Here is a 67,068-nt window from a genome sequence, read left to right on the forward strand (position 1 = left end):
GCGTGTGGGAAAGAGACGGCACATCAAAGAATGGAGGCAGAATTCCGGTACAGATGGAACTGAGGGAAATGCCTTTTCTAGGTCTTTTAGGTCTTGTTTACGCTTGCAGTTCCAGGGGGCATGGTAGTAAAAATAGCCACAGATGTAGCAATATATTTTTTTATTACTTTAATTTATTTTTACTAGTAATTGTGACGAACAGCAACTTATAGCGGGACTGCGACATTGCGGCGGACATTCTGACACTAACTTGACACTTTGTGGGGACCAGTGATCCTAATACAGTAATCAGTGCTAAAAATATGCACTGTCACTGGCAACTACAGTATAATACCTCGGAAGCAATGAACTTCATTTTTCTCGGCTCTTTATAGTGTTTTACGTCACTGCGTTTTGGACGGTCGGAATTTGGTCTGACAGTGTGTATGCAAGACAGCTTGAACGGAATTCCAACTGAGAATTCCATCGGATTTTATCCCATCCGAAATTCCAATCGTGTGTACAGGGCATTAGTTGTGCTCTCCACAAATCTGCCCTTTATGGTGGAGTGACAAGAAGAAAGTCATTGTGGAACGAAAGCCATAAGAAGTCCTGTTTGCAGTTTGTGAGAAGCCATGTGGGGGAGGGGACACAGCAAACATGTGGAAGAAGGTGCTCTGGTCAGATGAGACCAAAATTGAACTTTTTGGCCTAAAATCAAAACTCTATGTGTGGCGGAAAACTAACACTGCACATCACCCTGAACACACCATCCCCACTGTGAAACATGGTGGTGGCAGCTTCATGTGGTGGGGATGCTTTTCTTCAGCAGGGACAGGGAAGCTGGTCAGAGTTCATGGGAAGATGGATGGAGCCAAATACAGGGCAATCTTAGAAGAAACCCTGTTATGCCCTGTACACACGACTGAACATGTCTGTTGAAACTGGTCCGCCGGACCAGTTCCTGCGGACATGTTCGGTCGTGTGTAAGGTCGAACGGACAATTTTCCGGCAGATCGGACAGGTTTCCAGCGGCCAAATGTTTCTTAGCATGCTAAGAAACATGTCCGCTGGAAGCCTGTCCGTCGGACATGTTCGGTTGTCTGTACCCATCAAATGCAGCCACTGTGCCATTAATTGTCACCACTGTGCCATGCCATCAAATTCAGCCACTGTGCCATGCCATCAAATTCAGCCACTGTGCCATCAATTGTCACCACTGTGCCATGCCATCAAACGCAGCCACTGTGCCATCAATTGTCACCACTGTTCTATGCCATCAAACGCAGCCACTGTGCCATCAATTATCACCACTGTGCCATGCCATCAAATGCAGTCACTATGCCATCAATTCGCACCACTGTGACATGCCATCAAATGCAGTCATTGTGCCATGCCATCAAACGCAGTCACTGTGCCATGCCATCAAACGCAGTCACTGTGCCATGCCATCAAATGCAGCCACTGTGCCATGCCATCAAACACAGCCACTGTGCCATCAATTGTCACCACTGTGCCATGCCATCAAATGCAGCCACTGTGCCCCTCAATTGTCGCCACTGTGCCAATTGTCACCACTGTGCCCTTTAATTGTCGCCACTGTGCCCATTGTTTCCACTGTGCATGTCACTGTGCCCTTTAATTGTTGCCACTGTGCCCATTGTCACCACTGTGCCCTTTGTCACCACTGTGCCCATTGATGCCACTGTGCCTTTTGTCACCACTGTGCCCATTGATGCCACTGTGCCCTTTGTCGCCTCTGTGCCCATTGTCGCCGATGTGCCCTGTAAAATGCACTTACCTTTCTCCTTCCAAGTCCCTCCATGTCTTCTCCCGCCTTGGTGACGCTTCAGCCAATCAGGTTTCCGATAACCAGAATCGGGGAACCTGATTGGCTGAGACGGCCGTCAGTCTTATCCAAGGGACGCACCCCCCGTACGTTCCGAGGATAAGACATCCGGGAGCCGAGGGCTGTACTCGGAAAGCTGGCTCTGATAGGCACTTCTGCACAGCCAACCAGCTGCCGTTATTCAGGTGGCCGGCGCTCAAGTTTCGGCCATCTGAATAGACCAGCGGCAGCTGGCAACAATAACATAGATTTGTGCAATGCATGAATGTATGTAATTAGACTCAGTGGCGGGCGAGAGCCAGAGGGGGTGGCGCTCCAGCGCCCTCTATGGACGAACCGCCACTGTATGTCAGCTATCTTTGGCCTTGGAGGTCCTCATTAGACTGAAAGAGGATAAAGACTTTGGCCCGGATTCAGGTAGATTTGCCCCTTTCTTGCGGAGGCGCAGGGCAACGTTTTTGCCCTGCTCCCCCGCAAATTTACTGCGCTACCCGCGATTCACGGAGCAGTAGCTCCGTAAATTGCGTGTGCGCTGTCTAAACTTGCCCTGCGTAAGGGCGCCTAATGTAAATGATCCCGTAGGGGGCGGGAATCATTTAAATTAGGCGCGCTCCCGCGCCGAGCGTAGAGCGCATGCTCCGTCGGGAAACTTTCCCGACGTGCATTGCGGCAAATGACGTCGCAAGGACGTCATTTGCTTCAAAGTGAACGTGAATGGCGTCCAGCGCCATTCACGAATCACTTACGCAAATTACGTAAAATTCGAACGTCGCGACGCGGGAACGACGGGTATACTTTAGCATTGGCTGCCCCTGCTATTAGAAGGGGCAGCCTTACGCTAAACACGCCGTACGGAAACAACGTAAATTGCGTACGCAGGGCTCGCGAAACATTGTGAATCGGTGTTAGTATGCAATTTGCATACTATACACTGAGCACAATGGGAGCGCCCCCTAGCGGTCATCGCAAGAATGCAGCCTAAGATATGCGGGCATAAGAGCCTTATGCCACGCAGATTTTAGGCTGCAGTCCGCGTTACGATGTTCGTAACGCCGGAGCAAGTAAGCAATTGCGCTGTGTAACCTATGGTTACACAGGCGCAATTGCTTCTTGAATCTGGGCCTTTGTAAATTGCTACAGTGGAAAATTTCAAGGGGTGTGAATACTTTTTCAAGGCACTGTAAAGCTCACCCTAATAATGTAACTTTTACTCTACCAACTCATCCTTGCCTACACTCACTGCCTTTTGTATCACTTTTAGATTGTAAAAACTCTCATGAGTGGGGACCCTCTTAGACCCCTCAAACCTCTTGTCTTGACTTGAACTATGTTTGATCATGTTTGGGGCTTCGATCTGAGGTAAGTACTACATAATGAGCTAGTATGCTATGAATACTAGTTTATTATGCCTTTGTCTTGCAGGGAGTTTTGAGGAGGGTTTACTTCCTCTTTAACCCCATTGTGTAACATAAAAAATTGCAACAGCCACCATTTTATTCTCCAGAACCTCTGCTTTCAGAAAATATACAATGTTGGGGGGGGGGGGGGGGTAAGGGGGGCTAAGTAATTTTCAAGAAAATAATGCAGATTTTAACATGTATGTAAAACATAAAAAAATCGACCTGATAGGCAAGTGGTTAAATACCTGACCAGCACCCCTAGAACAAGCGAGATCCTATTCCTGGAAGGCTTTTCTGATCTGAACCAACAGAAAAATTGAGACATTTGGGGAGGAATAGTGACATCTTGTGGCTGAATACACATAATACAATGGTTGATGGCAGGACACAGATAGGGCCAGATTCAGAAAGTAGATACGCCGTCGTAAGTCCAAATCCGCGCCGTCGTATGTTTAAGCGTATTCTCAAACTGAGATACGCTTAAATGTTGCTAAGATACGACCGGCGCAAGTCTCCTACGCCGTCGTATCTTAGCTGCATATTTACGCTGGCCGCTAGGGGCGTGTACGTGGATTTACGCCTAGAATATGCAAATGAGCAAGATACGCCTATTCACGAACGTATTTGCGCCCGATACGCTGTTTACGTAAGGCGTTTTTCAGGCGTAAAGATAAACCACCAAAAAGATGGTGCAGCCAATGTTAAGTATGGACGTCGGAACAGCCGTCAAAATTTCACGTCGTTTGCGTAAGTCGTACGTGAATGGGGCTGGGCGTAGGTTACGTTCACGTCGAAAGCATTGACTATTTGCGACGGGATTTTGAGCATGCGCACTGGGATACGTCCACGTCCCCGTTCGTTAGGCGCCTCATTTACGTGGGGGTCGCGATTAATTTCCATACAACACGCCCCCAACCAGCCTACTTTAAATAACGCGGGCTTACGCCGGCCCATTTACGCTAAGCCGCCGCAACTTACGGAGCAAGTGCTTTGTGAATACTGCATTTGCCTGTCTAAGTTGCGGCGGCGTATCGTAAATAGGATACGCTACGCCCGCTCAAAGATACGCCCTCCTACGTGAATCTGGCCCATAAAGTTTTTTGAAAGGGTAACTACGCTTTCGTGGAAATGAAATACCAAAAGTATAAAGCATATTACAGGTGTTACACAAGCCATGTTGTAATTTAACCACTTCTGGACCAAGACTATTTCTGACACTTGTTAAAATCAGTTATACAAAAGCGGGAACATTTTATGGGATTTTGAAGGTGCAATATAACAACAACAAGGTTATATTGGAAAAAATATTATTTATTGAAAATCTGATCATACAGTACAGTTGAAAGGTGCACAATGAATAGTTCTCTACAGGTTTCGCCACAAGTAGCAGCTTCCTCATGAGTATTTATTTATCAGGCACTGTACACACTAAAAATAGAAAATATTTTTTTTAGAAAAACATACAAGAAGACTTAAAGGGGGTTGTAAATGTACATTTTTTCCCCCCTAAATAGCTTCCTTTACCTTAGTGCAGTCCTCCTTCACTTACCTCATCCTTCCATTTTGCTTTTAAATGTCCTTATTTCTTCTGAGAAATCCTCACTTCCTGTTCTTCTGTCTGTAACTCCACACAGTAATGCGAGGCTTTCTCCCTGGTGTGGAGTGTCGTGCTCGCCCCCTCCCTTGGACTACAGGAGAGTCAGGACGCTCTCTGCATTGCAGATAGAGAACGGAGCTGTGTGTTAGTGGGCGTCCTGACTCTCCTGTAGTCCAAGGGAGGGGGCGAGCACGACACTCCACACCAGGGAGAAAGCCTTGCATTACTGTGTGGAGTTACAGACAGAAGAACAGGAAGTGAGGATTTCTCAGAAGAAATAAGGACATTTAAAAGCAAAATGGAAGGATGAGGTAAGTGAAGGAGGACTGCACTAAGGTAAAGGAAGGGAGAAAAATTGTACCTTTACAGCCTCTTTAATAACAAGACAATACAATTATAATTACAAAGACATTAAAGTGGTTGTAAACCCTTACAGACCACTTAGACCTACAGGTGAGCCTAGATAAAAGCTTACCTGTAGGTGCAAGAAATATATCCTAAACCTACACGGTTTAAGAAATATTTCCAAAAGACATGCACCGATGCCTACGGCGCACGCGTGCCGTTAGTGGTGGCACCCGCCTGCATGCGCAGGTGTGACGTCATCGCGGCTCCAGCCAGTCACAGTGCCGGAGCGGCGATACTAGGAAGACACTCGGGGAAAGATGGCGGCGATGGAGGAGAGGAACGAGCACCGCTGTGGGGGCTTTGATTTCAGGTAAGCAATACAAAATTAGCTAGTATGCAATATGCCTTTCTCTTGCAGGGTTTTTTTTTTTTTAAGAGGGTTTACTTCCTCTTTAACAATTTCCCAGATTGGTTGAAAGCACAATGTCAAAATCAGTATTTTTTTAGTAGAAAATTACTTAGAACCCCCAAATATTATATATATTTTTTTAGCAAAGACTATGCGCCTTTTTTTGGAAAATTTACACTTTTTTGAATAAAAAAATAAATAAAGTTAGCCCAATTTTTTTGTATACTGTAAAAGATGATGTTACGCCGAGTAAATAGATAACTAACATGTCATGCTTTAAAATTGCGCACACTCGTGGAATAGTGACAAACTACGGTACCTAAAAATCTCCAGAGGCGACAATTTAACCACTTGAGGACCGCCTAACGCCAATATACGTCGGCAGAATGGCACGGCTGGGCACAGGCACGTACAGGTACGTTGTCCTTTAGGTGCCCAGCCGTGGGTCGCGCGCACACCGCCGGCGACACGCTCGTGACCCAGTCCGGAGCTCCATGACCATGCCCTTGGGACCCGCGGACCTGATCGCCACCGGTGTCCCGCGATCAATCACAGGAGCTGAAGAACGGGGAGAGGTGAGTGTAAACAAACCTTCCCCGTTTTTCTCTGTGGCAGTGTCACTGATCGTCTGTTCCCTGTCATAGGGAACGACGATCAGTGACGGCACACGTCCAGCCACACCCCTCCACAGTAAGAAAATGTGTCAAAAGTGTCCGCCATAATGTCGCAGTCACGGAATAAAAACGCTGATCGCCGACATTACTAGTAAAAAAAAATATTAATAAAAATGCCATAAAACTATCCCCTATTTTGTAAACGCTATAACTTTTGCGCAAACCAATCAATAAACACTTATTGCGATTTTATTTACCAAATATATGTAGAAGAATACGTATCGGCCTAAACTGAGGAAAAAAAAAAATTTTATATATTTTTTGGGGGGATATTTATTATTGCAAAAAGTAAAAAATATTGCATTTTTTTTCAAAATTTACGCTCTCTTTTTGTTTATAGCGCAAAAATAAAAACCGCAGAGGAGATCAAATACCACCAAAAGAAAGCTCTATTTGTGGGGAAAAAAGGACGCCAATTTTGTTTGGGAGCCACGTCACACGACCGCGCAATTGTCAGTTAAAGCAAAGCAGCGCCGAATCGCAAAAAAGGGGGAAGGTCCTTTACTGGCATAATGGTCCAGGGCTTAAAGCGGGAGTTCACCCATGTATTAATTTTTTTTTTTCTCCCCTTAGATGGATGCTCGTTCGGTCTAGGGGAATCGGCTATTTGTATTAAAATATGAGCAGTACTTACCCGTTTTCGAGATGCATCCTCTCCGTCGCTTCCGGGTATGGGTCTTCGGGAGCGGGCGTTCCTTCTTGATTGACAGTCTTCCGAGAGGCTTCCGACAGTCGCATCCATCGCGTCACGAGTAGCCGAAAGAAGCCGAACGTCGGTGCGGCTCTATACTGCGCCTGCGCACCGACGTTCGGCTTCTTTCGGAAAATCGTGACGCGATGGATGCGACCGTCGGAAGCCTCTCAGAAGACTGTCAATCAAGAAGGAACGGCCATTCCCGCAGCCCATACCCGGAAGCGACGGAGAGGATGCATCTCGTAAACGGGTAAGTACTGCACATATTTTAAAACAAATAGCCGATTCCCCTAGAGAAAACGAGCATGAAGCGAAGGGGAAAAAGTGCCCTCTAAGGGTGAACCCCCGCTTTAAAGCGGGAGTTCACCCATTAAAAATGTTTTACCCTTAGATTGATGCTCATTTTGTCTAGGGGAATCGGGTAGTTGTTTTAAAATCGAAGCAGTACTTACCGTTGTAGAGAGCGATCTTCTCCGCCGCTTCCGGGTATGGTCTTCGGGACTGGGCGTTCCTTCTTGATTGACAGGCTTCCGACGGTCGCATCCATCGCGTCACGAGAAGCCGAACGTCGGTGCGGCTCTATACTGCGCCTGCGCACCGACGTTCGGCTGCTTTCGGCTACTCGTGACGCGATGGATGCGACCGTCGGAAGTGACGGAGAAGATCGCTCTCTACAACGGTAAGTACTGCTTCGATTTTAAAACAACTACCCGATTCCCCTTGACAAAATGAGCCTCAATCTAAGGTTAAAAAGTGTTATTTATGGGTGAACCTCCACTTTAAGTGGTTAAACAATTTTACAGCTTACCTGTTTTGCGTTACAAAGGAGGTCTTTTTCTAGAATTATTGCTCTCAATCGCAGCCATACCTCACATGTGTGATTTTAACTCTGTTTACATTTGCAGGCGCGACTTACATATGCGTTTTCTTTGGCACGCGAGCTCGCGGGAATGGGGCACTTTAAAAAATTGTCTTATTTTTACACTTAAAGGGTCACTAAAGGAAAACATTTTTTTAGCTGAAATTATTGTTTACAGGGTATAGAGACATAATAGTTAACTGATTCCTTTTAAAAATGATTAAAAATAGCTAAAAAAACAATCATATAATGTACCTGCAGTTTAGTTTCGTTTTTGCTGTTGTTTCCTGGTTCTCTGATGTACAGAGAGCCAATAGAGGGCAGTGAGCCAATATCTAAAACTCCTCAGCACCAATCCAGTTTCGTTTTACACACAGTAATCACACCTCCTTGATTAGTCACCACAGTGAGAAATCTCCCAGTACTGTGGTGATCAGGAAACAGACAACCACAGGGGAGAGTTGGCAGGGGGGGCAGGGTGGAAATCTCCCCCTGGGCTGGTGACACTATGCACAGCCACCGGCCGCCACTACCAAATGCTGTTTTTGCAGAGCAGGAATATGCCTGCTGGAGCTCTGTTAACACAGTTCACGGCCGCTGCTCACCTGCCTCTGTGTGGACTCTGATGTAAGGGGGGCCTCTGTGCAGACTCTGATGTAAGGGGGGCCTCTGTGCGGACTCTGATGTAAGGGGGGCCTCTGTGTGGACTCTGATGTAAGGGGGGCCTCTGTGTGGACTCTGATGTAAGGGGGGCCTCTGTGCGGACTCTGATGTAAGGCGGGCCTCTGTGTGGACTCTGATGTAAGGGGGGCCTCTGTGTGGACTCTGATGTAAGGGGGGCCTCTGTGCAGACTCTGATGTAAGGGGGGCCTCTGTGCGGACTCTGATGTAAGGGGGGCCTCTGTGCGGACTCTGATGTAAGGGGGGCCTCTGTGTGGACTCTGATGTAAGGGGGGCCTCTGTGTGGACTCTGATGTAAGGGGGGCCTCTGTGCAGACTCTGATGTAAGGGGGGCCTCTGTGCGGACTCTGATGTAAGGGGGGCCTCTGTGCGGACTCTGATGTAAGGGGGGCCTCTGTGCAGACTCTGATGTAAGGGGGGCCTCTGTGCGGACTCTGATGTAAGGGGGGCCTCTGTGCAGACTCTGATGTAAGGGGGGCCTCTGTGCTAACTCTGATGTAAGGGGGGCCTTTGTGGACTCCATTTTTGTTATGCAGAAGTGAACAGCGGCACCGCGGAGATCACAGGGTGAGTTGGATTCTCACTAATTGGGACTTATGTCATTTACTGCCTATAAATTGGAGGGGGCTACAGTGGAGGTACACCCCAGACGAAGTGTTGTGACACGAAACGCGTCGGGAGGACTCCACTGCCGCCCCACTTGTATATACAAGCATGTGATATTCCAGCTACATGTAAGTTCAATAGCTGCAATAAATCTTTTTTATACTCAAACAAGATTACGCTATGTGGCCACTTTTCTTTTCCATCTCTCTATACCACTGACATCCTCTGAGAAACCAGCTCGGGGACTCCATTCTCCAGCACAGGTCTGGCCACATTCCATTTTTCTGCCCAGCAGAGGCCATGATGTCCATTTAATCCTTGATCCTTCCATCGATCGTTTAAGACGATAGTCTATACAAGCCGCCTTTGACTTTCGGCAACGTATGTCCCCTTAAGTCCAATTGTTCTGGTAAGTCTGCATTCTTTCTGGTGACGGGAATACTGCACATGGAAGAAGCCACTTATTCGATGTTCTGATATCTCACTAATTCACTTGGTGGATTTTCAACATATATGGACTTCACTATATATCTACTATTTTTGTCAGTTGACATATAAATAAGTCTAAGCGCTACACTTATATATCCATTTGTCTTTTTGCTTTTTTCAAATCAGCCGTGTTAGCAGCTACAATCTGTATTGGCAGTGCAGGGTATCCACATTTTTTGTCCTATCATCCTGGACCACAAACCTTCCTCCCTGTGCTATATGTTTTCTGCTACACCTTGACATGGTTATATCTTCTTAGTCCTCTCCATAAAATTATCCGAAATTTGTGCTTAAAGCGGGGGTTCACCCTGTTAAAAAAAAAAAAATGTTTTTTTTTTATTAGACCATTACTTTCGGCATCGTAGCGCGAGCTACGGTATGCCGGTCTTACATTTTTTATCCCCGTACTCACTGTGCTATGGCTCATTGAAGATTCCGGGGAATGGGCGTTCCTATGGTGAGAGAAGGTGATTGACGGCCGGCCCTGGCACGTCACGCTTCTCCGGAAATAGCCGAAATAGGCTTGGCTCTTCACGGCGCCTGCGCATAGCCTGTGCGCAGGCGCCGTGAAGAACCGAGACCTACTCCGGCTGTCTTCGGGGAGCGTGACGTGCCAGAGCCGGCCGTCAATCATCCTCCCTCTCCATAGGCACGCCCATTCCCCGCGGGAGTCGGATTCTTCAATGACAGATAGCACAGTGAGTACGGGGATTAAAAATTTAAGACCGGCATACCGTAGCTCGCGCTACGATGCCGAATGTAATGGTCTAATGATGGAAAGGAGGGTGAACTACCGCTTTAACTACTTAACCCCCGGACCATATTGCTGCCCAAAGACCAGAGTACTTTTTGCGATTCGGGACTGCGTCGCTTTAACAGAAAATTGCGCGGTCGTGCGACGTGGCTCCCAAACAAAATTGGCGGTTTTTTTTTTCCCACAAATAGAGCTTTCTTTCAGTGGTATTTGATCACCTCTGCGTTTTTTATTCTTTGCGCTCTAAAAACAAAAATACAGCGACAATTTTGAAAAAAAATAATATTTTTTACTTTTTGCTGTAATAAATATCCCCCAAAAATATATAAAAAAACATTTTTTTTCCTCAGTTTAGGCCGATACGTATTCTTCTACATATTTTTCGTAAAAAAAAATCGCAATAAGCGTTTATTGATTGGTTTGCGCAAAAGTTATAGCGTTTACAAAATAGGGGGTATTTTTATGTCATTTTTATTAATATATTTTTTTGACTAGTAATGAGCGGCGGTGATCAGCGATTTTTTTTTGGTATTGCGACATTATGGCGGACACTTCGGACACTTTTGACACATTTTTGGGACCATTGGCATTTTTATAGCGATCAGTGCTATAAAAATGCATTGGATTACGATAAAAATGCCACTGGCAGTGAAGGGGTTAACACTAGGGGGCGGGGAAGGGGTTAAGTATGCCTGGGTGTGTTCTTACTGTGGGGGGGGTGGCCTCACTAGGGGAAATCACTGATCTTCTGTTCATACATTGTATGAACAGAAGATCAGCGTTTCCCCCGCTGACAGGACCGGGAGCTGTGTGTTTACACACACAGCTCCCGGTCCCCGCTCTGTACCGAGTGATCGCGTGTGCCCGGCGGCGATCGCGACCGCCGGGCACACACACGGGAGTCGGGGCGAGCGGGGGGCGCGCGCGCCCCTAGTGGCGGCTGAGAGAGAGGACGTTATAATACGTGCTCTCGCCCAGCCGAGCCGACCTGCCGACGTAGAACGGCGGTGCGCGGTCGGCTAGTGGTTAAAGTAGAACTATAGGCAACACTTTTTTTTCATTTTGAATAGCGTAAGGGAGGGTTATAGCCCCTGTCAGTTTAATTTTTACCATCCCTGTCCCATTGCAAAGATTTCCCTTCACTTCCTGCCCCATAGTCAAACAGGAAGTGAGAGGAAATCTATGCAAATTAAGGGAATCTAATGCCCCCCCCCACCCTAAGAACTAGTGTCACCAATTTCAGGGCGGGCCTTAAACAGAAAGGGGTGTGGCCTTGACAGGAAGGGGTGGGTCATATTTAAATTAGGGGAAGCACAAGTTTAGTCAGGCCTAGGGCGGCACAAAACCTAAATACACTACTGGCTGTGGTATTAGAAGAATTAGAAGAATTTTGATTTCTCTGATCTTTTAGTCCAAACAAGACTATCTGTTACTCTATAATTCCTCTAGCGCCGTTCTATGGAAGCAGTAGGTTTAAAGAGCACACCAAACTCTTGAGATAACTTCAGCTTTTCTTCATATATAACACTTATGCCGCGTACACACGACCGCTTTTAATGTCCTAATAAAAAACAATGTTTTTCTCAGCGTGATTCTGGTCAAGCCTGCCTTGCCTACACACGACCGTGAAAAAAAAATGCTCTAGCAAAGCGCGGTGACGTACAACACGTATGACGGCACTATGAAGGGGAAGTTCAATTCGGATGGCGCCACCCTTTGGGCTGCTTTTGCTGATTTCGTGTTAGTAAAAGTTTGGTGAGAGACGCTTTTCAGTCTTTGTGCTTTTCAGTCTGTTACAGCATGATGAATGTGCTACCTCCATTACGAACGCAACGCTAGTTTTACCAGAACGAGTGCTCCGTCTCATAACTTGCTTCTGAGCATGTGTGTTTTTTTTTCCCGTTGTTAAAGCTTACACACGACCGTTTTTTCACGTGAAAAACGACAACGTGAAAAATTTAGAGCATTTTTAAAAGTAATTTTTCACGTTGAGAAAAAAAGCTCTGGAGCCCACACTCGGTAGTTTTTAATGACATTTAAAAAAATTGCATTTTTCACGTCATGAAAAACAGTCGTGTGTACGCGGCATAACAATTTCGCAGCAGGCAGTCTATGTACAAACACGTGTTGAATAAAGTATAAAATACCGGTAGCGGTTCAACTGTTCAATCTTGTCATTCTACATAAAATGGTAGATATATTTCTTTCTTCAGTTATTTAAACACTTTATGATCTCTCTGGGGCTTAATCAGTAGTTTTGCTCTATTTTGCTGTTTGCTGGAACGTTTACTATTACAGTTTGATAGCACGTTTGTTTGACCATTTGCTGTGATGTTTGGTGGAACTACAAGTGAACACACAAGTAGTTCAGTATACAGTTCTAGCCACACTATTAACAATAGGCACATATATAACTGTATTAAATACCTATTTTGGCCACTTGCTTCCATAAAACTGAACTCTGAGGCCCCGTACACACGGCCGAGGAACTCGACGTGCCAAACACGTCGAGTTCCTCGTCGAGTTCAGGGATGAAGCCGCCGAGGAGCTCGGCGGGCCGCCTTCTCCCATAGAACAACGAGAAAATAGAGAACATGTTCTCTATTTTCTCGACGAGTTCCTCGGCGGCTCCATCGGGCCAAAAGTGTACAGACGACAGAGTTTCTCGGCAGAATCCGGGTTTGACCGAGTTTCTCGGTGAATTCTGCCGAGAAACTCTGTCGTGTGTACGAGGCCTGAGTGGTGTGTGTCTGTTTAGATCTTCTCTCTCTGGTATAATGAATTCTAGGAACTCTGCTGGGAACTTTCCAGACAGAATGGCCCAGATTCACAACCGAGATACGACGGCGTATCTCCAGATATGCCGTCGTATCTCTGTGTTGAGCCGTCATATCTATACGCATAGATATCCATTAGATCCGACAGGCGTAAGTCTCTTACGCCGTCGGTTCTAAACTGCAGTAAAGTTACGACATTTACGTTAGGCTTTTCCCGGCGTATAGTTGCCCCTGCTATATGAGGCGCAGCCAATGTTAAGTATGGCCGTCATTCCCGCGTCGAAATTAAAAAAAGTTACTTCGTTTGCGTAAGTCGTGGGGCTGGACGTCATTTACGTTCACGTCGAAAGCAATGGCGTACTTTGGAGCAATGCACACTGGTAAATTCCACGGACGGCGCATGCGCCGTTCCGCAAAAACGTCAATCACATCGGGTCACAGTAGTTTAACATAAAACACGCCCCCCCCCCTTCCACATTTGAATTAGGCGGGCTTACGCCGGCCGATTTACGCTACGCCGCCGCAACTTACGGAGCAAGTGCTTTGAGAATACAGCACTAGCCCGTGTAAATTGCGGCGGCGTAACGTAAATCAGATACGTTACGCCCGCACAATTTTACGCGGCTGTACGAGAATCTGCCCCAATGAGTGTAATGCTGGGTGTTATTGGCCAAGACTCCTGCTCAATGTGAGATTGGCTGTGATTGGCCAAGACTCCTGGTGAGTCACAAAAGCTTAACTCTATGCTTTCTGGTTTCAATTCTGCTGTGTCTTGAGCTTCCTTGCAGTATATAGAACAAATCTTAAAAGGCATATTCTCTTTTGCTTCTGTAAACACAATATACAACTTTTACATGTCATCCATATATAAAGTCACAGTAAATAACTCTGCTTTTATCTCTCACATATGAACATATGAACTGTATTAAGGTTATTAGCAGGTCTAGCTGCATATACATGTAAGTCATATTAGCAACCTAGGACAGGTCTTAGCTGGCCAGCTACAGGCGGAGCGGGTGAGGAGAGACTCAGGCGGGCAGAGTGGTGAGGAGAGAGAAGGGTGTGCGGAGTGGTGAGGAGAGACTCGGGCGGGTGGAGCGGGTGAGGAGAGACTCGGGTGGGCGGAGCAGGTGAGGAGAGACTCGGGCGGGCGGAAGTGGTGAGGAGAGACTCGGGCGGGTCGAAGCGGTGAGGAGAGACATCAGGCAGGCGGAGCGGGTGAGGAGAGTCTCGGGCGGGCTGAGCGGGTGAGGAGAGACTCGTGTGGTCTGAGCGGGTGAGGAGAGACTCGGGCGGCCGGAGCGGGTGAGGAGAGACTCGTGTGGTCTGAGCGGGTGAGGAGAGACTCGGGCGGGCGGAGCAGGTGAGGAGAGACTCGGGCGGGCGGAGTGGTGAGGAGAGACTCGGGTGGGCGAAGCGGTGAGGAGAGACATCAGGCAGGCGGAGCGCGTGAGGAGAGTCTCGGACGGAGCGGGTGAGGAGAGACTCGTGTGGTCTGAGCGGGTGAGGAGAGACTCGGGCGGCCAGAGCGGGTGAGGAGAGACTCGGGCGGCCAGAGCGGGTGAGGAGAGACTCGGGCGGCCGGAGCGGGTGAGGAGAGATGCGTGTGGTCTGAGCGGGTGAGGAGAGACTCGGGTGGGCGGAGTGGTGAGGAGAGACGCGTGTGGTCTGAGCGGGTGAGGAGAGACTCGGGTGGGCGGAGTGGTGAGGAGAGACTCGTGCGGTCTGAGCGGGTAAGGAGAGACTTGGGCGGGCGGAGCGGGTGAGGAGAGACTCGTGTGGTCTGAGCGGGTGAGGAGAGACTCGGGCGGCCGGAGCGGGTGAGGAGAGACTCGGGTGGTCTGAGCGGGTGAGGAGAGACTCGGGCGGGCGGAGCGGGTGAGGAGAGACTCGTGCGGTCTGAGCGGGTAAGGAGAGACTCGGGCGGGCGGAGCGGGTGAGGAGAGACTCGTGTGGTCTGAGCGGGTGAGGAGAGACTCGGGCGGCCGGAGCGGGTGAGGAGAGACTCGGGTGGTCTGAGCGGGTGAGGACAGACTCGGGTGGGCGGAGTGGTGAGGAGAGACTCGGGCGGGCGGAGAGGTGAGAAGAGAGCTGGGTGGGTGAGTTGAGACTCGAGCAGGTGAGGAGAGAGTCAGATGGCCTTGTACAATGATTGTTGATTAGAAAGATCACTTGTATATCTATGTCTAGATAACTAACTCACGCATGCATAGCCAGCCACCACTCTGTTAGCAGGTTGCTTTACAAGACATCTGCTACCCTTCACTGCAGGGGTAATATTTAACATACAGCTTTTTGGTTACTAAAATGCATTCTTTCGTCTCCGACGGTCTGATCCCCTCTGTGCTGTAGTATTGCACTTTCTTTGTACCGCATATAACCCTACCCACTTTGTAATGAGGTCATACTTTAACAACTGCAAAAAACACTAACCCTTAACCCTCTTTAAATGGAACCCTTTTTTTTACAGGAATTTGAAATTCTTTTTTTTTATTGTACACTGTTAAATGTTAGTGTAGGATTAAAAAGGTGCACCCAGGTGATCTTTGATCTCCTCCATGTTGTTCAAGTAGATCCCCACCTCTTAAAGGTTGCATACCCCTGCTCTAGGGTGACCAGGGCTGGTGCTGAGGCAGAGGGGGGGGGCAGTAGTGTATTTAGGTTTTGTGCTGCCCTAGGCCTGACTAAGCTCGTGCACCCCCTAATTTAAATATGACACACCCCTTCCTGTCAAGTCCACACCCCTTTCTGTTTAAGACCCACTGTGAAACTTTAAAGTGGGGGGGGGCAATGAATTCCATTCATTTGCATAGATTTCCTCTCACTTCCTGTTTGGCTATGGGGCAGGATGTGAAGGGAAATCTCTGCAATGGGACAGGGATGGTTTAAAATAAACTGACAGGGGCTATAACCTTCCGTTACTCAATCCAAAATTAAAAGGTTTGTGGCCCAGGATGATAGGACAGTCAAAACAACTGCCCGACCCCCCCCCCCCCCCCCACAGTTGCAAAATGCCAGCGGTCCAATGGACTGTGCTGCCTATCATAGGTGGGAGCCAATACAGGAGGGGGGACTTATGCGAGGCCGGGCACCCGGCGATTCAAATTATAGCTGACACAGCGGCAGACGCCAGCTTGTGTGATGCCTCCTCCGCTGGCCGGCTCTCCTCTTCCTCTCCTCTCTGATCCCCGACACAGATGAGGGCAATGTGGGCACTGGTGAGGCTGCATTCCTGGGCACTGGTGAGGCTGCATTCCTGGGCACTGGTGAGGCTGCATTCCTGGGCACTGGTGAGGCTGCATTCCTGAGGCACAGGTGAGGCTGCATTGCAGGGCACAGGCGAGGCTGCATTTCAGGGCATGGGTGAGGATGCATTGCTGGGCACTGGTGAGGCTGCATTGTAGGGCACAGTTATGCCCTGCATTCTTTATGTAGCGCACTCCTGAGCTCTGGGGACCCTGATGTAAGTACGGGGCTCTCCGGTGAGGGACGAGGGGGCTCTCTGGGGACCCTGATGTAAGTACGGGGCTCTCCGGTGAGGGACGAGGGGGCTCTCTGGGGACCCTGATGTAAGTACGGGACTCTCCGGTGAGGGACGAGGGGGCTCTCTGGGGACCCTGATGTAAGTACGGGGCTCTCCGGTGAGGGACGAGGGGGCTCTCTGGGGACCCTGATGTAAGTACGGGACTCTCCGGTGAGGGACGAGGGGGCTCTCTGGGGACCCTGATGTAAGTACGGGGCTCTCCGGTGACTCTGACGTAAAGGGCGAGGGGGCTCTCTGGGGACCCTGATGTAATAAGGGGGGCTCTGGGGACCACACACACACATGTATATTATATACATGTGTATGCCCGCCCAAGCGTATGACTTTCTTTACTTTGCTGCTATGGGCTCTAGCCCCAGATCTTTTGTAGACCTAGCCACGCCCCTGCCTAGGTGCATTCTTTTACATTTAGAAACACTGAACTGTAGTTCAAAGATAAAAACAAGTATTGATTAAAAATGACTATTGTTTATGTGTATCACAGTGCACAGAGCCTGTCATCCACTTTAAGGCTTACATCTGTAATATGGTTTTGCGTAGTGTAGTTAATATTTAATAGGTTTTACACATCCTTCACTCTTCCTTCTGTGGGAGACGGAGCTCCTTCTTTTTCTGTGAAGTTTTGTAAAAGAACTTTACTCACAGTGACAGTTTATCTGCTGGAGACTCATGGCCCTGAGCAAGATCCGGACCCGCGCCCCGTTTCTTTGGACCCTTACTATATTCATTATGACCGGGGTAAGTGTGTCTGTCTGTAATGACTGAATCCTTGCATGTCACATCTCCTTCTGTATGCACGTTTTTTTATTAGGGATTTATTACAAAAAAAAAAAAATTCAATGGCCCGGATTCACGGACACTGGCCTGGATTCAGATAGCCTTTACGTCGGCGTATCTATTGATACGCTGCGTAAGTGCTACGAAGCGTCGGCGTATCTTCTTTCTGTATTGAGAAAGCAAGATACACCAGAATTTTACTAAGATACGGCCGGCGTAAGGCTCTTACACCGTCGTATCTTAGGCTGCATATTAACGCTGGCCGCTAGGTGGCGCTTCCGTAGATATCCGCGTCGAATATGCAAATTAGGTAGTTACGCCGATTCAGAAACGTACGTCCGCCCGGCGCATTTTTTTACGTCGTTTACGTTAGGCTTTTTCCGGCGTAAAGTTACCCCTGCTATATGAGGGGTATCCTATGTTACGTATGGACGTCGTTCCCGCGTCGAATTTTGAAAATGTTACGTCATTTGCGTAAGTCGTTCGCGAATAGGGCTGTACCTAAGTTACGTTCACGTCTAAAGCATTGACGATTTGTGGCGTAATTTCGAGCATGCGCACTGGGATTCTTTCACGAACGGCGCATGCGCCGTTCGTAAAATACGTCAAATACGTGGGGTCACAGTGAATTAAAAAAAAAAACGCCCACATCATCCACATTTGAATTAGGCGGCTTTCGCCGGACCACATACGTTACGCCGCCGTAACTTAGGGCACAAGTTCTTTCTGAATACGGAACTTGCGCCCTAATTTACGGCGGCGTAACGTATCTGAGATACGTTACGCTGCGCAGATAGATACTCCATTGTATCTGAATCCGGGCCACTGGCGCATATTTATGCCGCCGTAGCGTATCTCCTTTACGCTACGCCGACGCAGCGCAGAGAGGCAAGCACTGAATTCACAAAGCACTTCCTCCCAAATCTGCGCTGGGTTTCTCAGGCGTAAGTCGGCGTAAGTGGAAGTGGGCGTGAGCCATGCTAATGAGGCGTGACCCCATGCAAATGATGGGCCCAGCGCCAGACAGATACGAATCGCCAACTGCGCATGCGCCGTCCCGTGGGCGCATCCCAGTGCGCATGCTCACAATCACGTCGGAACAACTGCCTAAGATATGTCGGATCACTGCCTACGGCGTGAACGTAACCTACGCCTAGTCATATTCACGTCCTACGTAAAATACGTCGGCTTGTGTTCCTTGGTGCAGCCCTTTGCATGGATGCTGCTGAGTTACACCTCCTTTATGGGGCATAACTTTACGCCGGACGTATGACTTTACGCGCACTGCGTCGGACGGACGGACGTTCGTGAATCGGCGTATCTCACTCATTTGCATATGTGAATAGAAAATCAATGGGAGCGCCAAATACATCCAGCGTAAATATGCGCCCACTCTACGCCGGCGTAGGCAAGTTACGTCGGTCGGATGAAGCCTATTTTCAGGCGTATCTTAGTTTCTGAGTCCGGCGCATTGATACAACGGCACATATTTGCACCTACGCGGCGTATCTCGAGATATGTCGGCGCAAGTGCTTTGTGAATCCGGGCCAATAAATATTTCCTTGAAATAGGAACACTTGTATGACCATTTCTAGACATTATTCTACAGCAGGTGTCTCAAAGATAACAAACGGCCCACAGGACTGGTCCACCAGGATCAGGGCCCGGACTGGCCGAAAATTTCCTGGGAGGCCGCCTAACCTGGGGCCGATTTGAGCTCTGGCTGCGGCCAATCCTGGGTGGGTGCACCGTGCCCAGACGCTGCAAACTGAGGCTGCATTTGATGGGCACAGTGAGGCTGCATTTGGTGGGCACTGGTAAAGCTGCATTTGTTTGGGCACAGGGAGGCTGCATTTGATGGGCACAGTGAGGCTGCATTTGATGGGCACTGGTGAGGGTGCATTTGATGGGCACAGTAAGACTGCATTTAATGGGCACGGTGAGGCTGCATTTGATGGGCACGGTGAGGCTGCATTTGGTGGGCACTAATAAGGTATTTGTAGCTGCTGACTTAAAAAAATAAATACAAATTTAGGTGGAACTCCGCTTTAAGTGGTTAAAGTACACAGATTAAAGAATTTTTCTCTCTTCAGCAGAAGGCTATGTTAAACAATGCACAGCATAGAGCGCACAGCTGAGTGTAATCTGAGACTTGAATGATGGGAATAGACAACCCCCACCACCACCACCACATACACACACATACAGGGAACTATACACAGTTGAGGCTGTCAGTCACCTGCTGTATGCTGCCAGGGTGGGTTGGTCTCCAAATTGCGGCCCTGGGACCAGATGCGACCCTTGAGGCACTATTCCTTCCACTAACACCAAAAATGGGGCACTATTCCTTCCACTAACACCAAAAATGGGGCACTGTTCCTTCCACTAACACCAAAAATGGGGCACTGTTCCTTCCACTAACACCAAAAATGGGGCACTATTCCTTCCACTGACACCAAAAATGGGTCACTATTCTTTCCACTGACACCAAAAATGGGGCACTATTCCTTCCACTGACACCAAAAATGGGGCACTATCCCCCCCACTGCGACCAACTATTTCTCCCTCTAATACCAAGTATCGGGGATTGTTTACTCCCACTGGGCACAGTCCAGCCCCCCTAAAGCCTAAGGGACATTAAACTGGCCTTTTCTTTAGAAAGTTTGAGACCCCCCGGTATAGACTATAAAAAGCGACTCATGCAGATAGCAGAGGCAAGAGAGATCAGCGGAAAATTACATTAGGGCCTGGATAGAGGTACGTACACACTATAGAAGGATATGCTTTGTTCATTTTTCATTCAGAGTTTTACAACCACTTTAGTCTAGGGTTGTCCCGATACCGATACCAGTATCGGTATCTGTACCGATACCGAGTATTTGCGGGAGTACTTGTACTCCCGCAAATGCCCCTGATGCCTCATCCGATACACTACAGCTATTCAAATGAAAGCTGTGATGTTCCCCGCACGCTGTTTAACCATGCGGCGGCGGCATCAAGGTATGGGGGGACATGGCTGGATATATGGGGGACATGGCTGGATTTATGGGGGACATGGCTGGATATAGGGGGGACATGGCTGGATATAGGGGGGACATGGCTGGATATAGGGGGGACATGGCTGCATATAGGGGGGACATGGCTGCATATAAGGGGGGACATGACTGGATATAGGGGGGACATGGCTGCATATGTGGGGACATGGCTGCATATAGGGGGGACATGGCTGCATATGTGGGGGACATGGCTGCATATGTGGGGGACATGGCTGCATATGTGGGGGACATGGCTGCATATAGGGGGGACATGGCTGCATATAGGGGGGACATGGCTGCATATGTGGGTGACATTGCTGCATATGTGGGGGGACATGGCTGCAATTGTGGGGGAACATGGCTGCATATGTGGGGGGACATGGCTGCATATGTGGGGGACATGGCTGCATATGTGGGGGGACATGGCTGCATTTGTGGGGGGACATGGCTGCATTTGGGGACACATTTTTAAAAAAGTATCAGTATTCGGTATCGGCGAGTACTTGGAAAAAAGTATCGGTACTTGTACTCTGTCCTAAAAAAGTGGTATCGGGACAACCCTACTTTAGTCCTATTTTTTTATATAAATACAGTAAAACCTTGGTTTGAGAGCGTTTTGCAAGACAAGCAAACATTTTTATTAAATTTCGACTTGATATACAAGTGATGTCTTGATATCCATGTAGTGTCATATCACAACTGAGTATAAAAGAGAAGCTCCTCTAAGTGTAGCAATATGGTTACATTTAAAGAAGATACAACATTTAGGAACTCACAAGGTTGATGTTTAAAAGGGGCGCATCTAAGTATGCAGGGATCGGGGGCGTGTCCAAGATGGCGACCGGAGCGACAGCACATTAGGGGAGCACCGGCCGAATCGAGCAACTTTCACCCTTTTTCCCTGCAGTATCAACCCTGATCTATGCCGGAGGTGCTGCCGCCTGAGATTCGGCTCGGGATGCGCAAGGGGAAAAACTCCTCATACTCCCGCCAAACGCCCTAAAACCTCCAGCGGGGTGCCGGCCTCCCCTGCTCCTGTCCAAACTTCCAGTATGGCATCGCAGACGGAGGAGAGCGATCAGGATCCAGCCCTGCTGGAGCAGAGCAATTTCACCGCTCTCATGCATGCGATCACGGACTGCAAATCCACGCTGACAGGCAAGATAGACTCGCTGCAGCTGGAGCTGGGCCTTATACGCAAGGATGTGGACACGATCCGCTCCAGAGTCACTACGGTGGAGCACAGGGTGAGTGATGCGGAGGACATGCTGCATGACCATGCGGCCTCGCTACACACACTGAAAGTTAGGCTGCATTCACACCTGAACGCTGCGTATTTTACCGCGATTTGCCGCGACAAATTGCGGCGTTTTGTCCCGCGATTTGCCGCGACAAAACGCGGTAAAATACGCCGCAGTAACATACGCCGGAGGGGTGATCAACATTGTCGGCTATGTCGAATGCCGAAAGCCGCCTGAAAAAAAGGTCCGGGACTTGTTTTGAGCTTCAGGCGTTTCGGGGTTCGGCGTGGAGAGGTGAACCATCTCCATAGCCGACAATGTAAAATCACCCCTCCAGCGTATTGCAGGCTGCAATAGCGTCACGCTACAGGCGACAATACGCCTAGGTGTGAATGGAGCCATAGGCCCCGTACACACGACCGAACATGTCTGCTGAAACTGGTCCGCGGACCAGTTTCAGCAGACATGTTCGGTCGTGTGTAGGCCCGAGCGGACAGGATTCCAGCTTACATTTGCCCGCCGGGCCTTTTTCCAGCGGGCAAATATTTCCAAACTTGTTTAGAAACATGCCCGCTGGAATCCTGTCCGTCGGACATGTTCGGTCGTCTGTACAGACCTACCGTACATGTCCGAGCGCCCGCCATCCCTCGCATGCGTCGAATGACTTTGACGCATGCGTGGAAGCATTGAACTGGCAGGGCCGCCCACGTCGCCGCGTCATCGTCGCCGCGACGGCGCGGCCACGCCCCGCGTATTGTTTACGCGCGGATTTCTGTATGATGGTGAGTACAGCCATCATACAGAAATCCCCGGGCAGACATGTATGGTGAAAACGGTCCGGCGGACCGGTTTCATCGTACATGTTTGCTCGTCTGTACAAGGCCTTAGAGTTAAGAGCCTGGAATCTCGCGTTGAGGACGCCGAAAATAGAAATCGTAGGAATAATCTCTGCATAGTGGGGCTTCCGGGGGGGCTGAGGGGACTGACATCACAACCTTTATGGAGCGGCTGCTCCGCTCACTTTTGCCCCAGGCCTCATTTTCAGCCCACTTTGTAGTGGAGCGGGCGCATAGGATGCCGGCAACTAGGCCCCCTGCTGGGATGTGGTATGTGTGCTGTTTCTATGGGGGCCTGATGTCCCTCTTTGTGCACCTCTTTTGATTTTTGTTTTTTCCTGATGCTGGGCCTTTTCCCCTGATACCACATGCACTCCAGATGTCTTTACCCTACTAGTGTGGGCAGATGTGGTATGTGTGCTGTTTCTATGGGGGGGGGGGGGGGGATACTTGGCTAGTAAGCCTATTGCCTGAATGGAGCACCACTATTATTAGAACATTCTATGCACTAGTTATAGTGGTTTTAGTGGTGATGGGTGCAGCTGCATCCTGGTACATAGCGGGTTCTCACCAGTGAAAAAATAAAGGAAAATCTTCTGCGCTAGCCAAGTGAATAATGAGGAATTAAAAATAGGATATGTGTAATAAATGAGATTGCTGCTCGAATCTATGAGTGTAGCAAATCACTGACAAAGTGGAATAAAAGAAAAGGTGATGAGCGCAATCCCTAACACACTAAAGTGCAGCGTGCTATAAATATGTGTAAATGTAAAACACACTATTAAAGCCACTAACAGTGTACCAATAAAGTGCAACTAAAAGTGCAAAAAACGACAGTGCAAAGAACGACAATAGTTAATCAATAATCAACTGTGTTGATAGTAATGCCAATATGTGCTGAAATCAAATAACACTGTGCCAAATACAAAACAGTGTGCAGTGAACAATGTATAAAGTCCAGTAATATGTGCTGCCAAATGACTGCTTCAAATGGAGAAATAACTGTGGATCTTCTTATACAGTGAGCTCAAAGAGCGCCTACCTCCAACATGTAAATACTGAGCATATCACGCTGCAGGCAAACATGCTGAGCTGCGGGAAAACTTGAGGCTTTGTTTTCTCAATACTCCTAATAGCGATGCTGGATTTCAAGAAGATCGAGGCTCGCAATAGGATGTAATGGTTTACCCAGAGGGGAAGAGCAAAAGGAAAGCTCTCATAGTGAAGTAAAGTTAAAACAGGCGACTTTATTGTTTAAAATATTATGCTTACAGAAATAAAGCATCCAAACGCAGTTATGTGGTGAATCTCACTGGACAGACGGGCTGGCTCCACGTCACTTCCGGTCACGTGCTCCTTACGCGTTGCATCACGTCACGTGACTTCATCAGAGGATTGTGATTGGGTGAGCAAAGATTCCTTATATCTACTGAGGGCTGAAGTGCATCCGGGGCCATTTTGGAAAATCGCTGTCTCCCAATACAGCGGCGGCCATTTTGATGGTTAGATATAGATCGGCAAAAACCCACGACTATTGTAAACAAATGAATATGCTATTTCCACCTACTGCCTAATGAGCGGTGGGGAATAAATGAGCAAGCCGACTATGTAAAATGGGAATACTGGTGTTCATATATACAGCGGCCAAAATGCAGATCCCCTGCTGGGAGCCCACAGCGCACATTCATACTAAAACTGCTCAACTTTACAGACAGACATGGAGCTTAGGGAGGCCAGGAAGATTGATGCCCTGCGTTATAAAGCCACCAAGCTCATGATCTTTCCTGACTACTCCATGAACACCCACCGGCAGAGGAGATCGTTCGACCATGTCAAGCGTAATCTTCGAAACAGGAAAATCAAGTATAACATGCTTTTTCCAGCGAGGCTACGTGTGCAAGATGGCGAGACGGTGCGTTTCTTCAAGTCCCCTGAAGATGCCTCACACTGGCTGGATAGCCTTCCCAGGGCCTGATGTCCCTCTGTGTGCACCTCTTTTGATTTTTGTTTTTTCCTGATGCTGGGCCTTTACCCCTGATACCACATGCACTCCAGATGTCTTTACCCTACTAGTGTGGGCAGATGTGGTATGTGTGGTGTTTCTACGGGGGGGGGGGGGATACTTGGCTAGTAAGCCTATTGCCTGAATGGAGCACCATTGTTATTAGAACATTCTATGCACTAGTTATAGGGATTATGGGTGCAGCTGCATCCTGGTACATAGCGGGTTCTCACCAGTGAAACATTTTTCTTTCCATAGTCACCGCTGTCCCCCATGTGTGCTCTCCTGAGACATGTGACTCTCGTTGAGGACCACAGCCCTTGGGGGAGGTAATATTGCCCCACTGTCTTCATCCGGGCCTTCCCATTCCCCGCACCCCCCCCCTGTTTTCCTTGACATGGCCCATGGAGCCATGGTTCTGAGAAGAAGTAACGACCACCAAGTTTGTGCCCCCAGGAACCCTGAGAGACGTTCTATCTGCAGGGACACTTTATCCTGTATTGACACTTTTGGTTTTGCTCTTGTTGCTGGGCCGGAGGTCTCTCATGTGGATGGACTGAGGCGCCGCTCGTTTGCTGCCTACCCTGGTACGCCACGATACAGGACCCCTATTGGCAGTAGCCATGTTTGGTTTTGGGATTAAGGCGCACCCGAGTTCGGGGGAGTGGCGCTGGTTGGGGGGTGGGGAAGTTGTCTGGGTTATGTGTTATGGTTGGGTGGCTTTCACCCCAGGTTTATATAGTAACCTTAACTTTGGTACACCTATTTACTATGCATCTACGGTTATTACAATCCTCCTACCTTCCAAGGGCTATGATTCACAGGATTTCTGTACCTTTGCTCTGTACTAGAGCACTAGCGCCTAGCGCGCTGCAGGTGGAGATTTGGCCTACATTGCAGTTTCGAACACTTGTTCAATGGCCCCCATAACTGTAATCTCCTGGAATGTCCGGTGTTTAAATTCTAAAATCAAATGCACACTACTATTCAATTTCCTAAAACAACACCGTCCTCACATATGTATACTTCAGGAAACCCATCTACTGGGCAGTAGAGTTTTGGCCCTTAGGAAACCCTGGGTAGGACTAGCCTATCACTCGGTTTACTCCTCATACGCCAGAGGGGTTAGTGTCCTCATCCACAAGTCCCTGCAATTTGAACTGCTAGATCTCCACCTGGACGCTGAGGGGCGATATGTTGTAATTCATGCTATGTGTGCCAGATGTGAGCTGGTTATTAGGGATCTATATACTCCCCCCAACTACTATGTCTTTGCTATTTAAATTGGCTCCAATAGTGGCGCAGTATCCAGCTGCACAGGTCCTCCTAGCTGGTGATTTTAATATGCCCCCCGTTCCTTGTATAGACAAGCTATCTCCCGACCCATCAGTGGACTCTCCTTTGTCTAGATGGGCCATTGGGCCGAGACATACGGGCTACATGACGTGTGGAGATAGAAGCACCCGCGGGAGAGACAATATATGTGTCACTCGGCTTCATATGCAACGTTCTCCTGTATTGATCTTATATATGTGAGTGACCCTCTGCTACCTCACACTCTGGCTTCTTCCATCCTACCACGGGGTATCTCTGACCATGCTCCAGTCTGTTTGCAGCTGGATATTGGCCTAGATGCAGGTCCCCCTTTGTGGAGGTTGTCCAGCTTCTGGGTCTCTGATGAACGAGTCTCTCCGGCCATGGTGTCTGAGTTGGCTGACTTTTGGCCGCAAATTGAGGGTACGGCTGCACCAGCAGTTGTCTGGGATGCTTTTAAAGCCCACATTCGTGGCCATTATCAGTTACTCATTGGCAGAGTGCACAAAGAGTCTTCTCAAAACCTTAAAGAGGCAGAGGACCGGTTGCAGAGCTTGGAGACGCAATATGTTAGCACTGGGGATAGAAAGGTCTATGGTCACCTGCAAGTGCTTAACAAAGAGATAGCCATCCTACGAGCTACATCCTCCCAGAAAATCCTTCTGTCACAGTCCCAGAGAATTTTCGAGCAAGGTGATCGCACAGGTAGATTACTGGCCTGGCTTGCTAGAGAGCACTCTTTGATGGCTCATATTGCTTGTATCAGGGACATAGATGATGACTCCTTACTTTTGGACCCAGTGGAGATTAATGCCCAGTTCCAGACCTTCTATACTAGACTCTACTCCTCCCGGGTGACTTACACTACAGATAGCTTACTGACTTTTCTGGAGACGGTGGACTTCCCGGAGCTCACCCCTGACACCCGCAATAGACTGGATGCCCCATTCACCTTGAAAGAAGTGCAGAATGCAGTTGCTTCTCTCCAGAAACGGCAAAGACACCGGGTCTGGATGGACTCCCGGCGTAATTTTACAAGGAGCATGGCAATGTTCTAACCTCCCGTCTTCACTCCCTTTTCCTAACTGTGTTGGAGGCTAATCAAGTTCCGCAGTCTATGTCTAGGCGATTATCATTGTCATGCCTAAGCCGGGTAAGAATCCAGAACTCTGTGGGTCTTATCGCCCAATTTCCCTACTTAATCTGGATGCAAAGATCTTCATGAAGGTACTTGCTAATCGCCTAAATGATAAAAAGGCCTTTGACTCGATTGAATGGCCCTTCCTATGGCGAGTTTTGACCAAGTTTGGATTTGGCCCGAATTTCGTTTCCTGGATACAACTGCTGTATAGATCCCCTACAGCCAGGGTTCGAACAAATGGGATCCTCTCCTCACCCTTCCCCCTCAGCCGAGACACTAGGCAGGGTTGCCCGCTATCCCCGGACCTTTTTGTGTTGGCCATGGAGCCTCTGGCTCTCCTGATTAGGGCGTCCCCATTGATACCTGGTATCCAAGTAAGGCCTATTTGTGAGAAGATTTCCCTGTATGCAGACGACGCCCTGTTGTATCTGCCTGATGCCCTGGAGTCCCTTGACGCGGCTCTGACACTGATAGACCGCTTTAGGGTGTTCTCGGGCATTTAGGTCAACTGGTCGAAGTCCCTTCTTTTCTCTCTATCCCCTTCTCCCCCGCCCCCCCCCCCCCTCTTACTGGGTCCCAACTGTCATGGGTTCCCAAGTTTCGATACTTGGGTATAGAAATACAGGCCAATCCCTCCTTCTATCTAGAAGATAATGTATACCCGATACTACAACACTTGACACTTAAATGTCAGCATTGGAAAACACTGCCCCTTTCCCTAGTAGGCAGAATTAACCTCATAAAAATGACCTTCCTCCCTAAATTCCTTTATGTATTCAGGAACACCCCGGTTCCTATTCCCAATGCCTTTTTTGTTAAAGTGGATCGAGTGGTTAGCTACTTTATCTGGGCAGGGGTGCTCCCCGAGAATAGCCAAATCCAAACTACAGCTGCCGTTGATGAGAGGGGGACTTTCCTTACCCTATTTCCGTCAAATGGTGGTTTGCACAGACTGACTCGAACCCTGCGGTCACCCTAGAGGCAGCTATTTTAGGATCTTACGCCGCGCTGAGTAACCTTGTGTACAGAGGACCGAAGGCGCATGCCACTATGACCACGTCCATGAAAACCACAATTAGGGTCTGGGATCAGATGTCTAGATCTATGTGTCCCTCTCAGATGATATCTCCCCATGCTCCACTATGGGGAAATCCACGGTTTCCACACCTACAGAGGGTGCCTGACCCCAGTATATGGGCCAGATTTGGAATCACTAAGATTCAGCATGTGATGCCGACTGGTACCCTCCTACCGTATGATACCTTAAAACCAAGTTTCAGTTACCCTCCTGGATGTTTTTTAGATTCCTGCAGCTGCGCCATACTATCCAGGCGCAGTTTCCACAAGCCCCGACAGTTGCTTCCCACAGTATAGAGTCATACCTGTCATTCCGATATGCAGACCGGATCCTCTCGTCCATGCATCTTAGAATATCCTCCTCAGACACTAACCAGAACGCACAGCTCTTCCATAGCTGGCAGAGCGACATTCCAAACCTGGAGTCGGATGACTGGGATGAGGGGATTCAACAATACCTTCCGTTAATGATTTCTGCCAGAGACAGAAATATACAACTTAAGATTTTACACAAGGCTTACTACACCCCCATAGACTAGATAGAATTTACCCGTCATGCTCGGACCAATGCCCCAAATGCCTGACTGAAGTGGGGACCTTTATACATGTAGTCTGGACTTGCCCTATAATACAGGATTTTTGGAGAGGAGTGGTGACTGAGATTAACGACGTTGGTGGGTTGCGGGTGGACACCGATCCTAGAGTCCTTCTACTGGGAGGATGCGACACTGTCACGCCCCAATAGACACAAACAATTGTTTGTATTCTATTCAGCAGGGCTTTTTTCTCATAGAATAGGTGCAGGAACTCCACCTGTCTGAGTTATCCCTTGACTCCACCCCCTACCCGCCTCTGAGCAACATCCCTAGGTTTCACCCCCTACCAGTGCTGCCCCTTTTAGAGAATACAGAACCAAGTATCATTTTGTGGTGTTAAGTATGTTGTATGAAATTTGTTAATGATAACAAGAAAGGCATAAAATAGATCAAGCAACAATGGACACCCCAGCGCACAATAGATCCACTACAGCAACAATGGACTCCCAACAGCCTGCATCAAAAGTCCCTCCAGCAGCCAGCAACATTAGACTCCTTTAACAGTAGATCCTCCCAGCAAAGATTGACCTCCTTGCAGCATAAGACCCAACCCTAGCAACAATAGATCCCCCATCAGCAACAGTAGACATCCCCAGCAACTATAGACCCCCCCCTGCAAAATCAGATGCTTTCTAGCAACAATATATTCCCCAGTAGCCAACATAAATAGATCCTCCAGCAGACAGCAACAGAGACCCCTCCCTCAACAGTACAACCCTCCCAGCAACGACTGCAACATAAGACCCATCCTAGTAGCAACCATAGACCCCCCTTGAGCAACAAAAGAACTCCCCAGGCCCTCTTCTTTCGCAAAAATAGATCCTCTCCAGCAACAATAGCAATAGCAGCCATCATCAATTGACCCTCCAGCACCCAGCGGCACCCCTTGCCATTACATACATTCAGTTCTGGAGGTGCCGGAACTGCGTTCCCGCTGAAAAAAAGCCCTGCTATTCAGCCTTTTATGCCAGGAAGACAATTTTGTGCAAATGGAAATTAGCAGATCCCCCAACGGTCTCACAGTGGAGGTTAATGATTGACCAGTCGCTCCCCCTGTATAAATTAACATATATGAGCCGTAAGTGTCCCAAGAAATTTAATAAAATCTGTGGGAAATGGGTTGAGAAACGGCCAAATGCCGATTAGGCCTCTTGCTGATGGAGGTAGTGAGCCTGATGATGTGCGCTGCTCTGCTTTAGGGGTAATATTTCTAAGGTCTGATCCCCCCCCCCTATTTCTCTGAGTATTTCCTGTCTCCCCCCCATCCCGTACCTTTTCCCCTGTTTTCCCCTCTCCTTTCGAGGGACTCCCCCCCCCCCCCCAACCCCCTCTTCTAGTGGACTACCTGCTTCTAATATGCCTGATTACTCCTACTGCAAATATCTGAAGTTATGTTCCTTGGACTCATAGCTTTAACCACTTAACCCCCGGACCATATTGCTGGTCAAAGACCAGCGCACTTTTTGCGATTCGGCACTGCGTCGCTTTAACTGACAATTGCGCGGTCGTGCGACGTGGCTCCCAAACAAAATTGGCGTCCTTTTTTCCCACAAATAGAGCTTTCTTTTGGTGGTATTTGATCACCTCTGCGGTTTTTATTTTTTGCGCTATAAACAAAAATAGAGCGACAATTTTGAAAAAAATGAATATTTTTTACTTTTTACCATAATAAATATCCCCCAAAAATATATAGAAAAAAATGTTTTTCCTCAGTTTAGGCCGATACGTATTCTTCTACCGATTTTTCGTAAAAAAAAATTGCAATAAGCGTTTATTGATTGGTTTGCGCAAAAGTTATAGCGTTTACAAAATAAGGGGTAGTTTTATGGCATTTTTATTAATATTTTTTTTTACTAGTAATGGCGGCAAACAGCGATTTTTTTTCGGTACTGCGACATTATGGCGGTCACTTCGGACACTTTTGACACATTTTTGGGACCATTGGCATTTTTATAGCGATCAGTGCTATAAAAATGCATTGATTACTATAAAAATGCCACTGGCAGTGAAGGGGTTAACACTAGGGGGCGGGGAAGGGGTTAAGTATGTTCCCTGGGTGTGTTCTAACTGTAGGGGGGGTGGCCTCACTAGGGGAAATGACTGATCGCTGTTCATACATTGTATGAACAGAAGATCAGCATTTCTCTCCCTGACAGGACCTGTGTGTTTACACAGCTCCCGGTCCCCGCTCTGTAACGAGCGATCGCTAGGTGCCCGGCGGCAATCGCGCCTGCCGGGCACGCGCACGGGAGTCAGGGACGCCCCTATTGGCTGCTGGGCGAGGCGACGTATAGCTACGTGCTCTCGCCCAGCAGAGCCGACCTGCCGCCGTAAAACTGGGGTGGCTGGTCGGCAAGCAGTTAATGTTGTGTTTGGATTAACGACCTTCTGTGTACTTGCACTTATGTGTATAATGCTTTGTGTACCGCTGTACTATGTACTTTTATTGCTTATGCTGATAAATAAAAAAATTATCTGTTAAAAAAAAGCCCCAGATCTTTTGTAGACCTAGCAACGCCCCTGCCTAGGTGCATTATTTTACATTTAGAAACACTGAACTGCAGTTCAAAGATGAAAACAAGTATTGAATAAAAATGACTATTGTTTATGATACACAGTGCACAGAGCCTGTCATCCACTTAAAGGGGTTGTAAAGGTAAAAAAAAAAAGAATTCCCTAAATAGCTTCCTTTACCTTAGTGCAGTCCTCCTTCACTTACCTCATCCTTCCATTTTGCTTTTAAATGTCCTTATTTCTTCTGAGAAATCCTCACTTCCTGTTCTTCTGTCTGTAACTCCACACAGTAATGCAAGGCTTTCTCCCTGGTGTGGAGTGTCGTGCTCGCCCCCTCCCAGTCCCTTGGACTACAGGAGAGTCTCTACGTTGCAGATAGAGAAAGGAGCTGTGTGTTAGTGGGCGTCCTGACTCTCCTGCAGTCCAAGGGAGGGGGCGAGCATGACACTCCACACCAGGGAGAAAGCCTTGCATTACTGTGTGGAGTTACAGACAGAAGAACAGGAAGTGAGGATTTCTCAGAAGAAATAAGGAGATTTAAAAGCAAAATGGAAGGATGAGGTAAGTGAAGGAGGACTGCACTAAGGTAAAGGAAGATATTTAGGGAAAAAAAAATTACCTTTACAATAGGGTGACCAGATATCCCGAGTTTCAGGGGACGGTCCCCTGATTGAGGACACTGTCCCCGGACTAAGTCTGTCCCTGGTTTTGTCCCCAGATTGGATTTAATAGGGGGCAGGGGCAATTTCAAAGAAAGTCAGTGCAGAATTAAAATAAAAAAATTAGAATTACAACCCCCCCCGCTCCGCCGTGCCTACTAGCATAGGGGGGTTGTATTTTTCCCATTTTCTGTGCCCCTTTCTGATGATCATGTGCTGGTCGGAGCGGAGGGAATATTTCTTCTGTTTTGGGCGCATGCCCATTCAGCTTCACTCGCATGTTCTTCTGCCTTGGCTCAAATCATGCCCAGCCACCTGCCCATCTCCTTGCCTTCCCTGGTGGAGTGAGCTTCCTCCGCTCCCCATCCAGTAGTAGCCGGGGCCCGAAGAGTAAGACTTGAGAGTCTGTGAGGCGGGCGGCGACGGGCAGAGAGTCGCTGATTGTTGCCATTACTAATAAAGAAAAAATATTTCCTTGGATTTCATTTTAAAAATCTGGTCACCTTACTTTACAACCCCTTTAAGGCTTACATCTGTAATATGGTTTTGCGTAGTGTAGTTAATATTTAAAAAGTTTTACACATCCTTCACTCTTCCTTCTGTGGGAGACGGAGCTCCTTCTTTTTCTGTGAAGTTTTGTAAAAGAACTTTACTCGCAGTGACAGTTTATCTGCTGGAGACTCATGGCCCTGAGCAAGATCCGGAGGACTGGTCCACCAGGATCAGGGCCCGGACTGGCCAGAAATTTCCTAGGAGGCCGCCTAACCTGGGGCCGCTTTGAGCTGTGGCTGCAGCGGCGGGGCCAATCCTGGGTGGGTGCACCGTGCCCAGGCGCTGAAAACTGAGGCTGCATCTGTTTGGGCACAGTGAGGCTTCATTTGGTGGGCACTGGTAAAGCTGCATTTGTTTGGGCACAGTGAGGCTTCATTTGGTGGGAACTGGTAAAGCTGCATTTGTTTAGGCACAGTGAGGCTGCATTTGATGGGCACAGTGAGGCTGCATTTGATGAGCACAGGGAGGCTGCATTTGATGGGCACAGTAAGGCTGCATTTGATGGGCACAGTGAGGCTGCATTTGATGGGCACTGTTAACACCAAAAACATTCCACTAACACCAAAAATGGGGAACTATTCCTTCCACTAACACCGAAAATGGGGCACTATTCTTTCCACTGACACCAAAAATGGGGCACTATTTCTCCCACTGACACCAAAAATGGGGAACTATTCCTTCCACTGACAACAAAAATGGGGCACCATTTCTCCCACTGCGACCAACTATTTCTCTTTCTCCCTCTAATACCAAGTGTCGGGGATTGTTAACTCCCACTGGGCACAGTCTAGCCCCCCTAAAGCCTAAGGGACATTAAACTGGCCTTTTGTTTAGAAAGTTTGAGACCCCCCGGTATAGACTATAAAAAGCCACTCATGCAGATAGCAGAGGTAAGAGAGGTCAGAGGAAAATTACATTTGGGCCTGGATAGAGGTACGTACACACTATAGAAGGATATGCTTTGTTCATTTTTCATTCAGAGTTTTACAACCACTTTAGTCCTATTTTTTTTTACATAAATACAGTAAAACCTTGGTTTGAGAGTAACTTGGTTTGAGAGCGTTTTGCATTTATATTTAAAGAAGATACAACATTTAGGAACTCACAAGGCTGATGTTTAACCACTTAAGCCCCGGACCATTATGCAGGTTAAGGACCTTGCCCCTTTTTGCGATTCGGCACTGCGTCGCTTTAACTGAATTGCGCGGTCGTGCGACGTGGCTCCCAAACAAAATTGGCGTCCTTTTTTTCCCACAAATAGAGCTTTCCTTTGGTGGTATTTGATCACCTCTGCGGTTTTTATTTTTTGCCCTATAAACAAAAATAGAGCGACAATTTTGAAAAAAATGCAATATTTTAAATTTTTGCTATAATAAATATCCCCCAAAAAAGATATAAATTTTTTTTTTTTTCCTCAGTTTAGGCCGATACGTATTCTTCTACCTATTTTTGGTTAAAAAAAAATCGCAATAAGCGTTTATCGATTGGTTTGCGCAAAATGTATAGCATTTACAAAATAGGGGATAGATTTATGGCATTTTTATTAATATATTTTTTTTATTACTAATGGCGGCGATCATCGACATTATGCGACATTATGGCGGACACATCGAACACTTTTGACACATTTTTGGGACCATTGGCATTTTCACAGCGATAAGTGCTATAAAAATGCACTGATTACTGTGAAAATGGCAATGGCAGTGAAGGGGTTAACCACTAGGGGGCACTGTAGGGGTGGTTAAGTGTGACCTCATGTGTGTTTCTTACTGTAGGGGGGCGGGGCTGGACGTGTCACGTCAGTGATTGTCATTCCCTATATCAGGGAACAGACGATCACTGAGGCCCCGTACACACGAGAGGATCGATCCGCTGAAATGTTTCCGCGGACCGGTTTCAGCTGGTGTGTACGATCCAGCGGATATTTATCCGGGCGATGGATTTCCAGCGGATCAAAATTTCTTAACATGCTAAGAAATCGATCCGCTGGAATCCAGTCCAGCGGATTGATCCGATGGTCTGTACAGACTCACCGGATCAATCCGCCCGAATCCATCCCTCGCATGCGTCGTAATGATTCGACGCATGCGTGGAAGTCCTTATATTACAGCGTCGCGCACGTCGCCGCGTCATCATCGCGGCAACGGCGCGACACGTCACCGCGGAGGGAATTCCGCGGGGATTTTGATCTCATGGTTAGTACAACCATGAGATCAAAATCCGCCAGAGGATTTATCCGCGGAAACGGACCTCCGGACCGTTTCCGCGGATCGATCCTCTCGTGTGTACTAGGCATGACACTGCCACAATGAAGAATGGGGAAGGTGTGTTTACACTCACCTCTCCCCGTTCTTCAGCTCCTGTGAGCGATCGCGGCACACCGGCGGCCATCGGGTCCGCGGGTCCCGCGGCGCAGTCACGGAGCTTCGAACCTCGCAACCCCTGGCTGGACTCTTAAAGGGGACGTATATAAACGTCCATGTGCCCAGCTGTGCCATTCTGCCGACGTATATAGTCGTGTGGCGGTCCTTAAGTGGTTAAAAGGGGCACATCTAAGTATGCAAGGATCCGGGGTAAAGTTGTCCACAGACCATTCTCCGCACCGCCATCAAGGTCATTCCTTACACGCTGTGCTCCACAAGCGGTTCAAGCCTCGCTTTCAGATTGCTCTACTGCAAGGTAGTCTTCCTGGTCACCAAAATTGCTACACTTAGAGGCGCCTCTCTTCTCTTTTATACTCTGGAGCTCCTGCTGGATTTTGCTTCTAAACCCCTTGTGGAGGTTTCCATTTGTGGATGGACATTTTATGGTTACACAACCTGGTCACATTGCTATAATCTTTTTATATGGTTTTTAAACTGAAGGACCTATGAGTAAATGGTTGTGGAACGAATCATCTGAGTTTCCATTATTTCTTATGGGGAAATTTTCTTTGATATAAGAGTGCTTTGGATTACAAGCATGTTTCCGGGAACAAATTATGCTCGCAATACAAGGTTTTACTGTATCTTGCTGATCTAATTTTGTTTCTTTTCAGGCTTTATATACGTTAAACACATTAACACCAAAGAACAAATGGTATCAGCCTCCCCCCAAGAGTTATCATTCCAACGAAGCAACCCCATCCCTAAACACATCTCATAACCTCAAAGCCGAAGAGATCCAGAAGATCCTGAAACTCCTTGAATGGCCGGAACCTCCCAATTCCACCAGCTTCCTGTCATCTACCAATCCCAATACCACTGAGTGCTCTTTGCTGGATCCACGTACTACATACAACGTGGGGGAGCGTGTAAAGGTCTTCATCAGAGCTCGAGACCACAATGGTCACCCCAAAACCTATGGGGGGGATTATTTCCAGGCCAAGCTGCATTCTCCAAATCTGAAAGCTGGAGTAACCGGTTCCATCACGGACCACAAAAATGGCAGTTACACCGCCACCTTTCTTCTTCTGTGGCCTGGAATCTGTAACATCTCTATCTCACTCGTCCATTCCAGTGAAGCCATCGTCATCCTGAGGAAGAAGAGAGAGACTCGCCCTGATAAAGTGAGAGCCGGCTATATGTTTAAAGCCTAAGTTTAGTATAAAAAAAAAAAAAAAAATACTGTATATACTCGAGTATAAGCCGACCCGAATATAAGCCGAGGCACCTAATTTTACCCCCCAAAAAATGAGAAAATGTATTGATTGAGTATAAGCCTAGGGTGTCCATCTGCATGCCTCACTATGCCTCACTGTGCCTCACTTTGTCCATGTGCATGGCTCACTGTGTCCATGCCTCACTGTGTCCATGCCTCACTGTGCCCATGCCTCACTGTGCCCATGCCTCACTGTGCCCATGCCTCACTGTGCCCATGCCTCACTGTGTCCATGACTAGAATGATGTTTAACATACGAGTCTATGGAAGGGGTGCCCAGGTTTGAAAAATGGGTGCTCCCCAGCCGTAGATCCCCCAGACAACAAACGTTGCACACTTGTAGAGGAGAAACGGGGCTGCATGTGTGCCAAGTTCCGGGTCCAGGGGACCTACGACCGGCCGGTACCGGGTCCCCAAAGTCACAGGAGAAATGGCCGTTTAACATGGGAGTCTATGGAAAGGGTGCCAGGCTTTGAAAATTCGGTGCTCCCTGGCCGTAGGTCCCCCGGACAACGAACTTTGCACACTTGTAGAGGAAGAGTGGGGCTACATGTGTTCAGGGGACCTACCGGGTCCCCAAAATCCGGGAGATCGGGCGCAAAAAGGTGACTCGAGTATAAGCCGAGGGGGGCATTTTCAGCACAAAAAAAATTGATGAAAAACTTGGCTTATACTCGAGTATATACAGTATATAAAATCGCAAAAGAAATTTACAAAAATCAACGCAAGGTACATTATTATCTGATATGTCCCTTGTGCTGATGGTTCCTGCATTAGTTGAAATCTTCCTCCACTAATACACCCCCCCCCCACACACACACACCGCCGTAATGTAATCTTCCAGTGCAGCAGAGGTTAATAGAGCCAACAGACCTGGGCCGTCTATGCCCGCCCATTCTGCCCCCATCTCCATTCTTAGAAGCTGTACTATAGCTTCTATGAATGGAAGAGGTGGACCTCTCGTTTATCCACCTGTCCTCCATTCATAGATCATATATTATTTGTGGAAGCTGTAGTAACAGCTTCTATAATTGGAGTTGGGGGGGTGGAGGGGCATAGTTGGCACTCTTGATAACCACCTATCACAGGTCTGTTGGCTCTATTAAGCTTGAGCCCTTAGCACAATGGACACACTGAATTGATAGCACTGTAAGTGTATTTCCCTTGTACTGATTTTTTTCTTTTTACTACACTTTAACCTTTACATTACTCTTGTGTCTGATTTCCCAGAATCCTCTGCACTGCCTATGGGCCTCCAATGGCTTTAGGACTCCCAGAAGTCCTTCCGGTCATGCTCATTAAAGCACATATTTATTATGGCTTATGTAAACCTTTTGAGTTTGTAATAATTTCTATGTGCCACAAAACCCCCTGAACCCTACCTGGACTCTGTGTGCTGTCTAAACATCCTCTTCACTTCTGCTTTCTGTTCTGTGGGCCTCACTTAAAGGCCAGCTCCCTCCATCTTAAGGAGGTTTAAGCCGCATTAAAAGACCCCCCCCCCCCCCCCAAATGGATTTAAAAAAATAATAATAATGTTTTATTGCATTGGGGCATGTTCCCCCATGGCAGTGCCCAGCTACACACATGTCTTTCTTTTACAACAAGAGCTTTGATATAACCATACATGCTGTGAATAAAACAGCTTTTACTCAAGCGACCAGGGGGCGGTAAGAACATGGAGTTGATCCGTACCTTTTACCACCCCCTTGCCGACTCATCTACAAGTGGATATGGTGCTGCTTGGACGAGTACCCATGTGCCAACCACAATGCTTTGCAAGCTGAGCCTGACAGACGGCACTGCCTTCCATATACGCGAATGGGCCCACGCAGCAACTGTGAGCCAAACACTTGTAGTTGTAACGCAGTCCCACAATGCAAAATAAAAAAAAAAACAGGCATCAGCAGGGCCGCCATCAGGAATTATGGGGCCCCTTACACAGCTTCAGGCATGAGCCCCCTGGAGCAGAGAACCTGGGGGGGTGCTGCCGCCTCAAATTGAGAAGCGGGGGGCTGCCGCAAATTGAGAAGCGGGGGGTGCCGCCGCTGATTGAGAAAACTGAGAAGCGGGTTGCCCTGGGGACCTCTGAGCCCCTTACCAAAATATATATATATAAAAAGGGGGGGGGGTTGCCATCCGGGGCCCTGGGGACCTCTGAGCCCCTTACCAAAATATATATATATATATATATATATATATATAAATATATATATATAAATATATATATATATATATATATATATATATATATACTGTATATATATAAAAAAGGGGGGGGTTGCCATCCGGGGCCCTGGGGACCTCTGGGCCCTTTAATAAAAACAAAAAATAAATAAAAATAAAGATATATAAAAAAAAAAAAGGGGTTGCCATCCAGGGCCCTGGGGACCTCCGGGCCCCTTACAAAAAAAAGGGGGGGTTCCCAATCCGGGCCCCTTACAGGTGTACTGCCTGTACCCCCCTGATGGTGGCCCTGGGTGGCAGCATCTGCTCCTGAACGCCTGCAGACATTTTTCCTCCTCCACCTTGGATTGCTTTCCAGGGGGACGGTAAACAGGGCAAAATAGACACAAAATGACTGTTCGATCATTAAAGTAAAGTTACATGTTCCTTTTATTTAAAATGGTATTTTCAGTCTTTTTAAATCCGTAGCTTTAAAATAATCCCTGTGATCCTGCCACGAAGGTCCTTGTCCAGGCACTTCTTGTTACGGTGTGACAACTGTTACCCAGTTGTGCTCCTGTGTTGTCACCCTGACACATGTAACCATTATCAATGTCAGGAAGCCTGTCCAGCGCAATGATGTGTAGAGGAAGAGGCTTGAGGAGATCTGCGGCACTTAAATTGCACTGCACCCTATTAAAGAGGAAGAGTATTTTCTGCTTGGGACACAGTTCAAGTGCCTATACCCCGGTTAGTAGGAGCTTATCTTGAGTGCTCCAACACTGGATCTGGGCCCCAACATGCTGGCCAGCAGGGAAAGAGTTTACCCAGTTGAGGACTGTCCTAGAGCACATCTATTGCTACAGTGTGGCTCTTCTGTGCAGAATCACGTATATATACACGATTCTTCACTTTTGTCTAGGGGCACACATGTCGCCGCCAGGCCACTTCTGCTGTGATTACTCACAGCAAAAGCCAATCCCCGGGTGCTGGGAACTGGACGTTGGCTGGTACCTGCCGATTATCGGGCAGAGACACAGAAAGGAGCTCTGCCTATGTAAACAAGGCAGATCTCCGTTCTGAAAGGGGGGAAGGGATGGATTTTCTTTCCCTGCACAGCCAAGCCTCTGGCTCTAATCACGTGCTTAAAAAAAAAAAACATTGGAATCCATGCATCCGGTGCCCTGCATGTAAATTAGGGGGCCGTACACATGGATGGGGGGGCGCCCTGCATTACAGGTTGCAACTTATATATAAATATATACATGGGCATCCGCAGAACTTTTTCCAGGGGGGGCATCATTTTAAGGTCACCCATGCTCCGCCCCTTTTTGATAAAGTCATCACGGTCAGAGACTGCAGATGTAACACAGGAGATGGTCAGAGACTGTGTACATATACATAACACCCCCCCCCCCCATACACTCTCAATCATTAGTATGGAGAACTCCCCTCCAATCAATTTCTATATTGCTAACTTCAGATGACATTAGAGAGAATTAAATGTATTACTAACCCAGAAAAGGCAGATGGAAGGCTCCAACAACTGCTGCACATGCCAAGCAGTTCAGATGAGGCGGGGCCCCATGCGGTGGGTGTTCTTGGGGCCCCTATCTTAAAGGGAGCACTGGGCCTCTCATACATGTCTAGGAAGAGCACACACAGCCTGGGACACGCAGTGTGGCGCCCCCGATTGGTATGCACACTTACATTAAGGTAGCACCAGCCCTGCCAGGGGGAGGCACTTGACCCCCCCTTGCCCCTACCTGCCGACGCCCATGTATATATATATATACACACACATATGTTTGCAATAAATACTCACCCTTCAACCCTTGTGTGTCAGGGAATGTGGTGCTGGGTAGAGAGTCGTGGGCTCTGGGAACAGGGAACCCGAAAAAACAGCGACTTCTTCAGTAAAGCACTAAAAAGGATGAAAAATAGGTAAAAACTGTATTTTTGGGGGAAAAGGTGCAATTGTTTATAATCCACAGTGCTTTGGTTAAAGGTCATCCAGGGAGGGTTTACATCTACTGTAATACTGGGAATTGCAAGTGCTGCATGTGACCAAACAACACGTGTCAATTATAATCTGTTAATATTAGTGACGGTGTTATAAAATCTGTCAGTGTGATGAAGATTTGGAATCTGCTCGGAATGTTCAGTGCACTAAATTCCAGTTTTCAATGTTCAGGTGTATTACGCTGGATATTTCCACTATAAAAGGAAAAAGGCTGTAGTGGAGTGTAATGCTCAGCCCCCTGGACAGGACGTGTGTTCTTACCGCGATTCACATACAGGGGAGGAGTGGTTCTGTGTGCGTCCACAAGGTTTTCCCTGCACCTCATACCTTGAGCATTCCAGCAGCGGCAATCGTGAAATACTGACCTCTGCCGAGCGAGAGTTTCTGAACAGGTAAGTAGCTAGAGAGGTTGTGGCACCTTAGGCGATAAAACAAGGCTAATGCCGCGTACACACGACCGTTTTTCGGGTTCATAGATAGGCGTAAATATAAGCGGGCGTAGCGTATCGTCGTTACACTACACCACCGCAACTTAGAGAGGCAAGTGCTCTATTCACAAAGCATTTGCGCCTAAAGTTACGGCGGCGTAGCGTAAATGTACCGGCGTAAGCGCACCTAAATCAAATGAGGAACAGGGGGGCGTGTTTTATGTAAACTAAGCATGACCCCACGTAAATGACGCTTTTTTCGAATGGCGCATGCGTGCGCATGCTCAGTAACACGTCGAATTTTCAAATTAAATTACGCCAGCTCAATGCCTAAACGACGTGAACGTCACTTACGCAAAGCCCTATTTGCAAATGTTTTACGCAAACGACGGAAAATTCGACGCTGTCCCGACGTCCATACTTAACATTGCGTATGCCTCACTATAGCAGGGGTAACTTTACGCCGGTCCGACGCCTTACGCAAACAACGCATATAGATACACCGATTCACGAACGTACGTGCGCCAGGTGTATCTACCTAATTTGCATATTCTACGCGTAAATCTACGGAAGCGCCACCTAGCGGCCAGCTTAAATATGCAACTAAGATACGACTGCGAAAGAGACTTACGTCAGTCGTATCTAATGTATCTTGCTTTCTGGATACAGAAAAAAGATACGCCGGCGCATCCTAGAAGTTATGCGGCGTATCAATAGATACGCCGACGTAACTTCTTTGTGGATCGGGCCCTATGTTTTTAAGGGTCTAGAAAAAACAACGTTTTTTTCAACCCGATCATTAAAACGGCCTTGCCTACACACGATCGTGAAAAAAAATGCTCTAGCAAAGCGCGGTGACGTACAACACGTACGACTGCACTATAAAGGGGAAGTTCCATTCGGGTGGCGCCACCCTTTGGGCAAAAGACGATTCGCGCTTTTCAGTCTGTTACAGCATGATGAATGTGCTATCCCCATTACGAACGCTAGTTTTACCATAACGAGCGCTCCCGTCTCATAAATTGCTTCTGAGCATGCGCGGTGTAACAGGAGGGCCGTAGGACCCAGAAGCTCTTACACAGATTGAGCCAGGAAATAAGGGACATATGTTGGATTGCTTTAACATGGGTCTGTAATCCACAATATATTCAAGAATGTCTGCAAGAACTATTTACAGGTTGTTGATTCTGAACCCAACAGGTCAATTGAAAGAGTGACTCATTCAATGCGGGAACATAGACTGTTAAGGTGTTAATGTCGTCTGCTACTGTGATGTAAATTAACCTTAGTATGGCTCCCAAGAACATTTCATTGTGTTATGCTAATTGACACTGTATTGTGTGACAGTTCTATTGATGATAGATGTGTGTTGTGAGTTAGCACAGTCTAAGGCCCCATACACACGAGAGGATTTATCCGCAGATACGGTCCAGCGGACCGTTTCCACGGATAAATCCTCTCAAAGATTTCCGCAGATTTCTATGCGATGGAGTGTACACACCATCGCATTGAAATCCCCGCGGAAATCCTCTGCCGATGACGTGTCGCGCCGTCGCCGCGATTATGACGCGGCGACGGGCGCGACGCTGTCATATAAGGAATTCCACGCATGCGTCAAATCATTACGACGCGTGCGGGGAATCCCTTTGGACGAATGGATCCGGTAAGTCTGTACAGACGAGCGGATCCATCCGTTGGAATGGATTCCAGCAGATGGATTTGTTGTGCAGCACAGCAAATATTCGATCTGCTGAAATCCATCCCAGAGGAGATTTCTCCGCGGAAAAAGATCCGCTGGCGTGTACACACCATAGGATCTATCCGCAGAAACCCATTTGCTGGGATTTATCTGCGGATGGATTCTATCGTGTGTATGGGGCCTTAGGGTCAGATGTCTGACATGTCAGCTGCAGTTAATTAGCTTATGTAAATTATGTCTACTAAAGCAATGTGTATTGTATAGCAGGTGAGAGAGGACGGAGTCATAGGCCCGGATTCACAGACATCGGCGCATATTTAATGCCGCTGTAGCGTATCTCTTTTACGCTACGCCGGCGCAGCGCACAGAGGCAAGCACTGGATTCACAAAACACTTGCTCCCAATCGCTGTTAAAGATACGCTGGGTTTCCTCAGCATAAGCCAGCGTAGGTGGAAGTGGGCGTGAGCCATGCTAACGAGGCGTGACCCCATGCAAATGATGGGCCTAGCGCCATAGAAGTACTTAAAATGAATGGCGCATGCGCAGTCCCTTGGCCGCATCCCAGTGCGCATGCTCAGAATCGCATCGAGACAACTGCTTAAGATACGCCGGATCACTGCCTACGACGTGAACGTAACCTACGCCTAGTCATATTCACGTACAACTTAACGACAAAAGATACGACGGCTTGTGTTCCCTGGTCCATACCTTTGCATGAGTTGCGCCTCCTATATGGGGAATAACTTTACGCCGGACGTACGACTTACGCAAACCGCATATATGATGAGCCGGGCGCAACTACGTTTGTGAATCGGCGTATCTCCCTCATTTGCATATGTGCATAGAAAATCTATGGGAGCGGCAAATGCGCCCGGCGTAACCATGCGCCCACGATACGACGGCGTAGGCAAGTTACGTCGGTCGTAGGAAGCCTATTTTCAGGCGTATCTCAGGTTGTGGGCACGGCGCACAGATACGACGGCGCATAGTTACACTTACGCGGCGTATCTCGAGATACGTCGGCGTAAGTGCTTTGTGAATCCGGGCCATGATGTCTACCTAAAAGATGTGTATTGGAGGCTCGTTAGGAACCACTGTATATAAAGAGCCTGAGTTTCTCATTAAAGTGTCTATTCGTTTCACATGTATACAACGATCAGTGCTATAAAAATGCACTTATTACTGTGTAAATGTGACTGGCAGGGGTTGACCAGGAGGGGGTGCTGAAGGAGTTAAGTGTGTCCTAGGGATGAGGGGGGATGGGCTATGTGTGACACGACACTGATCACCGCTCCCGATTACAGGGAGCTGTGATCAGTGTCCTGTCACTAGGAAGAATGGGGAAATGCCTTGTTTACATCAGCATTTCCCCGTTCTTCCTCTCCGTGAAATGATCGCGGGTATCCCCATGGACATCGAGTCCGCGGGACCCGCGATCACACTCACGGAGCTCCCCTCTGAACACAAAAGGGGTTGCTCACTTGGCACCTCCATCATTCAGAGAACACCTTTTATTTTTATTTTTTTCAATGAACACAAGCAGGGGTCAAGTCCTGGGGAAAAAAGTGTGGGAACTCCCACCCAAGATCTACTCCCCCACCAAAAAAATTAATAAAAAATGATACGCTCATATGCATAATTACTAAACCGCATGTTTGTTTTTTTCGATCCACTGTACCTTAGTAATCCTTTATGTTACTGGCCGCTTCCTGTATATGGATTCATTGGGTAGTGTGCGGGTATTCCGTCACTTCCTCGATGCCGCAATGTCTCCTGGGAGCTTTTGTCATTGTTCCCAGGAGACATTGCGGAGGTCTGCCGCGAGTTATCGCAGGATTTAGAAAGAACTTGCTTGGCTGCTCTAGTCCTGCAAAGGGAACTGAGTTCCTGCTGTGAAAAAAGTGCAGGAACTCCGTTCCCACGCGTTCCCGCAGGACTTGAGCCCTGAACACAAGGTGTTCTCTGATTGGACCAGATGGAAACTGTGACATCATCCACCTCTCCTCTCCAGCCACAGTGGCCCTCCCGATATCACATATGGATACACAAATCAGGCCAAGTTGGCTCTAGTTTTGCAGAAAAGTTCATTCCTGGAGTTCTGCTGTAAAGATTAAATATTTGGCGTGTCGCCTCAGTCATTTGAACTTTATCTTTATTTTTATTTTTGACAGCTCTGTCTCCAATAAGGTGATTCCATCAGCCCTCCCAGGTCTTGTAGTCCAGCCCCAGAAGAGAACCACTGGTAAGACCAGAACCCCCCCAACCCAACGAAGAGCGGAATTCTGAAGATGGAACAAGACCCCAGCTATTGCTCTGAGCCACTGATTAGAATTCTGATTTATTTTGAATGTTTAGATTGGAATGTTTGCAGTAGGGAATAGATCCCCCTACGCGTCAATTTCTATTATTAAATCAGTGGACATAGCATTTAAAGTTAAAAAAATAAAATAAAAAAATGTGTAGCACCCTCCTAGGTAGGTGCTAGGATTAGATAGATAGACTCACTGTATTTGTGGAGCTGTGTTTTGATAGGTAAATTTAGCTTGTCACACTGTAGTTAGTATATGTAATTGTTGTGTTAGGTCAATTTTAGACATGTGTAATGCCGGAAAAATTTTTGTTTTCGTTTCATTTGTTGTTTTTTTTTGTTTTTTTTCAGGTCATTCGTTCTGATCGAAATTTGTAAATTTGTAAATTAGAAAGGTCAAAAGTTCTAAAATTCAAAAGTTCTAAAATTCAAAAGTTCTAAAATTCTAACGTTCAAAAGTTCTAAAATTCAAAAGTTCATAAGTTCTAAAATTCAAAAGTTCAAACGTTCTAAAATTCAAAAGTTCATAAGTTCTAAAATTCAAAAGTTCATAAGTTCTAAAATTCAAAAGTTCAAACGTTCTAAAATTAAAAAATTAAAAAATTTGGAAATGCAAAATCCAGAAATTCAAAATATTAACTAACTAATTCACTAATATTAACCAATTAATAAATTATAGGTATTGGAATTTCCTTTTAAATTTGTCTGTTAGTGAACGTAACAAATGCAAATTTTTCCAAAGTTACGAACTATTCGAAATAACGAATGTCGCATCTAAGCAAATGGAACGGAACAAATTAATAATTAATAATAATAATAAAAAGTTTTTTTTATTACTGTAATTTATTATTATTATTAACTTATTACATTTGTTTAGATACGGCATTCGTTATTTCGGAAAATATGTAACTTCGGATAAGTTCATATTCGTTACGTTCACTAACAGCCAAATTTGAAAGGAAATTCCAATACCTATAATTTAATAGTTAGTAATAGTTAGGTTATTGTTAGGTTAGTTATTATTTCAGATTTTCAAATATCCGGATTTCGAATTTATGAATTTCGGAGATTTGAAAATTCTGAATTTCCGGATTTTTTAATTTTCGGAAACTCGTAAATCTCAAAATTCAGAATTTCCAGACTTTCAAATTTTCATAAACTTGTAAATTCGAAATTTTCGAAAATTCTGAATTTTCGAATTTCCGGATTTTCTGGATTTTTCGTAAATTTGTAAATCCAAAATTCTGCATTTTCGAATTCAGGATTTTCGAATTTTCGTAAATTCAAAAAGTCGTAAATTTGGAATTTTCTAATATTCTAATTTATAAATATTCGGAAACATTTGTTAAACAGGTTTTTCGTTAATTTGGAGATTTACGAATTTATGAATTTGTCAAAATTCTTTAACAAACAAATTTGGAACTAAACAAATTGCACATGTCTAGTCAATTTAGTTTCTCACTGTACTCAGTGCAGCTGCATTTAACTAGTTGGGTCTGCTCAGTGTTCTCAGTGCTGCTAGTCTGTTTGCTCAAACTGCCAACTTTCCAAAAAAGCTTTGAGAACTTTCCGGATCATAGGTGTGGAGCTATGCAGACAGCAGCATGAAAGTTTATGCAGCCCTGGCCAATCCCAGGGAGCTGGGCCCTGAATGCATGCTGAGAGACTCTATATATTCTCTAAGCACATTGGGCTCAGGGTCTTTTCCTGGAGAGGATCAGTCCAACATGGAGGGCTCGCTGCCAGGGGACTGCTGCCACATTGTTATTACTATACAGCATTTAAATAGCACCAGTCAGTTTACGCATTTACAATGTAGAAGGGGACAGTACAATTACGATACAGTTCAATACAGAAGGAAAGTCCCTGCTCATGGAGCTTTTAATCTAAAGGAAGGATGTATTTGCTGTTGGCGAGGCCTTAGGTGGGCAACCTGAGGGCCTAGAGGCTTAGACCAGTGTTTCTCAACTCCAGTCCTCGGGGCGCACCAACAGGTCATGTTTTCAGGCTTTCCATTATTGTGCACAGGTGATTTTATCAGTTTCACTGCCTTAGTAATTACCACAGCAGTTTGATCTGAGGGAAATCCTGAAAACATGACCTGTTGGTGCGCCCCGAGGACTGGAGTTGAGAAACACTGGCTTAGACCACAAAGAGCTGACTGAGGGGCTGTCTGTTGAAGATCTGGTCTGGCCTTGTGTGTTTACAATCGGTTCTGAGAGATCTTAGAGACTTTTGGGCTGCTGTCTACCCTCTGGTTTAGAGAGAGAGTCAGCTGTGGGTCTGTGTAAAGGGACACCGGCTAGTGTCCTGAAGAGCTTAGTCAACCCCATAGATGTGCGCAGCCTATTGCATGAGGGTGTGCACCTCAACGCCCAAACACACCTGTCTTTCTTTGCAGCCTCAGCTGCACGGGACATTGAATGAATGGGAAGTGCTCTGTGCTGAGCGGCTTCCTGTTCATTCACAAACTGAAGCATAGTAAAAGTAACAGTTTAGTATGCTTCCGTTAGAGAGGAACACAGTGAGTGAGTGTGTTCACTGTGTTCATTTAGAAAAGGAAGGTGCTGGTAAATTATTTACTAGCCCCTGACCCCAATCTCCATCGTTAAACATCGCAGCAGCTGGGGGGGGAGAGGAGAGGAGGGAAGTCAGCAGCATTGCAGAGCAGGGAGGGCAACACGGGGGAAGCCCGGGCAGTAGGGGGAATCGGCACTGCACGTAGTGATTAGGGTGTGCCCAGGTACACCTGGCAAACCCCCTGTGCACACCTATGGTCCATCCAATCTTCCATAAAGGGACTCTGCTGTTGTGAGGAAGAAGTTTGCATTTAAAGTGGATTTAAAGATAAAAAAAAATCACTGCCAACCCCTCTGTTTTATGAAGCCATCCTACACTGTGCAAGTGTATAAGTGTAAAACGAAGCCTCTAAGTACCTTATTTACGATATTTTCTGGCTGGTCATGTGACCTCTGGCCGCTCTCCTCCTCCAATCTAAGGGCTACAGTGGAAAGGGCCGAGATCCTCTTTGACGTCAGCCGGGGAAGTTACGTAATCTATGGGCTGTCTGCTCAGCCCCTGTAGCCTTTAGATCAGAGAAGAGCGGCCGGAGGTCACGTGACCAGCCAGAACAGATCTGAGATAAGGTATTTAGAGGCATCGTTTTTACACTAACACTTACACAGTGTAAGGGCACAGGATCCTTTTTTTTTTTTTAGGGTTACAAGCACTTTAACTACTACAACTACTACGACAGCTTTTCCAGAAAGAATACTTAAGCCTAGTAAACATGGGCTAAATGTCAATGCAACAATGGCTGGTTCAATAAAAAATGGCCCTTGTGTATGGCAGCTGGTCTGACGACAGAAGCCGGACGTTCAGCCGGCTTCTGTCGGATGAGCATGCTGGAAAACCAGCAGCCGACTGGCTCCTGAAGGCTGAGGCCCCGTACACACTTCAGAGGAACTCGACGTGGCAAACACATCGAGTTCCTCGTCGAGTTCAGTGTGGAAGCCACCGAGGATCTCGGCGGGCCGACTTTCCTCATTGAACAACGAGGAAATAGAGAACATGTTCTCTTTTCGGCCCGACGAGTTCCTCGTCGGCTTCCTCGCTGAAAAGTGTACACACGACCGAGTTTCTTGGCAGAATCCAGCTCCGACCGAGTTTCTGGCTGAGTTCTGCCGAGAAACTCGGTCGTGTGTATGGGGCCTGAGAGCACTGTGTGTTCTGGCAGGGGGGGTAGCTCTTTCAGAACACAATAGCTCAGTGGGGGAGATCGCTGTACTAACCTTGTGTTTTTAGTACAGTGGCATGGACCTGAGTTGTTAGTTTCAACCACTGAGTTGAATGGAAAAAAAAAACTAGTGGTGTGTACTAGGTTTTAGTAGTCCTCAAGTTGTACATCAATCTTGTTTTTGGAGTATCCCACTCAATTCCCTCAACCCCATCCAAGTTCTCCAAAAATAAAAGATTGACTCTGTATTCACAATAATAATTAATACTTTTGATAATTTGTTTCAGAGGTTAAAAATATCTGTAAACCCGGCTTAACAAATCCAGAACCGGCAGGGTATTATTACCAGGATAAGTGGAATTCCCTCGTCTGCAGGAACCGGAATTTCCCCACACCTGCTACCGTCACGGCCTGTCTGAAGGGGAAAGTCGTGTACATGTTTGGGGACTCAACGCTGCGGCAGTGGTGGGAATACCTGGTGGATTTTGTTCCATGTGAGTCGTATGCTCAATAAATATTTTACTTTCCATAATTTCCTTCTAGATTTCCCAAACTCACTTTACTATACATTTCTAGTCATCTATGAAGCGCTTTCAACCTGTAGGCAGGTGCAGTCTACTTTCTCCACTGCAGGCTTGCGCTCAGCTGCACCGGCATTGCAGTTGGGGGGGAGTCAAGAAATTCATGGTTCCTCTATGGTTTCCTGGGTCACTGGGGGAACGATCCAATTGGATGCTGTCGCCCCATGTGACTCCAACGGCCATCTTGGGTCAGACAAAGTCTATTTAACCACTTAAGGACCCCTTCACGCCGATATACGTCAGCAGAATGGCACGGCTGGGCACATCCACGTACATGTACGTGGCTCTTTAAGCCCAGCAGTGGGGGCGCGTGCACGCGACCCGGTCCGAAGCTTCGTGACCGTGGCCGCAGGACTTGCGGACCCGATCGCCGCTGGAGTCCCGCGATCGGTCCCCGGAGCTGAAGAATGGGGTGAGCTGAGTGTAAACACAGCTTCCCCGTTCTTCACTGTGGCGCTGTCATCGATCGTGTGTTCCCTTTTATAGGGAAACACAATCGATGATGTCACACCTACAGCCACACCCCACTACAGTTAGAAACACAAATGAGGTCACACATAACCCCCTCAGCGCCCCCTGTGGTTAACTCCCAAACTGCAATTGTCATTTTCACAGTAAACAATGCATTTTTAAAGCATTTTTTGCTGTGAAAATGACAATGGTCCCAAAAATGTGTCAAAATTGTCCGAAGTGTCCGCCATAATGTCGCAGTCACGAAAAAAATCGCTGATCTAGTAGATCATTAGTAGTAAAAAAAAAAATAATAAAAATGCAATAAAACTATCCCCTTTTTTGTAAACGCTATAAATTTTGCACAAACCAATCGATAAACGCTTTTTGCGATTTTTTTTACCAAAAATAGGTAGAAGTATATGTATCGGCCTAAACTGAGGAAAAAAAATAATGTTTTATATATTTTTGGGGGATATTTATTATAGAAAAAGGTAAAAAAATGATCAAAGACCATCAAAAGAAAGCTCTATTTGTGGGAAAAAAGGACGCCAATTTTGTTTGGGAGCCACATCGCACGACCGCGCAATTGTCAGTTAAAGCGACGCAGTGCCAAATCGCAAAAACTGTCCGGGTCCTTTAGCTGCCTAAAGGTCCGGGTCTTAAGTGGTTAAAACCCTGGCTCCCAGGCTTGCACCCTGTACATAGCACATGCCTGGAATAATGTCTGACGCCCATGTCGATCACTAAATATCCATGTAAGCTAACCCTATCACTAACTATCTCTGTAGCCCCCGACCCTAAAACGAACCCTCCCTGTAACTCCATTCCTAACACTAACCCTTCATGTAACCCCAACCATCCATGTAATCTCAACACTAACCCTCCCTTTAACTCCACGTACACACAATCATTTTTTGGCATGTAAAAAACAACGTTTTTAAAAAATGTCATTTAAAATGATTGTGTGTGGGCGTCACATCATTTTTCGGGTTCTTAAAAACGACAACATTTTTTTTCGAACATGCTGCATTTTTTAACAACGTTTAAAACGATGTAGTTTTTCGGGTTGTAAAAAATGATCGTGTGTGGGCTAAAACGACGTTAAAAACCCGCTCATGCTCAGAAGCAAGTTATAAGACGGGAGCGCTCGTTCTGGTAAAACTAGCGTTCATAATGGAGTAAGCACATTCATCACGCTGTAACAGACAGAAAAGCGCGAATCGTCTTTTACTAACACGGAATCAGCTAAAAGCAGCCCCAAGGGTGGCACCATCCGAATGGAACTTCCCCTTTATAGTGCCGTCATATGTGTTGTACGTCACCGCGCTTTGCTAGAGCATTTTTTTTTTCATGATCGTGTGTAGGCAAGGCCGTTTTAATGATAGGGTTGAAAAAAACGTTGTGTTTTGTAATCTGGAACAATCTAATGCCACACACGATCGGTTCATCCGATGAAAGCGGTCTGATGGATTTTTTCATTAGATATCCGATGAAGCTGACTTTCATCAGTCGTGCCTACACACCCTCATTTAAAAAACCGATCGTGTCAGAACGCGGTGACGTAAAACACAACGACGTGCTGAGAACAATGAAGTTCAATGCTTCCATGCATGCGTCGACTTGATTCTAAGCATGCGTTGATTTTTAACCGATGGATTTCCCCGCAGACGATCGTTTTTTTCTATCGTTTTTTTAACCATCAGATCATTTTAAAACAGGTTCTAAGTTTTTTTCACCGATGGGAAAAAAAACTGATGGGGCCCACACACGAACGGTTCGTCCGATGAAAATGGTCCGTTTTCATTAGACGAACCGATCGTGTGTACGCGGCATAAGGGTTGTGGAGCAGTGATTCCCACACACTTCTAAGATTTCTCGCACTATCCTACGATCTAGAATACTGGCATGACCACTGCCCCACCACATCCTCTCGTACCAGAAACAGAACTTCGGGTATCCTGCAAGTGCCTACAGCAGTAGCTTCCACATACCATCACCAATCTGCTTGCAATCACATTGGCCATCCCATTCTCTGGTAGACAACTGTGGCAATTGCTGAGAACCTACAATGTGCTCAGATGTTCTTGAATTTTAGTTGCGTTCAGCCACGCCTGGAGTATTCCTTCCAGTTCTGGTCACCAGTCCTCAGGAAAGATGTGCTGGAACCAGTAGTGTATTTAGGTGTTGTTTTGCCCTAGGCCTGACTAAACTTGTGCACCCCCTAATTTAAATATGACCCACCCCTTCCTGTCAGGGCCATACCCCTTTCTGTTTAAGACCCGCCCTGACATTTTCTAATAGGGACACTAGTTCTAAAGGGCCTGGGGGGGGGGGGCAATGGAGTCCCTTAATTTGCATATATTTCCTCTCACTTCCTGTTTGGCTATGGGGCAGGAAGTGAAGGGAAATCTCTGCAATGGGACAGGGACAGTAAAAAAAAAACGGACAGGGGCTCTAATGCCGCGTACACGATGGACCGTTTTCATCGGTTAACCGATGAAGCTGACTGATGGTCCGTCGCGCCTACACACCATCGGTTAAAAAAACGATCGTGTCAGAACGCGGTGACGTAAAACACAACGACGTGTTAAAAAAATGAAGTTCAATGCTTCCAAGCATGCGTCGACTTGATTCTGAGCATGCGTGGGTTTTTAACCGATGGTTGTGCCTACTAACGATCGGTGTTGTTCCATCGGTTAGGAATCCATTGGTTAAATTTAAAAAAAGTTGGCTTTTTTTTATCCGATGGTTAAATAACCGATGGCGCCCACACACGATCGGTTTTGACCGATGAAAATGGCCCATCAGACCATTCGCATCGGTTTAACCGATCGTGTGTACGCGGCACTACCCTCCCTTACTCAATCCAAAAAAAAAAAAGTGTTGCCTATAGTTCTACTTTAAGCACAAATTTCTGATCATTTTATGGAGAGGACAAAGAAGATATAACTATGCCAATGGTGCAGCAGAAAACATATAGCACAGCGAGGAAGATTTTTGGTCCAGGATGATAGGACAGTCAAAATTAGAAGCAGCGCCCCTCCCCACACAGTTGTGGAATGCCGGCCGCCCGCATACTGGAAGCAGTGCGGCCGCTTTATGGGGGCGCTAGACTAATTTGCCTCTCAGCCCAGTCCACCCCATAAGACTGGCGCTACACTAACAGTGTAGCGCAAGCCGACGGGGACTCTTTCTGTGCTGCCCCCCTGCAAAGTGCTGCTCTAGGGCTGGGCCTTGTTGGCCTAGGCCAGGATACAGCATTGGCTGGAACTGGAGAGAGTCCAGAGAAGAGCAGCAAAGCTAATAGGAAGACTGGAGGACCTCAGTTATGAGGAACGACTGCCTGGAGAAGAGACATTTGAGAGGAGCTATGATAGTGATATACAGCGCCTTGAAAAAGTATTCATACCCCTTGAAGTTTTCCACATTTTGTCATGTTACAACCAAAAAACGTAAATGTTTTTGGTTGTAACATGACAAAATGTGGAAAATTTCAAGGGGTATGAATACTTTTTCAAGGCACTGTACATTTTTCCAAGCTGGGTCAATGTAACAGTGTAATAATAGCCATGCTTGGAATTCCTCTATAGTTTTGAGGGACACCAAATATCATGGTTCTGCAGCATCAGGGATTCTCAACTCTACATACGTTGCACAAAAATGTTATTTTAATGTAATCTATATAATTATAATCTTGATTGTTTTTTTATAATGTTTTTCCTTTTGGTATTGGTTGCAGCTCTTCAGAGGGTGGACCTCCATGTGAGTTACACCTCCGGGCCCCTGCTGGCCACGGATACAGAACATAATTTTCTTTTGCACTGGCGGGCACACCAGAGACCCCTAAGCATGAAGCGCACCCGGCTGCAGGAACTGAAGTACATCGCCAACGAGCTGGATGGCATGGGAGGAGGAGACGACGGATTGGTGATCGTTATAAACTGCCTGGCTCATTTTATCTTCTTCCCAGTTGATGTTTATTTGAGAAGGATGGTCATTATCCGTGATGCTGTGGCCCGGCTACTGGAGCGAAGTCCAAGGACCAAGGTCATAATTAAGTCCGGGAACACGGGGTTCCTGTTTATCCACGGCAGCGACTGGTTATCCTTGCAGCTGGACACGGTGATGAGGGCCGTGTTTTCAGGACTCCCAGTTACCATACTGGACGCCTGGCAGATGACCTCCTGCCACTACCTGCCAAATAAAATCCATCCCAAGAAGATCATTATAGAGAACATGGTGGACCTAATGCTGTCCTTTATCTGTCCCAAATAACTGGCCAAAACCGCACATGGCTTTAACCGCTTAAGGACCGCCACACGATCATTTACGTTGAGAGAATGGCACGGCTGGGCAAATGGGCGTACAGGTACATCCCCTTTAATTTGGCGCTGTGTGGTTGCGTGCCGGAGGCGGCGCACTCGCAACCCTGTGACTGTGCCCGCGGGACCCGCGGACTCGATGTCCGCCGGTGTACCGCGATCGCGGAGCTAAAGAACGGGGAGATGTCAGTGTAAACACATCATCTCCCTGTTCTTCCTAGTGACATGTCACCGATCGTCTGTTCCCTCTCATCAGAAACAGCGATCAGTGATGTGTCACTCGTAGCCACACCCCCTAACAGTTAGAATCACTCCCTAGGACACACTTAACCCTCTTCAGCGCCCCCTACAGATTAACTAGTGTCTGGGCCAGAGTCATTTTTACAGTAACAGTGCATATTTATAGCACCGATCGCTGTAAAAATGACAATGGCCCCAAACTGGTGTCAAAAGCGTCCGATGTGTCCGCCATAATGTTGCAGTCACGATAAAAATCGCTGATTCAAAAATTCTAAAATCGGAAATTCGAAAATCGGAAATTCATAAATTGTAAAATTGGAAATTTTCGAATTTCCGAATTCCGAACTTTCGAATTTACAAATTTCTGAATTCCAAATTTTTGAATTTTCAGAATTTCTGAATTTCCGAATTCCCGAAAAAATCTAAAAAACGAATTAAACGAAAACTAAAATGAACTAATTTTTCGGCAGTGCACATGGCCCGGATTCAGAGAGCAATTGCGCCTGCGTAACCATAGTTACGCAGCGCAATTGCTGACTTGCTCCGGCGTTACGAATGCTCCTGATTCAGGAACATCGTAGCGCCGACTGCAGCCTAAAATCTGCGTGGCATAAGGCTCTTATGCCACGCAGATTTTAGGCTGCGTTCTTGCGATGACCGCTAGGGGCGCTCCCATTGTGCTCAGTGTATAGTATGCAAATTGCATACTAACACCGATTCACAATGTTGCGCGGGCCCTGCGTACGCAAGTTACGGAGTTTCCGTACGGCGTCTTTAGCGTTAGGCCCCGTACACACGAGAGGATCGATCCGCTGGTGTGTACGATCCAGTGGATATATATATTTCGGGCCGACCGATTTCCAGCGGATAAAAATTTCTTAGCATGCTAAGAAATCTATCCGCTGGAATCGGCTCCAGTGGATCGATCCGGTGGTCTGTACAGACTCACCGGATAGATCCGTCCGATCCCATCCCTCGCATGCGTCGTAATGATTCGACGCATGCGTGGAATTCCTTATATGACAGCGTCGCGCACGTCGCCGCGTCATCATCGCGGCGACGGCGCGACACGTCATCGCGATGGGAATTCGGCACGGATTTCGATCCGATGGTGTGTACACTCCATCGGATCTAAATCCTCAGAGGATTTATCCGCGGAAACGGTCCGGAGGACCGTATCCGCGGATAAATCCTCTCGTGTGTACTAGGCATAAGGCTGCCCCTTCTAATAGTAGGGGCAGCCAATGCTAAAGTATACCCGCCGTTCCCGCGTCGTGAAATTTGAATTTCACGTCGTTTGCGTAAGTGATTCGTGAATGGCGCTGCACGCCATTCACGTTCACTTTGAAGCAAATGACGTCCTTGCGACGTCATTTGCCGCAATGCACGTCGGGAAAGTTTCCCGACGGCGCATGCGCTTTACGATCGGCGCGGGAACTCGCCTAATTTAAATGATTCCCGCCCCCTGCGGGATCATTTAAATTGCGCGCGCTTACGCCGGGCAATTTTGCCGGCGCGCCCTCACAATCGAGGGCAGCGGCGCAAATTTGCGGGGGCGCAGGGCAAAATCGTTGCCCTGTGCCTCCGTAATTTATGCGCAAATCTTACTGAAACCGGGCCCATGTCTATAAACATCAGGGACAGACTGATATTCTGTAAAAGGTACAGGGATCGAGGACTGTGGCAACGTCATTTTCTCTGATGAATCTCCTTTCCGATTGCCTGGAGAAGAAAAGGTGAGCGTTACCATCAGTCCTGTATCATGCCAACATGGCCTCCTGAGATCATTCATGGGTGGGGTTACTTCTCAGCCAAGGGAGTGGGGGGCTCACTCACTATTTTCCCTAAGAACACAACCATGAATAGAGAATGGTCCAAAAACATCCTCAGAGAGCAACTTCTCCCAACCATCCAAGAACAGTTTGGTGAGGAGCCTTTTCCAGCATGATGGAGCTCCTTTAAAGCAAATGTGATAACCAAGTGGCTTGGAGAACAAAACATGGAAATTTCAGGTCCATGGCCAGGAAACTCCCCAGACCTTAATCCCATTGAAAACCTCTGGTCAATCCTCAAGAGGCGGGTGAACAAAAAAACCCCAACAAGTTCTGACAAACTCCAAGCATTGATTATGGAAGAACGGGGGGCGGACATCAGTCAGGATGTGGCCCAGAAGTTGATGGAGAGCATGCCAGGGAGAACTGCAGAGGTCTTGAAAAAGAAGGGTCATCACTGCAAATATTGATTCTTTGCATAAACGTCATGTCCTTGTCAATAAAAGCCTTTGACATTTATGAAATGCTTGTAATTATACTTCAGTATCCCATAGTAACATCTGACAAAAAGATCTAAAAACACTGAAGCGGCAGACATTGTAAAAATTTATATTTATGTCATTCTCAACACTTTTGGCCAGGCCTGTACACAGGGGCGGACTGACCATTGAGTCACTCGGGCACTGCCCGAGGGCCCCATGCCACTAGGGGGCCCCATCAGGGTTGCCAGGCTCAGTAAAACCAGGGACAGTATGTAAAAATCTGTGTTTTTTTTAGATCTGTCCCTGATATGTCCGAAACTGACATGCTTTTAATGTGAATATCCCAAGATTTTAGCTGCCCTGCCTCTGCACTGCCTCCTGGCGTGGTGGCCATCTGTAAGCCAGAGGGGCCCCATAATCTTCTATTGCCCGGGGGCCCCATGAGTTGTCAGTCCGCCCCTGCCTGTACACATATATGCAGCCTAGAGTAAGTGGGTCTTTATCTGTGGGGCCACATACATGCGCGGCTGTGTTTGTGCTAAGAGCGTGCTGCACAGTGTGCACCATGCAGAGAGACTGAGCTCCTGATCCGCTACTAATGATCGGGAACCAGGGGACCAGTTCCTGATCACTATGATAGCTTTTGATTGGCTATCATAGTGTAAGGTGACCAGATTTTTCAAATGAAATCCGGGGACATGTTTTTTTTATTGGCAAATGGTAAACTATTTTATATGTATATTTTCCTTAAATTATATATGCAGTGGTGTAGTGTGGGTTATCAGGGCCCGGGACAAGGCAAGAAATTTGCACCCCCCGCCAGACTTTTAGTCCCTTCCACTAGTACAGTAGGACTGACCAACTTGATTCCTACACTGACCTACCTGATCACTACACTGACCTACCTGATTCCTATACTGACCACTACACTGACCTACCTGATTCCTACACTGACCACTACACTGACCTACCTGATTCCTACACTGACCACTACACTGACCTACCTGATTCCTACACTGACCACTACACTGACCTACCTGATTCCTACACTGACCACTGCACTGACCTACCTGATCACTACACTGACCTACCTGATTCCTACACTGACCACTACACTGACCTACCTGATTCCTACACTGACCACTACACTGACCTACCTGATCACTACACTGACCACTACACTGACCTACCTGATTCCTACACTGACCACTACACTGACCTACCTGATTCCTACACTGACCCAGGGCCGCCATCAGGAATTATGGGGCCCCTTACACAGCTTCAGGCATGGGCCCCCTGCCTGGAGCAGAGAACCATGGGGGGGGGGGGGGTGCTGCCGCCTGAAATTGAGTAGCGGGGGGGGCTGCCGCGATTTGAGAAGCTGGGGGGGCCCCTTTACAAAAAAAAATAAGAAATATAGAGAAATATATATAAAAAAAGGGGGTAGCCATCCGGGGCCCTGGGGACCTCTGGGCCCTTTAATTAAAAAAAAAAAATATATATATATATATATATATATATATATATATATATATATATATATAAAAACTATAAATTGCCATCTGTGGGTCCTGGGGACCTCTGGGCCCTTTAATATTTTTTTTTTTTTAATGAAAAGAAATTACAAAAAAAGGTGGATTGCTTTTCGGGACCTCTGGGCTCTTTGATAAAAATAAAAAAAATAAACCTCTGGGGCCTTTAATAAAGAAAAAAATAAAATAAATATATATACAAATAAAAATAAACATTTATAAAAAATAAATTAAAAAAAGGGGGGTTGCCATCCAGGGCCCTGGGGACCTCTGGGCCCTTTAATAAAAAAACATATATAAACAAAAATAAAAAAATAAACATTTATAAAAAAAAGAAAAATTGTGTGTGTATATATATATATATATTAGGGTTGCCAACTCATCCCTTTAAAACAGAACACATATTAATTACACAGGTTCTGTGGCTGATTAAGGAGGTAATTAAACTCACTTGGTGCCTTATTTGCATTAAATTAGCCTCAGAACCTGTGTAATTCATATGTGTTCTGTTTTAAAGGGATGAGTTGGCAACCCTAATATATATATATATATATGTATATATATAAATTACATTTTTTTTAAAAAAAAAGGGGGGTTGCCATCCGGGGCCCTGGGGACCTCTGGGCCCTTTAATAATAATAATAATAATAATAAATATAAATATAAAAAAAATATATATATATATATATATATATATATATATATATATATATATATATATAATAAATAAAAAAATATATAAAAAAAGGGGGGCTGCCATCCAGGGCCCTGGGGGCCTCCGGGCCCCTGAGGACCTCCGGACCTCTAAAAAAAAAAAAATGGCCCTTTAATAAAAAATATATTTAAAAAAAAAACCCCCTCCTGATGGCGGCCCTGCACTTACCTACCTGATTCCTACACTGACCACTACACTGACCTACCTGATTCCTACACTGACCTAGGAAAAATATAAATCGCGCTACCTCAACCACCCTTCTTGCCGGACACAAGCATATGCAAGTGGGTGATCAATGGTGATATAAATATAAAGCTGGCTGCTATGTCAAAAGCGACCTATATTCGCCACTAGGGTGCAGCATGCAGCCACCTCAAAATCCCACACCAGTGATGGTGATGGTAATTTTGATCCCGTTGGGGTAAACAGGGATTGTTAGTCACTTGTTTAACCATTTGACCTCCTCCAACTGGGCCCAGGCCCTGTATTGTTACAGTTGAGTGAAATGATAGTTTGTGGCCTCCCAGGCACATTGTTGAACACAAAGTATGACTAAGAAACTGTTTTATTGTTATGACTTTTATTCGCGCTTTATGGTGTATCTTTGAGTAATACAATAAAAACATTTGAAAAAAAAAAAAGAAAAAAAAGACATTAGCTAGATATGAACTTTGGCTATGAATGAGTTATTAATAGTGCAAAATATTAACAGCAGAAAGTCCATTAGATAGCAGGTAGTATGTCAAACACCCGTGTATCTGTGCCACCTTGCAGATTGGTTGTGACCGTGTCCAAACAAAGGAAAACGTGATATCTCCTCCACCAAACTTATAAATTGGCCTCTTACCGAATTCCTACCATCCCTTATTACAGGGGATCAAAAACAGCATGTAATAGGTCCCAATCTCGCAGTTTCGGATATGCAGTCCTGTTGGATTTTGTTCTTCAGGAAATTTCAGCAGAATCAATGCCCACCATGTAAAAACTGTGACAGCTCCACATAGTGCATTAAATGTGTAGAAATTTATTTAAAAAAGGTTAAAATTGCACTTACAATTATGCAGATTAAAATTTGCCTTGAATCTAATCTGCCGGCCGGTACACAAAACTCTCAGGCACCCGTCCACTGGGGTGACGACAGCGTGCCGCTCGCCCTACGTCCGTTTCGTAATAAACGTACTTCTTCCAGGGGCACGAGCAGCGCGCTGCGTCACCTCTATATATAAGAGTACAAATAAAACTGAGCCTCACTCTGGTCTGTGGCCACCTCCCCACCCTGCACACATGACAGGAAAAGGGCTACAATATGGCGCCCAATGTTGCAGACATGCTGCATGACCAGAGGTGGACGGGACTTGAACATAATATTTTACACTACATCGAGCCCACTAATATCACCCACAATAGAACAGAGATAAATTGATGGATCCCAAACTATTTTGTGGTGGAAAAATAGTAAAAAACAAAGAAAGGACAAAAACGTCATGCTGAGCACATGGGCTTCCACATGGCGCCCGTTCCCGCGCATGCGCCGTACGGGCGCAAGAACGCCAACATGGCGCCCGATCTCGCGCCTGCTCCGTGCGAGTAAGGGAGCGCCAACATGGCGTCCCCATTCCCGCGCATGCGCCGTACAGGCGAGAGGATGCCAAATATGGCGCCCAATCTCGCACATGCGCTGCGCGGGAAAAAAAAGAAACTACAGCATGGCGGCCTGAACCGCGCATGCGCCAAACGAGCAATAGGCTCCCTTATGGCGCCCACCAGAGCGGATGCCTATACTGCCGATCGCAGCTAGGCACTCAAACCAAACTAGGAAATTAATAAAGGCCTCAAATTCCGCCAACACCGCAGCTGTAAGGCTGCAGTGGAAGCAAGAAGATGCCTCAATGATTGTGAATATAAAGGGCCCTGTTATGAACTTCAACAATGGCTATTCCAAACATGGTGCCCTGATTCACAGCGGAGCGACATCTGGTGGTGAAAATCCATAGCGCATCCAATACACATTAGTGGATAGAGATGCCAAGGGACATTTGGGTAGATTCAGGTACAAGGGATTAACTTTAGGGCGGCGTAGCCTAGCCTGTTTAGGCTACACCGCCGTAAATTAGCTAGGCTAGTAATGATTCTCAATCTTCTTACCTGCTAATCTACGGCGGCGTAGCCTCAAACGAGCGGGCGTAAGGGCGCCTAATTCAAATTGGTTGGAGGGGGGCGTGTTGTATGGAAATGAGGCTTGACCTCACGTTTTTTGACGTTTTTCGCTACTGTGCATGCGCCGGGCGCCTACATTTCCCAGTGCGCATTGCGGCTAAGTACGCTGTACGGGCCTATTGATTTAGACGTGGACGTAAACGACGTAACTCCCGATTCGCGGACGACTTACGCAAACGACGTAAAAAATTCGAACCTCGCGGCGGGAACGGCGGCCATACTTTAACATTGTTATTCCACCTCATAGGTGGAATAACTTTAGGCCGCCTAAGGCCTTACGGAAACAACGTAATTCGACTGCGGCGGGCTGGCGTACGTTCGGGAATCGGCGTACAAGCTCATTTACATAATCTACGCCGGCCACAATGGAAGCGCCACCTATCGGCCATCCGAAAAATTGCAAGCTAAGATAGAACGGCGCAAGCCGTCCTATCTTAGCTTTGTTTAAGCGTATCTCTGTTTGAGCATACGCTTAAACGTACGGCGGCGTAGATTCGGAGTTAGGTCGGCTTATCTACTGATAAGCCGGCCTAACTCTTTCTGAATCTACATATTTGACACCACATAACGTCCGGTGCAGACACCAGTGAAAGGATACAAGTATGCAAAAATACACGCAAGGGGGAATTATTTACTGACTAAATGAAGCCACCAAAGGAACTCCCTCGGCGGCCTGTGTGTCCCTTTGTATTAGTACTAGAATTTATATCGTTTTTTTTTTTTTTTTTTTTATTAAATTTATGCTGATCCATTTTACTACTATCCCACTAGCCCGTCCTGCCCCCTTGTGCCCTGCAATACCTTCTGTATTTACCCCACCTATCCCAATTATAACTTTTTAACATGCAAATTTTTATTGCTTGTATACTTATTACTACTATTCTTGATAGGTGGCCGTTTATGTGATCGTCCTGTTGACACTTCCTTCCCTGCCTGTCTGAGCCGGGTCGTCGTTCCTTTTTCTCCCACGCTGAATTGTGAGCTGCTATAAGCCACCCTCTCAGGGACATTACGGTCAGGGGGGTGTTTTTCGGTGCTTCGCCTCCCCTCATGTGGAGGATTTCATGTTGGGTCCATCCGAGAGAAAGAATTGTTTTAGTTATCTCTGGTCAAAATACTACTAGGACTACATACAGTGAGTAAGATATTCATTTATGTAACAATTACATCAGCACATATTTGTTTCGCAGCCTATGGTAGCAACTATATATGTTGAATTCTTTTACCTTCCGTTACAGTCAGCATCGATCAGTTTCCTCTGAAGAAGACCCCATAAGCGGGTTGAAACGCGTCAGGAACTTCTCTGACACATCTTTTACCAATCATGTTTTATATGTGTCATGTATATGGTGCTTATTGAATGTATCCATTACTTGTATGCAATACCAGAGCTCACTTTTATAACTTTCGTATGCTTTTTTAAACCTTTTTACCTTTTACAACTTTATCCCATGACTCATATCCATTATTTTGCTGCCCAAAAACCCCATTGGGGAAGTTCATCCTATTTTTTCATCCTTATGGGTGAGCAGCTCTTTCCACATCCCATACGTGTCCCTTTTTCCATATTTTTTAGGACTTGTTAAAATTTTTTCGATACAAGCTAATCTGAAAGTTATAATGAGATGGTATTTGGTCCCTAGTATGTTGGCGGCGATGTTTCCGACCGCCTCACCGTTGTGTTTTAGGGAATGTCAAGCTCAGGGCTCCATGCTGCATATTTGGTGGGATTGTCCAAATATTCGAGGATTTTGGAACAAAATCTTCCATCTCCTCAGAAAAGTAACGGGCTTCCCGGTGGGGAAGTCCCCTCAGATAGCGTTGCTTGGAGTCCGCATCCCACAAGCCCCCAAAAATACTCAAAAACTGATTGGCCCAGATTCAAGTAGAATCGCACAATATTTGCGTGGGCAAAGAGCAAATTTTTTTCTCTGCGCCCACGCAAATATTGCGCTTTGCCCGCGATTCACGGAGCAGTTGCTCCGTAAATTGCGCGGGCAATATGCTAAGCAGCCGGGCGCAAGGCTGCCTAATGTAAATGATCCCGCCGGGGGCGGGAATCATTTAAATTAGGCGCGCTCCCGCGCCGAGCGAACAGCGCATGCTCCGTCGGGAAACTTTCCCGACGTGCATTGCGGCAAATGACGTCGCAAGGACGTCATTTGCTTGTAAGTGAACGTGAATGGCGTCCAGCGCCATTCACGGTTCACTTACGTAAACGACGTGAAATTTGAACGTCGCGAGCGGGAGGCGCAGCTATACTTTAGCATTGGCTGCGCCTGCTATAGCAGGAGCAACCTTATGCTAAAGGCGCCGTACGGAAACTCCGTACCTTGCGTGAGAAGGGCCCGCGCAACTTTTGTGAATCGGTGGTAGTATGCAATTTGCATACTACACGCCGATCACAAAGGCCGCGCCCCCTAGCGGCCAACGCAAGAATGCAGCCTGGGATGTGAAGGCATAAGGAGGCTTATGTTTGTCACATCCTAGGCTGCATTCGGTGTAACGGGGTTCCTGAATCAGGAGCACTCGTTACACCGGAGCAAGTAAGCCCTTGCGCAAGTGCTTCTTGAATCTGGGCCATTGATTTTATGCTTTTAGGAGCAAAAACTACTTTGGCTGGTGCTTGGAAACAGCCAATGGTTTCTGTCTCGGCGGCCAAGAGAAAAATATCTTGGATCATGAACCAAGAGAAAATGATTAGCTAGATTCTGAACACTACTAATCTATTTGAGGCGATATGGGAGCCCTGGGCTAGACATATTGGTATATCCCTCACTCCGGGATTTTTGGCGAATTCCACAGTTGTTTACAGTCTGTAGCTGGCAATATTCTTCTCTCTTTTTCTTTTCTCTTTGTCTTCTCCTATCCCTTTAGTCTTTCCTTTTTTTTTGGTCTCATTACTACAATGCTTGATAGCAGAGTGTACCGTATTTTCCGGCGTATAAGACGACTTTCTGGATGCAAAAAAATGCATCCAAAGTCGGGGGTCGTCTTATACGCCGGGTACGGTCTCTGCCATCACTCAGTTTTTTCCTGAATAGGCGGTGCGGTGCGGTGACAGTCTCCGGATGCTGCGAGCGTCAGTTATTTAAAAGACGCTCCTTCTTCTCAGCGTGTTCTGTGATAGGCGGAACACAAATCTTCCCAGCAGCGCCTCTGTTCTGTGTTCCTCCTATCGCAGATGCCTTCTCATCCTCGGACGAGATGAGAAGACGACCGTGATAGGCGGAACACAGAACAGAGGCGCTGCTGGGAAATGTTGTGTTCCGCCTAACACAGGACAGTCTGAGGAGAAGGCGCGTCTTTTAAATCATTGACGCGCGCAGCACGGAGACTGTCACCGCACCGCACCGCCTGAAAAAAAAGTGAGCGATGGCACTGGGGGGCAAGTTCAGGCACAGTGGGGGCAAGCTTAGGCACAGTGGAAGCAAGCTCAGGCACAGAGAGGGGGCAAGCTCAGGCACAGAGAGGGGGCAAGCTCAGGCACAGAGAGGGGGCAAGCTCAGGCACAGAGAGGGGGTAAGTGATGGCACAGAGAGGGGGCAAGTGATGGCACAGAGAGGGGGCAAGTGATGGCACAGTCGGGGCATGTAATGTAATGGCACAGTGAGGAATGTAATGTAATGGCACAGTGAGATTTGAAAAAGCCTGTTTCTGTCAGCGGTTCTGGCTACCTCTCAGCTTCCAGACAGACTAGTAGGAAGGGGGTAGTCTTATACGGTGAGTATATCCCAAAACCAATTTTTTTCCTGTAAAATTAGGGGGTTGTCTTATACGCAGAGTCGTCTTATACGCCGGAAAATACGGTACCTCTGTCCGCTTTAGCTAGAAATTGCTGCTCATACAGCTCCAGGACCACAGGAGCTACCCTGTTTCCCTGAAAATAAGACCTACCCCAAAAATAAGACCTAGCGTTATTTTTCAGGAGGGCTGCAATATAAGCCCTACCCCGAAAATAATCCCTAGTTTAAAATGCTTGTAAAATCCTATAATCTACTCTATTACAGGAGTATATAATGTATAATGTGTGTGTTTCTGTAATATAATTGTGGGGAAGAGAGCTCCGGCGAGTCACAGAAGCGCAGAGCGGCGTTATAACGAAGGTATTTGGCACAATTATATTACAGAAACACACACATTGTACATTATATACTACTGTAATAGGGAGGATTATAGGATTGTACAAGCATTTTAATTCGGTTCACAATGGGGATTTTTGTCAGGCAGGATGGGAGAGGGGGAGAGAAGACGGCACATTACATGTAAGACCTACCCCGAAAATAAGCCCTACTGTGTCTTTTGTTGCCAAAATTAATATAAGACCCGGGCTTATTTTCGGGGAAACACGGTATTGTATATCTCGGTAGGTATCATTAGGATTCTCCGAGGTTGAACGAGCTACTAGATTTTAGTACTACATTCCTCACTTGAGGACTCTCACGCGACTCTGGAGATTTCTGTTATTCTGGAGCCGCGAGCTGAGTTCTGTCTTTTAGAGTGTATTTCCTGAATTTATTGATTTAGCCTGTCCCCGGCACAGTTTGTGCCCATAGGGGGTGTCGGGATTGGCAATAGAACTAAGTGCACTTATCGGGGATACCTGTTTTTATGTGATCGCTAGTATACGGAGTGGGAGGGTGACCTAGTTATTTCCAAGTGATGGTTGTTTATCTGACATGAATACTTTGACATGTATTGTATGTTTTTAATTCTTGCCCCAGGATGTTCTGGTGGCATTAACTTGTACTGTACTGCTCTTCAATAAATTTATTTTAAACTGGAAAAAAAAAAAAAAAAGAAAGAGAGAGGGAGGGAAAGAAAGAAAGAGAAAGGGAGGGACAGCAGGCCCAGATCCTACACCACGATAGCAATATGTGTGTAGCACTTACCCCCGAATAGGATTACCACATTTCCAAACTGCTATTCAGGGACACCCCCCTCCTTCACAAAAAATTTCAAATTTTAAAGGCTTATATGCAGTAGTTGGCCATAATAGGGGTATGGTGGTCCGGGTACTGCCTTGGGAGGGGGGGGGGGGGACAGAATGTATCAATGCAAAACAAAATTTACAATTTTTCAGGAGCAGTGATTCTAATTATGCTTAAAGTGCAACAATAAAAATGAACAATTCCTCTAAATATAGCGCCTGGGGGGTCCCCTTAGTCTGCCTGTAAAGTGGGGCATGTGTACCATGTATAGAACATTCTGCAGCAAAAATTACATATCGAAAGAAACAAAAAACACTAGTCAAATCACATTTAAATTGACTCACGGTTGCTATTGAAAAAACAAAAGCACAAAATCCCTAGTGCCCCCCCCACCCCAAAGCACCTTGTAACCATCCTACCCTGGCTGGTGGTTGTGGTGGCATGCAGGTAGGGGGGTTATCAGAATCTGGAACCCCCAAAGGGTCTGGAATGGTCTAGGGGAGGGGGAACCCACGCTGTTTTTTATTTTTTTTTCTATGGCCAATTTTTTTTTATATTCAGCTGTCAGCGGGGAAGCCCATTGACAGCTGATGACTCATCAGTTGTTAAGGATGCCGGCTTCCCAGCCCCGCTCCTCAACAAGCAGCTTTTACTGCTCCCTGGCTGGGCGCAGTGCATTGCAGGGCATTTGGTGGGGCGAACACCCTGGACTAGGAAACAGACAGTTTCCATTGTCGGCTCATCGGGTGGCTGTGTCAGTTTCATTCTGGGACACTGTATTGTCCTGGAATGAAGGTGCCCGGGACAGACCTGCAAAATGCGGGACTGTCCCGGGCAATCCGGGACACGTGGTCACCCTACCCCTGAAGGAGCCGCTGGTTGATTTTGGGATCGGCCTTCTAAGTTACCCTGGCGGTGTCTAGGGGTGTAGTTGTGAGAACAGAGGTAGTGAGCGAAGGTCCAGACATTGAATAAAGGTTTTCTCAATGCTTTATTGTCCAGGCCAAACACGGCCAACATCAACATCAATTGGGAAGGTCAAGGTTGATGAGGGAGAGAAAAATAGAACCTTGCAGTATCAGGCCTGGATATTAAATGGAGCAGTCAGCACTGCTCTGCGTAGTACCAATTTTTAACTCGTCGCCACTCTGCTTGGAGTGGGAGAAGTGCCCCCGGAACAGACCCCTGCCACAAGCCTGGCAGCCAAGGTGTCACTCTAGATTGCTGGGAGGAACAGATCTCTCTCACAGACCCGGCTCTAGGGCCTCTTCCACAGGCCAATTTCAATAAAGGAATTAGGTGGATAAAGAGAGCGAATCCTCCCAGTAGACTTTTCTATATGGGTCCCCGGATGACAGCAAGCATACCTGTCAGTGGTCCGGTCACCCGATCCCAGCCTGGGATTTTCTCAATAGATCC

General features: G+C 46.9%; 1 protein-coding gene across 1 annotated transcript; it reads left to right on the forward strand.

Annotated features, from left to right (window-relative positions):
• The first annotated feature begins 17,263 nt into the window (after positions 1–17,263).
• On the forward strand, positions 17,264–53,901 carry LOC120939827 (NXPE family member 3-like). The gene is made up of 6 exons (XM_040352205.1): positions 17,264–17,398; positions 35,442–35,951; positions 40,404–40,624; positions 44,532–44,602; positions 48,692–48,898; positions 53,178–53,901. The coding sequence occupies exons 1-6, from the start codon at positions 17,330–17,332 to the stop codon at positions 53,711–53,713; spliced, it is 1,614 nt and encodes a 537-aa protein (XP_040208139.1). The 5' UTR covers positions 17,264–17,329; the 3' UTR covers positions 53,714–53,901.
• The last annotated feature ends 13,167 nt before the right edge of the window (positions 53,902–67,068 follow it).

This window comes from Rana temporaria, chromosome 5 (genome assembly GCF_905171775.1).
Source record: "Rana temporaria chromosome 5, aRanTem1.1, whole genome shotgun sequence".
In the NCBI taxonomy this organism is placed as follows: Eukaryota; Metazoa; Chordata; class Amphibia; order Anura; family Ranidae; genus Rana; species Rana temporaria.

Excerpts from the sequence above, each read along its gene's own strand:
- LOC120939827 (XM_040352205.1), top strand. The coding sequence starts at position 17,330 with ATGGCCCTGAGCAAGATCCGGACCCGCGCCCCGTTTCTTTGGACCCTT. Across the intron at positions 40,625-44,531 it reads GAGCGAGAGTTTCTGAACAG|CTCTGTCTCCAATAAGGTGA; the intron begins GTAAGTAGCTAG and ends TATTTTTGACAG. Across the intron at positions 48,899-53,177 it reads CCTGGTGGATTTTGTTCCAT|CTCTTCAGAGGGTGGACCTC; the intron begins GTGAGTCGTATG and ends TATTGGTTGCAG.